Source organism: Miscanthus floridulus, chromosome 16 (assembly GCF_019320115.1).
Source record: "Miscanthus floridulus cultivar M001 chromosome 16, ASM1932011v1, whole genome shotgun sequence".
Classification (NCBI taxonomy): Eukaryota; Viridiplantae; Streptophyta; class Magnoliopsida; order Poales; family Poaceae; genus Miscanthus; species Miscanthus floridulus.
This window is the reverse complement of record NC_089595.1, coordinates 72,837,153-72,897,783: the sequence shown is the minus strand read 5'-3', so window position 1 is coordinate 72,897,783 and position 60,631 is coordinate 72,837,153. Positions and strand designations below refer to the sequence as shown.

The following is a 60,631-nucleotide window of genomic DNA, read 5'->3' as shown; positions in this document are numbered from 1 at the left end:
TCTACAACTCTGTGTATACACTTACCAAATGAAAACCAAATTCATGGGAGCTTCTAAGTCCCCAGATCTGTCCAGAGGGACATAATGCAAACGAAATACTTAGTAACTCATGAGGTAAACGTATAATTGGACGACACTAAATCTACTCACATGTCACACATATAACAAGAACACCAGAAAGTAGGGTGTTCATCCCCAAAACATTTCCTCTAATACCTTTCTTAATTTATTTAATTAATTAGAGGAAATAGTAAACATATATGAAAACTACCCCATTAATTCTACAAAAATTACAGTAGACACTACATGCTCTAAGTAGACTACCATAAAAATTTCACACCATTTTAGTAAGTACAACAGCCTACACAAAAATGGTAAGACAGAATGGCTTAAAATGGCATAATTAGGAAACCTTAGTGAAAAGTGTCAAGCAACAGATTTCATATTTTTCCTAGCATCTTTCAGGTACCAAGATACTACCTACCAAGTTTCATGTCCATAGGATTCAAAATTAATTTACTAAAATTCACCCAAGTATCTACCAATGATAAAGGAAAATCTATAACTTAAAAACTACACATGCAATGACTCTCAAATTTTAACCAGAGCTTCTACTATACAATACAAGCTTACCCACAAAATTTCATAATTTTTGGATCACAGAAACTCAAGATATGATTTAAACAAGTTTGCATGCATTCAAAAACACTTTTCAAGTTCCTATTTAATTCACCCAAAATTTCCACATAATATGCTCAAGATATATTTTTATTAAATACTAGACCTAACAGTGAGTCTAACAAAATTGGAAGTACTCAATTTGGATCTACAAAACAGGAGATACAAAAATATCAAATAAGCAATCAAAACTGTATTTTTGAACTATCCTTAAAAATCCCTAGCCACTGACGTGTGGGACCCGGCTGACAACCGACCCCACCGGTCAGCAGACGAAACAGAGGACACGGCTGCGACGGCGCGGAAGACGGCGCAGCTCACCGGCGGCGGCCCCTCCGGCGAAATCGACTTCACCGGCGTGACCACCACTACCACCCGCATCGATTGACCTACTTAACTTAACCTCAATCGACCTAGAGGTACTCCGGCCACGGAGCTCGGCGGCTCGGCCATGGCGCACGGCGGCGCGCGGCCGCGTTCTGGCCGGACTGGACCGACCTGGAAGGTAGCGTCTTCACTGGAGCGACTATGCGAGCTGGGGAAGACGAGACGAGGGATAGGGGTAGAAGAAGGGTGCAGGGGTGCGCTGGCCACGGTGAGCGCCATCTCCGGCGAGGGCGCGACGGTGCGGGAACGCCGACAGCGGCCTCACCTGAGGTCGAATGACCGCGCGGAGATGACGACGAGCAAGAGGGGATCACGGCGGAGCTTCGGTGAAGGTGTAGTGCGCGTTTTCGCGGTGGTGAGTGCGCGGGAGCTTGCCGAAGCTCGCGGCGGCAATGGCGGGTGGCTGTTTGCTTGGCGCAGCGCGCGATGGAGGCAAAGAAAGGCGACAGGAGTGGGTAAGTGCATCGGGCAGGCACGGGGTGGCCTCAAGACGCAGCCGGCCTGCCAGGGCGTCCACGGCGCGTGGCCAGCGTGCTCAGGCGAGCGGCGACGCGCGGCACCCACGCGTCGGGCGATTTCTGAATCGGTCGGGTCACTGTAGCGAGTCTGAAATTTCATTTCAGTTTCAACAGTCCCGACTGACAGGCGAATTTCAACGATGATTATCTCCTAAACCGTGATGATCTAGCTCAAGAGGTAATTAACAAAGTTGAACGTCCACATGTGAACTATAATTCTTACAATTGGAGCTCGAGCTGATTTGGCTTTGTTTGCGAACTACAGAGCTCGAAACTAGGGTACATGAAACTGAAATTGCACTTAGGACTTAGAAATAATTTCAAGTGTTGAATCCACTTTCCATTTTGACTTGTGGGACCTTTTTGGGCATGTTGTGCACATTTTCACAAGTTGGTCACCAAAACTTTTGTTCCTTACATAATTCTCTACATCTTTGCTTTAGGTTGCTCAGACATGCAATTATCCTAAGCCACACTTTTTAAACAGTCAAACAAAAGGGTTCAGGGGTCAAATTTGGTCAAACCATGACTTGGAAACCTAATTAGGCAAAATGATCCACATGAACATTGTTCCTAATAACATTCTAGGTGTAACTAAGTTACTTAGGATGATTATTAACCACACCACACATTGGTCACACAAGAATCAAGCAAGGTATGTACTGAAACAATGAAAAACACAAGAAATGTTGCAACTGTTTCATAGTCATGTTTCACTTGTTTCATGATTGGGTTGCATAGCACTAACTAACCTTGTTTCACTAAGTGAGTGGCACATGTTGCACTTAAGTGTTGCACACTTTACATTTCATAAAAGAACAACACACATGAAATATACAAAACGTTGCAGTGTTTCGAAATTATGTTTCATGTGCTATAAGTTCACGAAGGGATGCATGATGCTCATGTTCATGAAATGCAGTGCAAATGTGGAAGCTAAACACCTGGGGTGTTACAAGCTAGATCGACTTGGTGTCCGTGTAGCAAATGTGGAAACATGTGTCGGCAAACCAAGTTAGACATGGGCAAACATCTTGTGAAGAACGGATTTACGTCAGACTACACCAGGTGGATCTACCATGGTGAAGCCGATCGTGGGAGAGACAAGGTCTTGAGACAACGCATCGAGGAATATGATGATGCCAGAGTGGGAGACATGTTAAATGACTACCATGAAGCACACTTCGATGAAGCAAGTAGGGAGGAGCCAGAGGCTACCGCAAAGGCGTATTACAACATGTTGTCTACGGCACAGCAACCCCTTCACGGGCATACCAAGGTTTCTCAACTGGATGCCATTGCACGCCTAATGGCCGTGAAGTCTCAGTTTACCTTGAGTCGAGACGCCTTCGATATTATGCTGCAGTTGTTGGCAGCCTGCTCCCGGATGGTCACATCTTGCCAAAGAGCATGTATGAGGCACAAAAACTCCTTCGTGCACTTAAGATGCCATACAAGCAGATACATGCTTGTCCGAAGGGATGCATCTTATTTAGGAAAGAGTATGTGGAAGAAAAGTACTATGTGAAGTGCGAATCGTCTAGGTTCCTGAGGTAGACTCTGGTGACGGTCAGAAGAGGCAGCTCGCAATCCCCGTGAAGATCCTACGGTACTTTCCTTTCATACCGAGGATCCAATGGCTTTACATGATGAGGAATCCGCGAAACAGATGACATGGCACAAAAACGGACATCGATACAATCCTGAGAAGATGGTACACCCATCCGATGGTGAAGCCTGGACAAGGTTTGATGAGATTTATCCTGAGAAAGCTCTAGAGGCTCGTAATGTACGTGTTGCGCTGGCAACAGATGGGTTCAATCCTTATGGAATGGCGGCTGCCCCGTACACCTATTGGCCCATGTTTGTTATCCCCCTCAATCTCCCCCCTGGCGTCCTCTTTCAACGACAGAACATATTCTTATCGTTGATAATTCTAGAACACCCAGGGGATAATATGAGTGTCTACATGGAGCCTCTAATTGATGATTTGATCCATGCTTGGGAGGAAGGGGTATGGACATACGACCGAGCTACAAAGATAAACTTCAAAATGCATGTTTGGTACCAGTACTCCCTGCATGACTTGCCGGCATATGGGATTTTCTGCTGTTGGTGTGTTCACATGAGGTTCCCATGCCCAGTATGCAAGACTTCTCTAATGTTCATTTGGTTGACGAAGGGTGACAAGTATTCTTCGTTCGACAAACATCGACAATTCTCCCTCCTGACCATCCATTCAGACTAGACATCAAGAACTTTATGAAAGATGTCGTAGTTAAGACCCTGCACCACAGATGATGACAGGAGCCGCGGTTCATGCTCAGTTAGACGCTCTCGAGGTCAATAAACAAGAAGGTGTTTTTGTGGGATATGGCGAGCAACATGCTTGGACTCAGAAGTCGTGCTTGTGGAACCTCCCCTATTTTGATGATCTTCTTCTTCTATATAACATTGATGTAATACACACTGAAAAGAATATCGCTGAGGCAATTTTTGGTACAATCATGGACATTCCTGATAAGACAAAGGATAACGTTAAGGCTAGAATGGTTCAAGCGAGGTTATGTGACAAACCAAAGCTGGACATGACGCCTCCCAGAGCCGGCAAGTCGTGGAGAAAGCCTAAGGCCGATTTTGTCCTGACGAGTGCCTAAAGGAGGGAGGTACTAGAATGGTTTCAAACGTTAATGTTCCCTGATGGGTATGCAACAATCTGAAGAGGGGAGCGAACTTAGCTACTATGCGAGTCAACAGGCTCAAGAGTCATGATTACCACATATGGCTTGAGCACCTACTTCCGGTGATGGTTCGAGGCTATGTCCCTGAGCATGTCTAGCAGGTGCTAGCGGAGTTGAGCAATTTCTTCCGCCAGCTTTGTGCCAAGGAGTTATCTCGTACCGTGGTTGCAGAAATGAAAAAATGGCGACTGTGTTGCTCTGTAAGTTGGAGAAGATCTTTCCACCTGGCTTCTTCAATCCGATGCAGCATATGATTCTACACCTCCCGTATGAAGCACGAATGGGGGGGCACCTGTGCAGGGCCGTTGGTGTTATTCGATTGAGAGATGTCAAAAGGTTCTTTGAACTAAATGTAAAAATAAATGCAAAATTGAAGCATCCATTGCAGAGGCATACATTCTGGATGAGGTGTCAAACTTCACAACAAAATACTATGCCGACAACCTTCCTAGTGTGCATAATCCACCATCTCGTTACAATGCCGACGGAGATGAATCGAGCCTTAGCATTTTCTGAGGGCAACTCGGAAGTGCAAGTGGCGCGACCCACAAGACCTTGAAACATGAAGAATGGCGCATTATCATGCTGTATGTGTTCACCAACCTATCCGAGGTGGAGCCATACATGCTGTAAGTTCTCAACAAACTTGTTCTCAAATAGTCGCTTTTCTGTGTCTAACTCCCATGTTTCTTGTTGGTACAGGGAATTTCATCGTCAATTCTGGCGTAAATCAAGGAAACCTACCCCGCACGAAAGTGATACCCTTCTCAAAGAGGGTGTGGGAAATGGAAAGCCCGATTTCATTTCTTGGTTCAAGCAGAAGGTATAGTCCAATTTAGCTCGTACTTAGTTTGATATTACAAGTTGCTCGTACATGCAAAAATAAAACGCACCACCCTGCTTGAACTTGCAGGGCCAAACCGAAGCATTTATGAATGTCGAGTTGAGACAGGTTGCCGATGGTTGTGCCTATAAGGTTAGGTCATTTACCGGTTATGACGTCAATGGATATTGCTTTCACACAACAAGGCACGAGCAGAGTCGGCCCAATCGAAGAACCACAAATACCGGAGTTTTTACGCCAGGCTTTGATGGGGTCGAGTACTACGAATAATTGAAGAAATATACGAACTAACTTTTCATGGTTGCAAACCTCTTAATCCAGTCATATTCAAATGTCATTGGTTTGATCCAGATGTCGTGAGACGCACCCCTAATCTTGGGCTAGTCAAAATTCACAATCATCCGTCTTACCAAGAGACGACGTCTATATTGTGGCTCAACAGGCCACGCAAGTTTATTATTTGTCATACCCATGCCAAACCGACAGCCGTCTTAAGGGTTGGGATGTTGTGTACAAGGTATCACCACACGGTAAACTACCTGTACCAAACAATGAAGATTACAATATAGACCCCAACACATATGACGGAGAGTTCTTCCAAGAAGATGGGCTCGAAGGGAGTTTTGTGATAGATTTAACCGAAGTGATCGGAATGGAAGTAGACAATGAAGGGGTTGCTGACGAGGACACTGGAGACGAGGTTCAGAATGTGAAGGACTTAGAACTACTTCAGCGATTACAATTAGGCAATGACAGTGATCACGACATTCCTCCTTCGGAGCATGGGCATGATTATATCGACACGCGTGATAGTGATGATGAGACTTATGATCCAGCTAATCCCGATCATGACGATTATTTCTAATACATGTATGAGTCGTACTAATTTATTATTATTTATCATACCATGTTATTTTTGAAGTATTATTTATTATTTATCATACTAATTTGTTTATTTGTGCTGATTGGTTTACTCTTTTTTTTGTAGGTAATTGAGCAATGGTGGGCGCTACGAGGAAGCTTGTGGTGATTTGCGAGAGAATCTCCGCTGTAGGGAGGGGTTCAGTTCAGGTTCTGGGTCAGGGTCAGGTTCTGGGAGGCGTCGAGGTAGGCCTTAAGGTAGGGGTGAGGAGGACTTGTGATGGTTTATTGTGACTTGTGATGATGGTTTATTGTGAATTATGATGATGGTTTATTATACCTGTGACATATAATTATGCCTGTGATGATGTTTTATTGCGAATTGTCATGGTTTTTTGTGAATTAAGAGGGGTCTGTTATATGTGATAGTTTAGTAAAAAAGGGAGGGGCCTTGGTCGCTTTGCCGAGTGTCAAGGCAAAACACTCAGCGAAGAGACCATTTTCTGTTATTCTAGGAACCTTCTTTGCCGAGTGTTTTCTCTTTGACGAGTGTATTCTAATGGACACTCGGCAAAGTGACCATAAAATCTGACCGTTGCTCACTTATTTCCGAGTGTTTTAGGTGTGGCACTCGACAAAGTGTCTAAACTTTGCCGAGTGTTAGGGCGTGGCACTCGACAAAGTTTGTAAACTTTGCCGAGTGTTTTCGTTCTGACACTCGCAAACTTGAGAAACTTTGCCGAGTGTTTTCGTCCTGACACTCAAACAACTTGAGAAACTTTGCCGAGTGTTTTCGTCTGACACTCGGCAAACTTGAGAAACTTTGCCGAGTGTTTTCGTCCTGACACTTGGCAAACTTGAGAAACTTTGCCGAGTGTTTTTCCGTCGTGCACTCGGCAAAATCGACGTCACCGTTCCATCCCATCAAAAAAATTTTGCCGAGTGTTTATTGACACTCGACAAACTGTTTGCCGAGTGTCCGATAAAAAACACTCGGCAAACTACTGTTTGCCGATAAATCAATGACGTGTGCTATATGCCGAGTGTAACACTCGGCAAAGCGTTTGCCGAGTGTTTTTGGGCCTTCGCCGAGTGCCCCTGGCACTCGGCAAATCTACTATATATCCCGTAGTGCATATTATTAGTATCTAATTATAAAGTTTTGGATATAGTAATATAAGTTAGAAATATGTTACAACAAAGTTCAGAAACTTGAAGTGCAAAGTTTAGAATTACAAAGTTGTGAATCTTAAAGTACAATGTTTCAAATGTCCTAGTACAAAGTTTTAAAATTGCTACTATAAAGTTTTTGAATTTCAAAAGTAAAGTTTTAAATTATAAAGTTTTGAATCTTAAATTATAAAGTTCTAAATGTGATAGTATATAGTTCCTAAATTATAAAGTTGAAATTACGAAGTTTTAAATGCGCTAGTATAAAATTCTTGAATTTTTAAAAATAAAGATTAAAATTATAAAGTTTTAAATCTTAAAGTACAAACTTTTAAGTGCGCTAGTATAAAGTTTTTGAATTTTAAAAATAAAGTTTGAAATTACAAAGTTTTAAATCTTATAGTATAAAGTTTTAAATGTGGTAGTACAAAGTTTATTATCTGAGAGTTCAAAGTTTATAAATTTTAAGTGTAAAGTTTTGAATCTAACAGTACAAAGTTTATAATGTGATAGTTTAAATTTGTGAACCTAGCAATGCAATATTTGTAATTTGATAGTTTAAAGTTTATAAATTCTAAGTGTAAAGTTTTGTACCTAGTAGTACTAAGTTTGTAATGTCATAGTTCTAAGTTTATAAATTCTGAGTGTTTTTATAACGTGATAGATAAAAGTATTGAATCTAACAGTACAAAGTTTGTAATCTGATAGTTCAAAGTTTATAAATTCCGAGTGTAAAATTTTAAACCTGGCAGTACAAAATTTATAACGTTATAGTTCAAAGTTTTTGAACCTAACAGTATAAAGTGTGTAATGTCATAGTTCAAAACTTATAAATTCTGAGTATAAAGTTTTGAACCTAGCAGTACAAAGTTTATAATGTGATAGTTCAAAGTTTTGAACCTAAAAGTATAAAGTCTGTAATGTTATAGTTCAAAGTTTATAAATTCTAAGTGTAAAGTTTTGGATCTAGCAGTACAAAATTATCGATTAAAGTTTTGAACCTAGTAGTATAAAGTTTATAATGTGACGTATCAAAGTATTGAATCTAACGGTACAAAGTTTGTAATATGAAAGTTCATAGCTTATAAATTCTCAGTGTAAAGTTTTGAACCCAACAGTACAAAGTTATAACGTGATAGTTTAAAGTTTTGAATATAGGAGTACAAAGTTTGTAATGTCATTGTTCAAAGTTTATAAATTCAGAGTGTAAAGTTTTGAACCTATTAGTAGAAAGTTTATAATTCATAGTTCAAAGTTTTGAAACTAGCAGTATAAAGTTTGTAATGTGATAGTTCAAAATTTAAAAATTTTAGATGTAAAGTTTTAAACCTAGCAGTATAAAGTTTATAATATAACATGTTAAAGTTTTGAACCTAATAATACAAAGTTTATAATGTAAGTCTAGAATCAATTTTACAATTTTGCAGTACTCATACTTTTTTTACATACACAAACGTAAAAGTTTACATAACTTCATGCATTTTTAATCTGAGTACCTTGTCTTTTTTAGGGTATTAATGGCAACTATTTAGCACTCAAAATAGAAGCCAAGCTTTATATTAGCTATCTCTCTCTCTCTCTCTCTGTGTGTATATATATATCGATAAATAAGATGTACTCCTTTTTCTAGTTTTTTTTGTGCCGGTAACCTTGCATATCTTTAATGAATCATTTTTTTTATTTTTATATATCGGTTGAATCATTAATCCTAGACAAAGTATTATGGAATATACAATTGTATCAATTTTGAAAAGTAGTACTTCTGCATTTATCTGGATTTCAAACCATCTCCCCGCCCTTTTCATCTCTCACATACCCGCTATCTCGAAAGAGAAATAAAAAGCTCAGAATCCAGACAGGAGAAACGTTAATGGGCTAATTTTAGAGTGGTAAAAAAAACTAGACATGAGAAGAGAGAAACATCGATAGCTGAGGTTAGTGCGTGTGCTATTATTCTTTTGAGTGCGCACGCGTCAGGAAACCTTCGAGCGCACGCACGCCGACCAATAGTCCCACGTGAAAGCGGGGTTAAGGTAAGGCAGGAAAGACTGACGCTGAAAGATATGTTTTGAAGACAGCTCCATCGGGAAACTGACGCTGAAAGATATGTTTTGAAGACAGCTCCATCGGGTTGAAGCCGAATTGCAGAGAATCAAGATCTTCTACCTATGTTTGTTCCATCAATGCCCTTCGGACTGGCCTAAGAGTTGGGTCCCAGTCTGTAATTACGTGGTTAGGTAACCCATTTATGGCTTGTGGTCTTTCTGCTTATGAGGTAGCACTATTCCATCTTGTAAATAACGCCTTCTTTAAGGCCCTACTATTTCCTGCGAGGATGGCGGTGCGACACTTTTCCCCGCGCGGTGGCGGTGGTGACCGGGGTTCCAGTGATGTCCGCCACCCCCGGTCTCTTTTTAATTTGCTTTTACCCAGTTAGGGTTAGGGTTACACACTGGCAACCTGGCTCTGCTACCAATGTTAGAAATCACGGTGTACCTTTCTGTAACCGTAGATCCGGGGTAAGCCTCCTCGCCTTTGCGTAGTTGCACCGCAGCAGGGTAGACGCCAGTACCGTGGGGTTGTTGGCGTCGTGGTGGCGATGTAGTGGACCGGTGGTGACGCTGCAAGGGCGATGGCGGTGCGGTGGGGCATCCCGTCGCTGGCAGCACTCCTTTAGACCGGATTAGGTTTCTCTGTGGTGGGATTACGACGGCTCTGGTCAACTTCGTTAGTCAAGCCTAGTTCCCCACTCCTCTATTTATAGTACTGTGCGACAGGGGCCCACCAACCACATTAGGGTTGGGCGCCCCCGATCAAGGCGCAGATCCAAGGGTCCAATAGACCGTTGGGCCTATTGGTGGAGATCAACTAACACTACGAGCTCCCTATCCCACGCATATAACCAACGCTCGTGCTAGTTCTAAGTTGAACAGGGGGTGAGGAGTTTAGACGTCAATAGAGTAGTAGGCCTTGTTGTAGAGTTACATACGTATGGTCTTCACTAAAGGATTGAGCTCTACTAGAATTCTAATAAAGAATACCTAGCAAAGTCATTCAATCTCCAATTCTTCCTCACCTAGATGAAGCCCAAGGTGATAAATACAAGCTTCTTTCCTCTCGGCATAACCGGTCTTAGCTTTTCCTATCCATGACTCCGATCTTCTTTCATCCGCCGTTCTTGCTAATCACCCCGTTCGGCTGCTCCACTTGTGGCTGATATGGGCTGATTTCGGCGGATGGGTAAGGCCTTTTCAGCCCAGGCGTTCGGCTGGCCTGCTCCAGCCGTTCGGCTGGTATACACGCCTCCGATGGCGCCGTGTCGATTCCCTCTCTCCCATTCGCTCGCCCGCTAGGGTTCCAGTCCTTGCGGCGCTGCGCGCCTCCGTCCGCCGCTCCCCGCCACCCCCAACGCCTCCACCTCCCGAACCGGACACCCTCCGGCCGTCAGTCAACCGCAAACGTGGGATCCGCTGCCCCCCCTCGACCCGTCGCCTGTCCCCGCCGTCGTTCCGTCGTCGATTGCAAGCGCCGCTGGTTGTCCAAGGTATTTCATCATCGCCATCGTCGCCTGTTTCCCGTCCCTCCCCCCTTCGGATCTGGCCGTCAAAGACCTCTGACATCCCGCTTTCGTTTCAACAGATCATTGCTCGTCCGGGATCCGGTCGATTTGAAGTCTGATCTGGTTGTTCACGTCCTCGTCGCCTCATTGGACCCGTCATCGGCCGTCGATCACCAGATCCTGTACGTAACCGTTTTAAGCGCACCCTTCCCGCTGTTCTTACGACTCCGGTTAGTCTAGGTTTAGATTTTGTTTGCAATCATCGTCCCTAATTGCTAACACTTCTTAGTTGCTCACAATCCCCCTGCGTTGTCCCTGTCCACTCTAGGAACCTCGTATCCATCTGGTGCTACTCCTCATTCCCAACACTGGCACTTTTGTCCTCCTCCTCGTGCTCGCCTCCGAAAGGTGCGCGCTACACAACCTAAGGCCCAGAAGACCGATGCTTCCAACGAAGGCAAGTTCACATGCATTTACCTTCCGCATCTTGTACTTCCGGTAATGTGCCTGGTTTCATAGCATGTCTTGTATACGTACCGATTATACAAAAGCAGTGTGGACATAATACACTTCCAACAAATGCCCAGCCAACGTGCCCACTTGGGACCTTCCCACTACCAAGTTGTTGCTGGACCTCTATATAGCAGAGAAAGACAAATGCAACTTCACCCAGAAAGGGTTAACTAGGGAAGGTTGAAGAACGTGTACCGAGAGCTTAGCAATTCAGGCTTCTCCCTACACGAACAGGCAGGTCAGCAACGAATTGGGTAGTCTGAAAGACAAGGTTTCAATACATGGAAAACACGTAATAACCGCACTGGACTCGGGCGTGATCCTTCAACGGGTCGTGTTGTGGGTGATGACGAGGGGTTGGACTCAAATGAGGATACTCAGGAAGAACCCCACGATGGGCAAGCCAAGATGAGGTAATTGATGCATACGATGCACAGGCCTGTTCGTTTGTTACATTTCATCTTGCTTACCGCCTAAACACATTGGTTAACATGACTAATCCTTGCAGGAACCCATTGACCCTCAAGACCTTGCCACACCACCCCCGCCATTCCTGATGAGCTGTTCACTCTATTCGGGTCCCACACTAGGGATAGGGGACTTTCATGTGGTCCGGTGGTCTTAATGATGCAGCACGCACTCCACCAAGGATGGCACATGAACACATCAGCCCTTTGAGTGTTGGCACTTCTGCGAAAACGGTCAAGCAGGGACCATGTTGTTACGAGCCTCAAGAAAAGAGGTCTTGCAACTCGGGCGAGTACATGCACAGCTTATCAGAGAGTATTGCTGCAAGGAGTTCCCGTGAGTGAGGCCGAAGCCGTGAACAAGAGGAGCAAAGCGAAGTGATGCAGATCCTACGTCAAGATGGTGTGCCAGAAGGGTCAGAGCTGTTTATGATGGCATTACATCTGTTCCAAAAACCGGCGTGCCACGCACAGTTCAAGAACATTGAAGAAGGGGCCAATCGCGTGAAGTACATCGAGTGGACTTGGAGGCATCGCATGTAGACCGACAACCATTAATAACATGCTTCGTGTGTAGTAGTTGAACAATCAGTTTTCAGCATGCTGTTTCGTACTTAAAATTTTCCTCAATGTAACGTTAAGTGCGTCTGGAACTATGTTTGTAATAATCTGCACTGGTTTGTGGACCATTTGATGTCATAATCATGCTGCATTGTTGTACGATTTAGTGTTCGCTTGAACTACTTAATAGTTACTGTGTTATTTCTATTTTAAACCCTTCTCCAACTTGAAGACTGATCGTTTGTTGCTTTCCTGTCTTGCAGTAACGGACCTCGGTTAGGCAGCAACTACAACCACGATAACGCACCACTGAGGTTAGGCAACATCTACCTTGTACAATTTGTTGTGGACCAAATGTACAGATTGGTTTGGACTCTGCATTAATCTATATGTAATCTGAGATGGTTGTTTATTGTTTGTGGTGGTCAATCAGGTTGCTGAAACCATGGCTGACAGCGACGACACCAGTGAACATTCAAGTGACTCAAGCACATATTTCTAGGATGTGGCAGCGCTGGCCGCTACCTATGGCGGATATGTAGCTGCGATGGAGAGTCAGGTTCCAGTGCACCCTCCTGGGTTAGGTGTCCAAGAACGGAACGGTGCGTCATTTGTCCAGAAAACCCTAGCTGACCCCAAAAAGGTGTAAGACTAACTTTCGCATGTCCCCTGAATCTTTCATGGAGTTGCATAACATTTTAGTTAGTAACCATGGCCTTCAAGGGACTCAGGAAATGGATACCGTAGAGGGGTTAGGGATGTTCCTTTGGGCTATGGGCACACAGCGATCACAACGCGATATGGCAGATAGATTTAGTAGGGCATTGGCCACGGTTAGCACCAAGTTTGGTGAAGTGTTGGATGCTATGGTGTCCTTTCTAACACAATTCTAGTGCCTAAAGATAGGCACTACAGAACGATTCATGAAAAATAGTTCAAGTACACTCCTTTGTTTGATGGTTGCATTGGAGCTATAGATGGCACACACGTTAAGGTACTTGTTGATCGGACCGTACACAATGATTTCATTAATAGGAAGGGCTATACTAGCCAAAATGTGGTAGCAGTATGCGACTTTGAGCAGCACTTCACATATGTTGGTGTGGGGATGGCGGGGGCAGTACACGACATGTTCGTCCTTAGGCAGGCGTGGGCAACACCGACTTTTCCGCACCCACCTGAAGGTTAGTTGACTGGCCTGCACTAGTTGGAGTACATTTCTTTGTTGTTGTGCAATATGTTGTGCTTCTGCCTTTGTGAACTTGTTTGGTGTTGTGTAGGTAGGTTCTACTTGGTCGACTCGGGTTACGCAGGAGAACGGGGTTATTTGGGCCCACATCATAACACCAGGTACCACCTGAAGCGTTTGAGGACAGGCAGCCCGAGAGATTCGAAGAGGTGTTCAATTTCCATCATGCAAGTCTACGAAATGTGATTGAAAGGGGATTTGGGGTGGTCAAAGCAAGGTGGAAAAATTTTGAAAGAAGTGCCTCACTATCCTAGGGAAAAGCAGAACAAGATAATCCTGGCTGCTTTTAGGCTGCATAATTTTTTACGGGATAAGTTACCACCAAGACCAGTGAGGGAAATCACCCAATTGTCAGTTGACTGGGTTGCTGCAAATGCTTATGATGATATGCGTCATGTACGTGATTGGATAACGCTTGGACTAAACGTGTCGAGGAGTGCGGCTGTGAATGGCGGGGAGCAGGTTTGTGGATGGGCTTGCTAATATAGTGTTGTAACCAAGTCTTCACTTGTGCATTATATGGGTAAAATCTTATTTTGTGAATGTGTAGGTGCAGCCAGGTGGGTGAGGCGTTGCTGAATGTGGTTTGGAGGATGCCATGACGAAGATGGAAGGTTAGGTATGTGACTTTTGCATGGCTATCTTCGTTTTCCTGTGATTTTGTACCTGACTGGAATTTGTATGTCCTTACTGCAATTTGTGGCCTTGCAGTGAATGCATATGGCTCATTAACTAGTTTTTTTCAAAAGATATTTCAAAATCCCAAATATACTCGCACCTCTGTTAACCTGTGTTGTGGTCTATGATTCTAACAGGCTATTTTAATGTAATGCAATAGCGTAGCTGCACTTCTCATTTCATGCTGCTTTATATGGAGATATAACCACCAAATCGTATTTAGCTTTTCTTTTGCTGTAATGAAGTCATCATTAACTTACTGGATTCATGGAAACAATTTGGTCCAACTCATGCGATGTCTTTGCATGTTCATAGCATCTTGAAACTTTTGGTATGAAATTTGCATGCTAAAGCATTGGGAGCTAAGCACTACTGTCCAGATTAGTGACTACTTTATTGTATATTTTATCAATTTTTGTTCAGGCAACACCTTGATTGACCGAGGACATAGTAAAACATTGTGTTGATCTAAGATTAAAGGGAGAGTATCCTCCAAAGGGAGTTGGTCAATGTGGTTTGTAGGATGCCATGACGAAGATGGAAGGTTGGGTATGTGACTTTTGCATGGCTATCTTCGTTTTCCTATGATTTTGTACCTGACTGGAATTTGTATGTCCATACTGGAATTTGTGGCCTTGCAGTGAATGCATATGGTGTAATTTTAGGTTAATGAAATGAACTGATGTATGTTTCAGAACATCTGCAATGCAAGCTTACTGCTCCGTTAACTGTACTGAATGCAATGGTCTGTCCTATGAATTCAGTCCAACATATGGAAGTATATAACTGCTACAAGTGGATTTGCTTGTGCATAACTGCTACAAGTGTATTAGGCCATTGAACCGGCTTTGCATGAGTGGTTTCTTGTGTCTGTAATCGACTTGTTGTACAAATGAACTTTCCATGACTTGTAAATTGAGTGCATTGGTTACCAGTGCCTTTTTTGAATTCAAATGCCTGGAACACTGTAACACCCCGGTGTTATGCCAGCATTTAGGCACTGCAATCATGCATATTGTGCATCATCAAGCATCCTAATCATACATACCTAATCATGTAAATAATACTGAAACCATGCTTCGAAACGTATGAAACATGCTCGTGAAACATGAATGTTGCATACACCTGTTTAGAGTTGTTTTTGCCCAAATTATGCTTGTTAAGTTAGTAAAACATGTTTGGCTATGATTGTAAATCATCTAGAATTATTTAACACAATTTTTGGAGCAAAGTTTGTATTTAAATTATTGCCAAATTTTGCTTTTAAAATAATTCTCCAAAAATTAGGGTTTTGAGTTAAAATTGACTTTAATTTTATAATTCAAAATCTAGCAAGAATTGGACTTTGGTCATAAAAGCAAAGGTGTAGAGGATTAAATTCTAAGCAACTTTTATTTTTGGGCCATTTTCAAAAAGAATTCATTTTCTTACTCAAAAGGGTATTTGAAAACTGGTATTTGAAAATTTCTTAAAATAGAAATTGAGAAAAATGTTTTCTCCTTTCGCGGGCCGTCGCCTCCTTTCTCGGCCCATGGCCGAAGCCGGCCTAGCCTACCGCCGCGCCCGCCGCTCGCCCGCCCCACGTCCAGCCCAGCCCACCTCGCGCGCACGGCCAGCCCCGCGCCGTTCCCACGTGTCGCGTCCCGACCGCGCCAGAGCGCGACCGCCGCGTGGCAACCATGCGCCGGCGACGCCCGCCGCGCGGCAGCCACGGCCTGCCTCCGCTTCCACACGCCCACCTTCATCTGCTGAGCCCGCGGCGCTCCACTCTTCACTCTCCCACGCTGCCTCTCTGCTTTGCCCGCACGAGCTCTGCTCCCTCGCCACCGAGCGCCACCGCAGCCCCCGCCGGACAAATTCGTCGCCAGTGCTCCACCACTGCCAGCAATCAAGCGCACCTAGCTCCGCCTCGCTCTCCAGCACCTGGTGCTCATGGCTGTGACACCTTTTGAGCCAAGGTAGAGCATTTTGCGTGTTTTGCCGCCGTCAGTCATGGCACCGCCATGCTCGGCCGCCGTGGAACGCGTCCTCCTTCCCTTCTCCATCCCATTGTGCTGCATGCTCGGGTTCGTCACCTCCTTGCGAACCCCGCGTGCTCGCTCGCTTGCCCGAACCCGGCCGGCAACGGCCGCCGGCCCGCTGGCAGAGCCCGCGCCGCCGTGGTGTCTCGACGCCGGCGTGGCGTGGCTCCTTCGCCCGGCCGAGCTGGGCCAGGATGGCTTGGGCCGAAGCCCGAGCCAGGCCGCCGCCCTCCCCTTCACTCGGTCTGCGCAGGCCGAATGTGGCCGTGGGCCAGTTGTTTTCCACGGGCCGGCCCAGTAGTAATAGGAAATTTCGTTTTCAGTTTTCTTTTATTATTTGGAAAGAGAAATGCTTGGAAAATGTTTGTATACTCAAATTTGCTCAAATCTGTTGAAACAAATTTTGCTAGGTTCCTTGTCACCAGATCTACATGATAAAAATGTTGCATGTCATTTTTGAGATACTTTTCTGTAGAGCTTTAATTAATTCTTGATATTGCTGATATCTTATAAAATGGTTAGTAAAACCTATATGCTTCAGAAAAATATGATTCCAAGTTTGTTAATCTTCTTATGTAATGTACTTCCTAGGAAAAATATGTGTCATGCATGTACTATAGAAAAATTATGAGGTGTAGTTCAAGTGCCTTTAATGGCTGATTTTTGTTATTTTTGCTAGAGAGAAAAATTTGTATAAAACATGCATGTGATAATTTTTGTACAGTGATTAATTGTTGTGTAGAACATAGGAAAAATATTTCATCTGGTGTTTGACACTTTTCACAGTACAAAGTATTTTCATGTTCATAACCATGCCATAGCTTGTTATTTTTGTGTAGGCTAATCCACTCATTCAAATACCATAAAAATCTGATGGTAGACTACTTAGGGTAGTACTATGCTATGGTAATTTTCTAAGATTTTTTCTAAGCAATAAAAATAGATGTTGCTATTCAAACCTATTATTAATTAGGGTTTAATCAAGTGTTGCTTTATGTGTGATTAAGAAATTAGTGAAGCTTTGGTGTATCTTTGAAGCATTTAATAAGATGTGTTGACTTAGCATATTAGTAGTAGAAGAGAATGCAGTAGATGACATGTGCTTGTAGTATATGTTCTTGGATGATGTTGACTACCTTGCATTCAAGCATATCCATTGTATTCATCTCATCCGATGCACCGATTGCATAAGCACTTACGCACATTGCATCATATAGGATCGCAAACCGAGAACCCAGTCATCATACCCGAGGAGCCCGAGGAGTAGCTCGAGGTGCAGCCACAGGAAGTGCCCGAAGCCGACGAGGAGGACGTTGAGGAACTTCCGGAGTGCCCCGATCACCGCCCGAGCTCCTTCGAGAGAGGCAAGCCCCGGAGCATTTTCTCCCAGGTTTGCAATTGTTAATTAAATACTTTACTTTAATTGATGCATTACGTTCAGGAGTTGTTTGCAACCGTTGCTGCATTATACCTTGTCTACCTTTGTTATACCATATCCTTGTTACACCTGGTATCCACAGTCGAGTCAATGCTTAGCTGGCTTAGATCGGTAGAAGTCGGGTGATTTCCTGTCACCTGCGAGCTATAGGTGGTTACCTGGATCTACTTGGATAACTATGTAGTCATGGTATAACTAAGTGTTAAATGAAGTTAAGACCGGACGGAGACTTGTAGAGTTTTGGACTGTAGTGCTTTCTGTCTGTGTCGATTAAGGACCGACCGTTGTTGGGCCTCGAGTCATGTTGAACGCATGCCTTACATTTAGCTGGCCGAATAAAGTACCTTTCGACCGTGAAGCTGGGAGATTATTTGGGTCGAGTAGATTGCCCACAGCGCACTATACCGGAGCAGGTGTGATAGGATACGGGGGCGAGATGATAAGACCAAAGTGCAGTCGGTCGGCCCCCGGGTACATGTGGTTCCTGGCAAACTCGAGATTCTTGGATAGTTGACTCGGTGACCAATACCTCACTTTAGCGGGTGAGTGAGGTTTGTGTAAGGAATAAATCACCAGCTGGTTAGGAATCAATTCGAACCACCATCGCTCCTAGATAGTGAGCACTTGACTTGAGTTACTTCATCGTAGTAATGTTGATGGAACACTTGAACAGTTATAATGAATATGACAATATGGAAGTTGTTAATGATCATTGGTTATCATTATTGGCTTAATCACATGTTTGCTCTAGTATAGGTGCAAATCTAGTCGATAGGTTAATAATAATTTACTTGACAATAATGCTTTTGGAAAGGTTCTTGAAATGCTAAAAATGCTTCTTTCTGCAAATGAGTCAGCTACCTTACTATAAAGCCCTTCATAATCCTTGGTGTCACTTTATTTTTGGTTATATCGGGTAAGTTTAGCTGAGTACCTTCTCGTACTTAGGGTTTTATTCCCACTTGTTGCAGATGGGCAGATGTATTACGGCTACTGTATCAACTACCTTTATCCTGCGATGGGTGATGCTTAGGACCATGGGCATGGTCATTCCTTACGTCTCGTCTGATGCTTTTGTTAGAGAGGATCATTAGCTGGCACTGTATTTGAACTCCGTGTGAGTGTGTGTGGTTTTGAACAAATGGCTTCCGCTACTTCTATTTGAACTCATTTTGTAATAACTATGTTTAAACTCTGATGTATCTGAGATGCGAACTTTTATGTAATATGTGATGGTGACCGCTAAACTTATTACGATCTTGGCTGGGATGTGAGTTGGTTTGAAATCCTTCGTGATTTCATGGACTACCGGGTTATACGGGCTTAAGTTTGCTAAATCGTCTGCTCCGACGGATGATTTTCTTACTTAATTTCGTATAATTGGTCAGTTCTATTATAGCTGGTATCAGAGCATGGTTTAGCGTATTACTGTTCACAAGTGTATTTAAAACAAAAAGGCATTTGAAAAACGTGAATTTCAAACTAAAAAGTGTGCCAGTAGTCATATCCTTTATGCCCAGTTAAGGACTTTAGGTGGCTTAATTAAGTACTGACTTGGGGTTCTTGCATCATATTTCTCTTTCGTCGCTCATACGGCGTGCTATTGTATGAGTGCCACTTGTTTGAGTGATAGTGTATGGATCAATTGCCTCTACGCCTCGGTAAGTGTGAGTTGTGAGAGCATGATCGGATACACCGCCGATCTAGGGTGAATGCTTATATGATGCTGGAGTAATTACATGTTATACACATGTTTTACAAAGGTATCTCATGTGTGGGTATTCTGTCTATTGAGGCGATGCCGTCAATAGGACGATGGTTCGGGTAGTTACTACCGTTGTACACGTATCTGGGGATTCGTGTAGATAAAAATTTACTGCTTTTATGCATTCATTAGGAAGTGGGCTGAAATGAATCTTCTGCAGGTACATAACAACGCTATCGTGTAGAACGTATTAGCTACGTATTTGAGAGATCGTTTGTATGCCACCGAATTCGTCGCTAGAAATTATTTATTTTATAAGTTTGTGAGAACGTACGGCACGTACATACATCATATTACTTGTGCATTTCATTCATGTCATGCATTCCTCCCCTTATAAATTGATTATCTCATTTTGATAAAAGTTGTATCACCTAAAATATGTTTCCACGGGGTAATAAAAGAACTTTTGCTATAGATGGCCCGCACGAAGCAGACCGCCCGTAAGTCCACTGGAGGAAGAGCACCTCGACGTCTGTTGGCCCTGAGGGAGCACCGCACCACAGACACCTTCTTGAGCGAGTTTGGCATGCCAACCTTGCTTTGGAGAGTGCTCCATGATGTGGGGTACCCAGAGGGTCAAGAGCCGGTGTACTCTTAGAATGAGAGCCAGTTAGCCGAGGATGGACTTGTAGTGGTAGAGATCACGGTTCCTACTCTCGGTGATGCTCCAGATTGGGATGGTTGGCACTTGGAGTTTGAGGGTCGCACTCCTGCTGAGGGTGCAGAGGGAGCAACTTTCCGTGTCATCAGGGATATCATGAGCAGATTTCCCAGTGAGCTTGCAGCAGCTCTAGCTGGCACCTTTCCTAGGGATGATCCTCGTGATGCTATTTGAGTTTAGCCTTAGGGAAGTGCCTTGGTCAGAGGTCCAGCTGAGGGACAGGCTAGCGACAAACATGCTATGAGTGCTATGTTCGCCGCCATCAGAGTGTATGAGGGTCTTGAGAGTACCTATTGGACTTTGACTGGCTTACGTGGTCATGATAAGCTCAAGGGGAGAAAGCAGAAGAAGAGACAGGCACGTGCTATAACTAGTTTGCAGGAGCAGTTAGCTGATATGAATTTATAGCGAAACCAGGCGGTTGAGAGAGGTGATAGAGCTATGTAGCGGGTGCATACATTGACTCAAGCCAACAACAATGCAGACCGCATGATTGGACAGTTGGTTCAGGAAAGGAATGAAGCCTAGGACGAGAGGGACCTTTTGCTGCAGAGGGTCAATGAGCTAGAGGAGTATAATGTCAACCTGCATGAGGAGTTTCACGCGCTCTACAATGGGGTTGGCCCATATGCTCCTCCAGACGCTGCTGGCATGGACATCGACGACGACAACGAGGACGAGCCTGTAGTTTCACCTAGGGGCGATGGTGACGTCTCCGATCCCGACGATGGCCCCGAGGAGTAGGCTAGTTGCCTTGCGCTAGTATCTAGGTCCTGTCGCGATGACCTTTCTTTTGTTGGCATGTAACCTAATGTATTTTGCTTCGAACTTATGAGACTTGGCATGTGATTGGAACTTGGCTATTAATGCGATATCTGAACGCATAAAAGTCTAGTGTATGTATGCTGGCAATTTGGTTGTATGGACGCGATGTTTGCTGTTGAAGTAATTTGATTAAGTGATGTTTTAATTGGGATGCGATTGTTGTGCCTCTGTTTTATTGTATGAATTTATTCTCTCCAGTAAATTCAGTACGGCATAATTTTTCCTTCACTCGCAATTATTACAGCTTCACTCAATCATTACTTGTTGCTGAAATATGCAGATGACAAACACTCGCCGTACCACGTATGAGGCCGTTGAGACCGGTGCTAACGGTGTGGGGACCGGTGGTGGTGGTGGAAACCACGGCAACAACAATGAGCCTCCCCATGAACCGCATTTGCCACCTCCTCCCCCGTTTACCCCAGAGATGTTCCCCGCACAGTTGCTCGGGAGTCAGCGCAACATGGAACAATCCCAAAAGACATGGAGGATTTTTTGCGTACCATCGCCAACAACGTTCAACACGGTAACAATCAGGGTGGTGGCATTGGAGTGAACCAATATAGCAGCTTCAAAGATTTTATGGACACCAGGCCGCCAATATTCAAGGAAGCAACAGAGCCACTCAATGCTGAGGAATGGATCAACACTATGGAAGATAAATTCCATGTGTTGAGGATGACTGAGGTATTGAAAACGGAGTATGCTGCACATCAGTTGCAAGAACCAGCGGGAATGTGGTGGAAGCACCATCACACAACCTTCCCTCCAAATGCTCAGATTACGTGGAGAGAGTTTGCTGAGGCCTTCCGTGGAGTTTATATTCCACCCGGGCTGACCGAGATGAAGTTGGGAGAGTTCTTGGCATTGAATCAGGGCACCAAGACCATGACACAATATTTGCATGCCTTCAACAACTTGTGTCGTTATGCTCCCGACATGGTTGACACCAATGCTAAGAGAATCGCCAGTTTCAAGAGGGGACTCAATCCAAAGATGATGAAGCATGTGGGTACCAACAACCGCGCTAGATTCAATGACTTCATCAGCGATTGTCTGAAGCAGGAAAAGAACAACAACGCCAGCACCGCAGCTAAGACTCGCAAGAGAGCCCTAGAAGGTGGTCCGTCCCAAGCAAGAGCACCTGTGGGAGGTCGCCCTCCCTATCATCCATCTGCACCTAGCGCTAGGTTCAGGCCACCTCAGTAGAGAAGTCAGAATTTCCATGGACCCCAGAAGCCTTACAAGATGGCAGTACAGCCCAACAAGGCAGCCGCAACTGTGGTACAAGGCAGTTCCAAGGGAGCTATGGGATCTGCTGGGACAGTGAGGGGACCCTGCTACAATTGTGACCAACCCGGCCACTTCTCAAGGTTTTGTCCTTATCCGCCCAAGAAGAAGCAATAGACTTATAATGCTAGGGTGCATAGTACGACTATGGATGAGATTCCTGAAGGAGAGCCCATAACCGCTGGTAAGTTTCCTGTCAACGAAAACCCTGCAATTGTTCTATTTGATTCTGGATCATCGCATTCTTTTATGAGTCAAGTATTTGCACATAAACTTGAACAACTATGCACAGAATTGGGTTATGGTTACCATATAAGTTCAGCAGGGGCTGATGTTTTGACCAATCGGATGGTTCGAGGGGCAACCCTTGAATTAGGTAGCAGGAAGTTTCGAGTGAACTTGATAGTTATGCCTGGACTAGTTTTGGATGTCATTATAGGGATGAATTGGATGAAGGATTGGGGAGCAGTCATAGATACCGGAAGTCGGGTACTTACCCTTAAGGATCCCCTGGGTGAGGGTACTTTCCAAGTACCATTGCCCCGGAGAACAGACCTTATAAGTGTGACATGTGCTACGGCTATCATTCCTATTCATCAGATTCCGGTAGTGTGTGAGTTTCTGGATGTATTCCCGTATGAGCTACCTGGTCTTCCGCCAGATAGGGATATTGAGTTTGGAATTGAGTTAATCCCCGGAACAACTCCGATTTCAAGGACACCCTATTGGATGCCTCCAGATGAATTAGCTGAGCTAAAGAAGCAACTAGAAGAGTTATCAAAAAAGAGGTTTATCCGGCCAAGCAAGTCTGAATGGGGATGTCCCGCCTTGTTTGTGAAGAAGAAGAAAGAGGGCACGTTGAGAATGTGCGTAGATTATAGGCCACTTAACGCTGTAACCATCAAGAATAAGTATCCCTTGCCTCATATTGATGTTCTGTTTGACCAATTATCCAAGGCTAAGGTGTTCTCAAAAATAGATTTGAGATCCAGTTATCATCAGATCAAGATTAGGCCATAAGATATACCAAAAATTGCATTTTCCACCAGATACGGGTTGTATGAGTATCTTGTCATGTCCTTTGGCTTGACAAATGCTCCTGCATACTTTATGTTTTTGATGAATACAGTTTTCATGCCAGAATTGGATAAGTTCGTGGTTGTGTTCATTGATGACATTCTGGTGTACTCCGAGAACGAGAAGGATCATGAAGAGCATCTAAGAATTGTCTTGACCAGACTTAGAGATCATCAACTGTATGCTAAGTTTAGCAAATGTGAATTCTGGTTGAAGAAAGTTCCTTTCCTTGGTCACATTCTGTCAGAAAATGGAGTTTCAGTCGATCCAAGTAAGGTGCAAGAGGTTATGGATTGGAAGGCACCGACCACAGTTCCTGAGATTAGAAGTTTCTTAAGACTAGCCGGTTACTACCGTCGTTTTATACCAGACTTCTCGAAGATTGCCAAACCTATGACAAGTCTGCTACAGAAGGATCATAAGTTTGTGTGGATAGAGGAGTGTGAAGCAGCTTTCCACACTTTGCGGAAACTATTGACCACTGCTCCTGTTCTCGCACAACCAGACACTAAGAAATCATTTGATGTGTTTTGTGACACATCGAAAACTGGATTGGGCTGTGTTCTTATGCAAGAAAGGAGAGTCATTGCTTATGCCTCACGTCAATTGAGAAAGCACGAGGTCAACTATCCAACACATGATCTTAAACTTGCTGCAGTTGTGCATGCCCTAAAAATTTGGAGACATTATCTACTTGGTAATGTGTGCAATATTTTCACAGATCACAAGAGTCTTAAGTACATCTTTACACAACCAGAACTGAACATGAGACAGCACAGATGGTTGGAATTGATCAAAGATTACAACTTGAATGTGCAATATCATCCTAGAAAAGCCAATGTAGTGGCAGATGCTTTGAGCAGAAAGTCACATTACTTGAATGTGCAGCCATTACTTGAAGATGGGTTCGATCTGATGCATCTTGCTGTGTTACATAGTATTCAGATTAGTTGCTCTTTGGAGAGTAAGATAATAGAAGGCCAAAAAACCGACAAGGGAATAGTCCACATCAAAGAGAAAATAAAAGAAAAGCCGTCTCGGCACTTTAAAGTGGATGAACAGGGCGTGTTGTGGTTTGACGATCGTCTTGTGGTTCCCAAGGATCGAGAGCTTAGGAATAAACTCATGGATGAAGCTCACCTTTCTAAGCTATCTATCCATCCGGGAAGTAGTAAGATGTATCAAGAACTAAGACCTCATTATTGGTGGACCAAAATGAAGAAAGAAATTACAGCATATGTTGCCAGATGTGACACATGTTGTAGAGTGAAAGCTATTCATATGAAACATGTCAGTTTGTTGCAACCTTTGTCCATACCTAGTTGGAAGTGGGATGATATAAGTATGGATTTTATCTCGGGTTTGCCCACTACTCAAAATGGACATGATTCGATTTGGGTGATTGTGGACCGTCTTACCAAGACCGCTCATTTCTTGCCTATCAAGACAGAATATCGACCACCTCAATATGCCGAGAGGTATATTGTAGAAATTGTGAGGTTGCATGGTATACCAAAGACTATAGTATCTGATAGAGGGCCACAGTTCACGTCTCACTTTTGGGAACATTTACACAAAGGCTTAGGAACTAGTTTGATTCGTAGTATCGCTTATCATCCTCAGACAGATGGTCAGACTTAACGAGTGAATGCTGTTCTAGAGGATATGTTAAGAGCCTGTGTGTTGTCTTCTAGGGGATCATGGGAGTCATGGTTACCATTAGCTGAGTTTGCTTACAATAATAGTTATCAAGAAAGCATCAAGATGGCTCCATTCGAAGCTTTGTATGGCAGAAAATGTAGAATACCACTGAATTGGATCGAGCCTGGAGATAGAAGGTATTATGGCATTAACTTTGTAGAAGAAGCCGAGAAGAAAGTTCATATTATTCAGCAAAATATGAAGGCGGCCCAATCGCGTCAGAAAAGTTATGCAGACAGAAGAAGGAGACCTCTTGTGTTTGAAGTTGGTGACTATGTTTATCTGAAGGTCACGCCAATAAAGAAGAAAAGGTTTGGAGTCCAACGAAAGCTTGCCGCTAGATTCGTAGGACCATACAAGATCTTGGAAAGAAGAGGTCCAGTAGCTTATAAGTTAGAGTTACCTAAGACCATGAGTACCGTCTTCCCAGTTTTCCATGTATCACATCTCAAGAAGTGTTTGCGTGTTCCGGAGGAAAGAATAGAACCTCGAGGCATCCAACTCAAATCAGATTTGGTGTATCGTGAGCAACCGATCCATGTGTTAGACACTAAAGAATGTGCTACTCAGAATAGTGTGGTGAAAATATACAAGATACAGTGGAATCATCATGATGAGGGAGATGCAACTTGGGAAACGGGAGAATATCTACAAAAAGCTTATGAAGATTTTTATAACAAATGGTTCGTAACCCAAATCTCGGGACGAGATTTTTATAAGGGGGGACGGTTGTAACACCCCGGTGTTATGCCAGCATTTAGGCACTGCAATCATGCATATTGTGCATCATCAAGCATCCTAATCATACATACCTAATCATGTAAATAATAACTGAAACCATGCTTCCAAAATTATGAAACATGCTCGTGAAACATGAATGTTGCATACACCTGTTTAGAGTTGTTTTTGCCCAAATTATGCTTGTTAAGTTAGTAAAAAATGTTTGGCTATGATTGTAAACCATCTAGAATTATTTAGCACAATTTTTGGAGCAAAGTTTGTATTTAAATTATTGCCAAATTTTGCTTTTAAAATAATTCTCCAAAAATTAGGGTTTTGAGTTAAAATTGACTTTAATTTTATAATTCAAAATCTAGCAAGAATTGGACTTTGGTCATAAAAGCAAAGATGTAGAGGATTAAATTCTAAGCAACTTTTATTTTTGGGCCATTTTCAAAAGAAGTCATTTTCTTGCTCAAAAGGGTATTTGAAAACTGGTATTTGAAAATTTCTTAAAAATAGAAATTGAGAAAAATGTTTTCTCCTTTCGCGGGCCGTCGCCTCCTTTCTCGGCCCACGGCCGAAGCTGGCCCGGCCTACCGCCGTGCCCACTGCTCGCCCGCCCCGCGTCCGGCCCAGCCCACCTCGCGCGCACGGCCTGCCCCGCGCTGCGCCGCGCCATTCCCGTGCGTCGCGTCCCGACCGCGCCAGAGCACGACCGCCGCGTGGCGACCATGCGCCGGCGACGCCCGCCGCGCGGCAGCCACGGCCTGCCTCCGCTTCCATGCGCCCGCCTTCATCTGCTGAGCCCGCAGCGCTCCACTCTTCACTCTCCCGCGCTGCCTCTCTGCTTCGCCCGCACGAGCTCTGCTCCCTCGCCACCGAGCGCCACCGCAGCACCCGCCGGACAAATTTGCCGCCAGTGCTCCACCACTGCCAGCAATCAAGCGCACCTAGCTCCACCTCGCTCTCTGGCACCTGGTGCTCGTGGCTGTGACGCCTTTTGAGCCAAGGTAGAGCATTTTGCGCGTTTCGCCGCCGTCAGTCATGGCGCCGCCATGCTCGGCCGCCGTGGAACGCGTCCTCCTTCCCTTCTCCATCCCATTGTGCTACATGCTCAGGTTTGTCACCTCCTTGTGAACCCTGCGCGCTTGCCCGCTTGCCCAAACCCGGTCGGCAACGGTCGCCGGCCCGCTGGCAGAGCCCACGCCGCCGTGGCGTCTCGACGCCGGCGTGGCGTGGCTCCTTCGCCCGACCGAGCTAGGCTAGGATGGCTTGGGCCGAAGCCCCGAGCCAGGCCGCCGCCCTCCCCTTCGCTCGATCTGTGCAGGCCGAATGTGGCCGTGGGCCAGTTGTTTTCCACGGGCCGGCCCAGTAGTAATAGGAAATTTCGTTTTCAGTTTTCTTTTATTATTTGGAAAGAGAAATGCTTGGAAAATGTTTGTATACTCAAATTTGATCCAAATCTGTTGAAACAAATTTTGCTAGGTTCCTTGTCACTAGATCTACATGATAAAAATGTTGCATGTCATTTTTGAGATACTTTTCTGTAGAGCTTTAATTAATTCTTGATATTGCTGATATCTTGTAAAATGGTTAGTAAAACCTATATGCTTCAGAAAAATATGATTCCAAGTTTGTTAATCTTCTTATGTAATGTACTTCCTAGGAAAAATATGTGTCATGCATGTACTATAGAAAAATTATGAGGTGTAGTTCAAGTGCCTTTAATGGCTGATTTTTGTTATTTTTGCTAGAGAGAAAAATTTGTATAAAACATGCATGTGATAATTTTTGTACAGTGATTAATTGTTGTGTAGAACATAGGAAAAATATTTCATCTGGTGTTTGACACTTTTCACAGTACAAAGTATTTTTCATGTTCATAACCATGCCATAGCTTGTTATTTTTGTGTAGGCTAATCCACTCATTCAAATACCATAAAAATCTGATGGTAGACTACTTAGGGTAGTACTGTGCTATGGTAATTTTCTAAGATTTTTTCTAAGCAATAAAAATAGATGTTGCTATTCAAACCTATTATTAATTAGGGTTTAATCAAGTGTTGCTTTATGTGTGATTAAGAAATTAGTGAAGCTTTGGTGTATCTTTAAAGCATTTAATAAGATGTGTTGACTTAGCATATTAGTAGTAGAAGAGAATGCAGTAGATGACATGTGCTTGTAGTATATGTTCTTGGATGATGTTGACTACCTTGCATTCAAGCATATCCATTGTATTCATCTCATCCGATGCACCGATTGCATAAGCACTTATGCACATTGCATCATATAGGATCACAAACCGAGAACCTAGTCATCATACCCGAGGAGCCCGAGGAGCAGCTCGAGGTGCAGCCACAGGAAGTGCCCGAAGCCGACGAGGAGGACGTTGAGGAACTTCTGGAGTGCCCCGATCACCGCCCGAGCTCCTTCGAGAGAGGCAAGCCCCGGAGCTTTTTCTCCCCAGTTTGCAATTGTTAATTAAATACTTTACTTTAATTGATGCATTACGTTCAGGAGTTGTTGGCAACCGTTGCTGCATTATACCTTGTCTACCTTTGTTATACCATATCCTTGTTACCCTGGTATCCGCAGTCGAGTCAATGCTTAGCTGGCTTAGACCGGTAGAAGTCGGGTGATTTCCTATCACCTGCGAGCTATAGGTGGTTACCTGGATCTGCTTGGATAACTATGTAGTCATGGTATAACTAAGTGTTAAATGAAGTTGAGACCGGACGGAGACTTGCAGAGTTTTGGACTGTAGTGCTTTCCGTCTGTGTCGATTAAGGACCGACCATTGTTGGGCCTCGAGTCATGTTGAACGCATGCCTTACATTTAGCTGGCCGAATAAAGTACCTTTCGACCGTGAAGCTGGGAGATTATTCGGGCCGAGTAGATTGCCCACAGCGCACTATACCGGAGCAGGTGTGGTAGGACACGGGGGCGAGATGATAAGACCAAAGTGCAGTCGGTCGGCTCCCGGGTACATGTGGTTCCTAGCAAACTCGAGATTCCTGGATAGTTGACTCGGTGACCAATACCTTACTTTAGCGGGTGAGTAAGGTTTGTGTAAGGAATAAATCACCAGCTGGTTAGGAATCGATTCAAATCGCCATCGCTCCTAGATAGTGAGCACTTGACTTGAGTTACTTCATCGTAGTAATGTTGATGGAACACTTGGACAGTTATAATGAATATGACAATATGGAAGTTGTTAATGATCATTGGTTATCATTATTGGCTTAATCACATGTTTGCTCTAGTATAGGTGCAAATCTAGTCGACAGGTTAATAATAATTAACTTGACAATAATGCTTTTGAAAAGGTTCTTGAAATGCTAAAAATGCTTCTTTCTGCAAATGAGTCAGCTACCCTACTATAAAGCCCTTCATAATCCTTGGTGTCACTTTATTTTCGGTTATGTCGGGTAAGTCTAGCTGAGTACCTTCTCGTACTCAGGGTTTTATTCCCACTTGTTGCAGATGGACAGATGTATTACGGCTACTGTATCAATTGCCTTTATCCTGCGATGGGTGATGCTTAGGACCATGGGCATGGTCATTCCTTACGTCTCGTCTGATGCTTTTGTTGGAGAGGATCATTAGCTGGCACTGTATTTGAACTCCGTGTGAGTGTGTGTGGTTTTGAACAAATGGCTTCTGCTACTTCTATTTGAACTCGTTTTGTAATAACTATGTTTAAACTCTGATGTATTTGAGATGCGAACTTTTATGTAATATGTGATGGTGACCGCTAAACTTATTACGATCTTGGCTGGGATGTGAGTTGGTTTGAAATCCTTCGTGATTTCACGGACTACCGGGTTATACGGGCTTAAGTTTGCTAAATCATCTGCTCCGGCGGATGATTTTCTTACTTAATTTCGTATAATTGGTCGGTTCTGTTACAAACACCATCCTGTTGGCGCCATTTTTTGAATTCAAATTCGAATTGGCTGCTGACAGGCTGCTAACCATTCCGTTGGCTGATTCCAGCTGATTCGGACACTGTAGAATCATTTCTTCCTCCTTGTACTGTTGTTGTGCTGCACAGTAGAAGCCATGGCCGCTGTCACCCACCACTGCCATGGCTGGAGTTGCATAGTAGAGCCATGGCGGAGGCCGGATCTGCACAATAGAGCCATGGTCGGGGCGGGATCTGCACAGTAGAGCCATGGCCGAGGCCAGAGCTACACAGTAGGAGCCATGGCCGGGGCGTAGCTAGGCACGACGCAGGCTGGCTATGGGCGCGACGCTAGTCGGTGCCGAGGACGGAGCTGCTGCACGGCGCTGGCCGACGCTGAGGACGGAGCTCGGAGCGGCGCTGGCCAGCAATGGGCGTGGCGGTGGTCGAGGTTGGGGTTGGGTGCGGCGGTGGGCGGGGCTGGGCGCGTTAATGGCTGGGGCCGGGACGGGGCTGGCCGTGAGTGCATCTACGTCGCAGTAGGAAGAAGACAACGTGAGGGGGAAAGGAAAAGAAAAAAAACTGTAACATGACATGTGGGTCCCATATATTAGGGAAGATTATTATTGATCTGCTAGAGGATCTTCCCTAATAATCTGAAAAGGCAGTATTGGTGACCACCAATATCATTCTATTAGGACGAAATATATATTGATGGGCTGCCGAAGATGCTCTTAGGGTCCCTTTGGCACTGCTCCAGCTTTAGCTTCTCATGGCTCTAGCCAGTAACCACAACCTTTGGAGCTATGCTAAATGACCATCTAAAAATGACTCCTTACCAGGAGTCGGGGCCATTTTTGTACTAAGAATAAGAGCTGCGAAAACATGGCTCCTCTTGGCTGCTCCTTAGAAACTTGATATAAATAAATTATTATAAAAATGCCATATGTTCTATTTTTGGCAAATGTTTTTTTCAAAACAGTTTCAGTTCCATTAAAGAAACCAGTCTATAAGAGGAGCCAGAGCCCAACCAGATCCTGGTTGATTCAACAATATGCCAGAAAGAAAGGAAATCGGCAATTACTGCCAAATTATTGAGATAACACTGGAAATTTGGAAATGATTGAATTTGTTTTCCTTCAATGGTCACGTTTTCTTTTTATATAACTATTAAATTGGGAAGATGCAATGGCAAGAGAAGGAAAAGGCCATCCTCGTGCACATCGCTAATATATCAATGGAAAGCCACTCATGGAAGTCCACTAGCAGTGACTTATTGCAGTCAGAGACGAAGATTGAGAGAGTGTAGCAAGGATTGCTTCCGAAATAATAGAATGGATAATTCATCAATTTTTGGAAAGAAATAACTTTTTTTAACACAAAAAGAAGGAAATAACTTTACCAAGGTGGATAAGCATTGCATGGTAACTTGAGGCAGCTGCACTGCTGCTACTCTATACGTAGATCTGGACATCGTGGTATTCAAGGAATAGGGCAGCTGACAGTGTAGACAGAGCGTCGAAATATGAATGAATAGTGAGCAAGAATGGATGAAGATAATCATGTTGGACTAGGCCTGAGTGGGCTTAAACAAGAAGAAATTATTTCAGCCTTGGAAGGAAAAGATGCAAAGTAGATAGGCCAAAATTGCAAACGTTAGCCCATAATAAATGGAATTGTTTTTTCCTTTTTCTAAAGAACAGGAAGCCAAGAAGATGTGCACATGCATTCATAATGATGATCGGTAAATATGGAATACCTTGGGCTTTATGGAAACACTACTAGAATTTTTAGGAACTTTTAGCTTAACAAAAAAATTTCCTGTGTGCAAGAACATCTGTGTATGAACATGATATGCCATGCAATGATTTTTTTTTTCAAAAGAAATAATAACTCAATAATATGCCGAAACGCATTACAAGTATAATCAAGCAAAATTAATTTTTTAATTGCCTTAAGCCTCTAATATTTTGAGGATGTTACACATGACATGATACGTCACTATTACTCTAGGCCATGGTGTAGCACAAATCAAAGTAGTCGACATTTGGTATATGTGCTCCTCTTATTATGGGGTGAAAGACAACGCACACAAAACTCACATGCCACACTTACGCCGCGACGTGCTCCAGACACATAAGTCAGTCCTGCTAAGAAAGTATAATCAAGATGGGCGAAATAATACTTTCTACGGAGTATGAGACAATTGTGGCACACATTGATGAATGAGAGGAGTATACAGTGCTCCAAGTGCACAAAGGCTCGCCTTGAGACAACATTTGTATTCTGACCATTGCAAAATAATGTTACACAACAAACTAAAACATAGGTTCAAAAGTAAACCATATTACACTTATCTGTATGCAACTGCAGGTCCAAGTATTTGGATTATTTCTGAAAGCTTTGGTGGTTTCCACTCATAGTACTCAGCAATCAGAACTCAGCAGGATGGCAACGGGCGTGGTGCCCGCGGATACTATCTTCTTATGCCCGCGCCCGCCAGCTAAATCCCGCGCCCGCGCCCGCGACCCGCCACGGGCAACAAACCGCACCCGCGCCCTCCATCCGCGGGCATGAAATGCCCGCGGGCATGCCCGTGTGCCCGTCAGTTTGAGCATATACATAAATCATAGTGTATTACAAGAAATACGAAGATACATATTCACAACAAATTGTGTATATATACATATATTTGCTTGTAGGTCCCACATGTCAGACCTATGGAGCGGGTCTAGCGGATAAGCGGGCGAGGATAGCAAATTTCTTTGCCCGCGAAGAACTATCCTCTGGTTCAGGATGGTGCCCGCACCCGTGCCCGCGGGCAAGAAGTGGTGCCCGTATCCTTGCCCATCGGGTTCCATGCCCGCGGGCATGCGGGCATTCTGTGCCCGTTGCCATCTTGTCACTACCCGGCAGAAGGTTTCCCAAGATGAATACCACTAACAAACCTCTCAAGGCATGGTTTGGAGGATTCTAAACTACATCACTGCTTTACAACACAGCTAAATGAACCAGAGTAACCAAAAGCCTATATTTCTCCTTTAAAATACAAAAATGATCAAACTCCTAGATCAACGTGGATATATATTTTTTCTTCCCGGACACTAATCTATGTTAAACTGTAGAAACTTGGCCACAGTCCTACACTTCAGATATTGATATTAATCGAATGCTCTGCTTTTATTGACCAATGATATTCCTCCATGTTTTTGAACAAAACCATACCAGCTGGGTGCTGGAATAAACTACAACTCAGCCAAACCATCAATCATCTCTCATCCTCCCACCCCGGAATGTTTGCGGTCGCCTCATTAACCATCTTCACAAGAGTGACCTGAAAAAAAATTCAGATTAAAATACAAATATAGGATGTCCTCATCAGTAAAATCCCAATGTTACCCTAAACGCTAAATGGTAAACAGTCGGTTACTTACCATTTAGCCATTATTCGGGCTAAATGGACACTTAAGTGGGCAAAACGACCGTTTAAACAGGATAAACGGTCAATTAAATGGAAATGGCGTACCACCAGTGGTAAATCCTGATTTTCAATTATATCGATTCAAACACATTAAGGCTATAGAGTATGGAACAATTATAAGGACAGAAACTGTTCAACATAAATCCCGTAAGTTCACCCTAGAATTTGCAATGAAATTGTGATGCCATTTGAGCTTCCTCAAGTGTCCACTCCATTGCTGCATGGATTGCCAGCAAAAATGGCAGCAGCTCTGGATGATAAAAAACAATAACATTTCAACAGTGTATTGTCCCAGTTGGATAATACTTGTCTAGAAAAGAACAACAAGGCAAATTTAAGAGCTATATATTTAACATATGCGCAACTGGGATGACCTGCTCTTTCAGAGTTTTTAATATGTTGCAATAATCAACAATTGAAGATTTGGCAAGCAAAGCAATTCTACAAAGGTTATGCAGAGGCACTCCCCTCATCATTCAAAACATTCCCCGAGAATCTAATGTAAGAAAAGAAGAGTATGACAATTTTTTCCTTTCTTAAGGCAGAAAAACAGTATGCACCTACTTTCAAATTTATTGGGATTTCAGTCTGGTTCTTAACATGTCTGGTCAGAATGTCAGATGCATCACAATTGTATTAGAATACGAGCACACATGTTGCCCTTTCTGACCAAAAGATAAAGCATAGTAATCATCCTAAAGCTTTTGGTGCTGAACTCATATTACCATAGCATGAATATATATACTGATGATTGAAAATGCATATCATTGAGGATCAATCAGTTGTAGATGTCAATATGATCACAAAGCTTAAGCTAACAAACGATAGTTTTCTAATATTCATGACAAAAATAGGTTAGAACATCAGGTGATAAAAAAAAATATCACAAATGATCTTTAGATATAAACTGCGTGATTCTGGTTCATTCAAATTCTACAAGCAATAATCTATGAAAAAGGACCTTTCTCGCCCTTAGTAAAAATGAACTAAAACACAAGGGTGCAGATGAATAGGAGGCAACATAAATTTCATGAGGTAGATGGATCACCTAGCCTAAATGTGACCAACAGTTTACAATGAATCTCCAACAATATATAGAATATACGCCATACAGGAACAAGACCGCTAATATCAATATTATACATTTCAGTCGTTTTTTTCAACAGATGGGGGGGGGGAGTAAAATAAGCAAGGACAGCAAATTAATGTGACCTAGTGCAACACTTGAGACAAATTTCTATATATTGAACAAGCAGTTCAGAATTTTCATATAAACATGAAAAAGCCAATCATCTATAGAAGCTAAAGAGCAACATGCATCCCAAATATTACAAATATTATGCACATACCACACTTTCAGGAACTCCTGGAGGGGGCAGTGAAAGATTTCTTGGTGGTGGTGATTGAAGGTAAGATCTTTTGTCAAAACGCCATTCACCAATTTTCCCATAAGTTAGCTGACCCTGAGTTAGCACAAAAAATAGCATAAGCATATCATCTTTCTCTGATGTAGATCGATATATTTTAGTATTTTACAGAGCAATAGAGAGAATCAGCATGGTTGAATATTTAATAGATGCTTAAAGTTGAAGTATTATCACCTTCATTGAATAATCGCATCCATATGTATAATGGATGATGAATGTGTTGTCCGTTTTCAGGTCCCAAGGAGGCTGCAATCATCATCAAACACATCTTAAGCGAAATAAACTGCCATCACCCCACTATGAGATGATCTATCTGTATCTAGTGACAAGACTTCTAAGCACCTGAATCATAAAGTCTGTACGGAGACTATGATGCACACCGTGCAGTGCACTAGCAACAGCGTATGCATACCTGCAAATATGAAAGGGAAAGAGAAATTAATAGGAATCACATGTTGAAGAGAATAAATAAAAGCAGAGAAGAATTTTATACTGACATTTCCAAGACCCATCCGAATGCTTTGTCTGTCTCCTGATCCTCTTTCATTTTCAATGAAACATTCATCCAGGTTGGAGCAATCTTCTCAAGCTGAGCCTAAAGATGTTTGTGAAGGCATCCATAATAGGTTAGTCAAGATTGACATGACAGGTAAACAGATTGGATCAACATTGATGGATTTCATTAAAACAAAATCAGTATCTACATGTGCAGAACAAATAAAATAACAGAAACCAAGAAGAACAATGTCATGGGCACATATGCTATTTTGGCAACCACCATAACTAGATCAATATTCTATTGATAATTAGATACCTTCTTGATTATAACTGGAGAGTTGCCAATTGGATCAATATTTGAAACAGGCCCTTTTTCTTCTGGAAAAAACTTCCTCAATATCTTCTCATTCTCAGTTGGTTTGATGTAGAAAAATGGAAATGCTGCTGGTTCATCACCATGCGCTAAGTTTGGCAAAGGCTTCACAAAGACATGATCTGGCTCTGCCATTAGTATATACCTACAAATATTTCCATTATGAGAACATACAAATCCTTCAGCCATAATGAGAAAAAAAAGGAAATATACTTAGGGGGTGTTTAGTAGCTACTAAACGGTTTAGTCACTTTTAGTAACTCCAGAGTTACGAGAGAGGACTAAAGCTCTTTTAGTAGCTTTTAGTCATAGCGTTTGGTTGAAAAGTTGTGACTAAAAGCTACTAAATTTAGTAGCTACTAGACGAACCAAACAGGCCCTTACTCTTCTTCGATCTTTGCTCTCTGGACCCACTGGACAAACGCCCAAGGCCTATTTAAGACAATATATCCCTGGATAAATCATCATATCAGCAAGAGCAGAAGGTGGTATCATCATAAACTGAAAACAAACACCACAAAAGGAACAACCAAAACCTCACCTTATCCTTGCCTTCAGGAAGGGGGTCAACCACCATGGTGGGCATCTCATCCATCAATCCATCAGGCTTCCCCGAGTGAAGGATCCTAGTGAAGCCACCCATGTCGGAACCAGGTCGGTCCCTCATCTCCTTGTACCAGTAGTGCATTATCCGCGACTGCCACTGACTGTACAGTGCGTCCGTCGCCGTAAGCGCGACGTGGAACCGCTTCGCGGGGTCCGAACCAGAGCCCGTTGAGTCGCGATCCTCGCCGCCGCCGAGGAACTTGCGCGGCCCATCCCGTCCCCGGCCGTGCATCGTCAGGAGGTTGTAGGTCACAAAGAAGCATCCTAAAGAGATGAGGACGAGCAACCAGGGGGAAACCTTGCCCGCATTCTTCCTCCCGCTCATCCTTGACGCCCCAACCCGCAACCAGGGGCGCCGCTACTCCTCTCGAGCAGTGTGCGGCAGTGCCAGCAGGTAACCAATCGCGAGAGTCACCGGGGAGCCTGCCGGGAGATTGCGCTGGGTGAGTCGCTAGTCGGATCTGAGATTGGGATCGCCTCCAGCTGGTGGAACTGACGGATCGGTGGAAGGAATATGGCAGGGAGGTAAGGGCCAAGGGGAAGGCGAGGGAAACTAACCACAACGAGGCAGGCGGTGGACGGAGAGGCCTAAGCGCTCGCCGGCAGTCTCCTCCGCCGCGGTGATTGCGTGGTGCGGCAGGAAAGGGAGAAACTCGTTACAGAGGAAGAGTGACAAAGGGCACAAGGCAAAGGGAACTCGTTTCATACTCTCTCTGTCAAAAATAAATAAATATCACTTACAATCAATCCTAAGTTTAAAAAATAGTCTGTCAGGCCCAAAATAAATCTCGCACTTCAATAAATTATTAATCATTCTTAAACTTAACCAAATATATAAAAATACTTATAATTATGATATCAAATAGCAATCATTACATTAATCACATCACACATGATAAAAGATATAAATAATACTCCATCCGTTCTAAATTAGGAGTCGCTTTGACTTTTTAGTACATCTATTTTGCTATGCATCTAAATATAATAATATGTCTAGATACATAGAAACATAGATGAACAAAAAAAAAAGTCAAAGCGACTTACAATTTGTAAGAGAGGGAGTAGTATTTTTATAAATCTAGTCAAATTTGAGATTGTTAGATTTTTCAAAGTGTGATATTTGCACTTATTATGTGATGGGATAGAGAGAGTAAAATATAGTAGCGGTCTCTAAACTTGCGTCCAGATGTCACCTAAGTCTCAAATTTCTTTTATTTATTTTTAAGTACAATAACTTATACCAAGTGCCATTCCTGGTCTAAACGGGTGCAAATTCTATCAACTATCCTAGCTGGCGTACCAACAAGGATCCCTACTGGATCTAGCGCTTTTAGTTTGCTGAGGCGCGTGCCTCAATGTTTCCTCCTTTCTACTTCCCTCTCTATCATTCCACTTTTCTCGTACAGTGGGAACAAGTTGATCGTTGGGGGTGTAGCTAATCAGCGGCCAATGAAGTCCTATTGCGAGAAAAGGTTGACGGAGGCAAGAGAAGTGGGAGGTGGCTACAATGGTCAATGATGGCCTCGAGACTTGAAAGCCCTAGTTTGATTTTGGCTAATTGATGAAATCTAAGTGTACTAACCCTTCTCATTAAGTGTTGTGATTGAGATAGGGTGGTACACACCAAGTGATAAAGCTAGATGATGGTCATGGTGATGGTGGTGACCAAAAGTGAAGATCAAGTTCTCCAACTTGAAAAACAAGAAAGAGAAAAACAAAAACCAAAGTGATCAAGGCAAAGGTATCAAATAGGTTTTTTGTTTTAGCACTCAAGACACCATAGAGGGTGTGAGTGTATTTAGAATCGATAACCATACTATTAAGACGGGAAAACCTTGGCTAAGCGGTTATCGAGTATCACTAGGTGAATTCATACTTGCATATGCACTAGGACCTGGTGTGTTAACAATTAACCCTTGAAAATGCTTGAAAATGTGCACATGGGTTATACACTTTGTAGTTAGCAACTTGGAAGCAAGCGTGAAGTGATTGAAGAGATAGAAAATGAAAAAGGAGGTGAAGGTCAGGAATTGGACCCTGGCTTGGCTAGGACCGGACCCTGATATGTAGAGTCTGATCCAGAGGTTGACCCTAGGGCGAGAGTGTTGAGTTGGCTCTAGACCCGACGAAGAGGCATGACCGGACCCGACGCTCAGAGTCCGATTGGGCGGCATTGGTGGCGAGTTGGCAAGGACTGGACCGGACCCTGAGGGTGCGTCTGGTCATGGGTGACCAGACCCAGTTCGAGGGGTCTGGGAGTTCTCGGTGTGATTCTAGATGCGATTGGACCCTGTGTGACTCGATTGGACCAGACCCGACGCTAGTGAGTTTGGTCATCTTGACTTAGCACGTAGGTGTGAACGTTGATGAGGACCCTGGTCTGCGTCCAGTCATCAGGACCAGACTCGGTCCGGTCATAAAAACATGCTTGGGAACCTTTTTGGAATCATTCAAACCCTGTGGCCACGGAGCGACCGGACCCTAGTCTCTAGGTTCGGTCTGGAGGTTTCAAACGCGCCTAACTTAAGTGACTGTTGGAATTCGATGGACGTGGTTTGAAACGAGGACACATGGACGGCATCAGCCAACCGGACCTTGTGATTGGACCCTACTCAGAGTCCGATCGGTGAGTCTGATCATGTCTGTGAGTGCCCAACGGCTATTTGAGCCAAGGGGGTTCTATAAATAGACTTGGGCCGGCTCTAGCTCACTCCCTTGCACATTTTCATTAGTGATACATCCTTGTGAGCTGAAGCAAACACCTCCCACTCATCTCCTCCATTGATTCATCATCATAGTGGGATTTGGAGTGATCCAAAGTGCATTCGCTTGAGTGATTGCATCTAGTGGCACTTGGGGATCATTGTGACTGCGGTTTTCTTATTACTCTTGGTGGTTGCCACCATCTAGATGGTTTGAAGCAGCGGAGGAGCATTGGCATGAGTTGGTGATTATTCGTGGCCATCTCCCAGTGAGTTGTGCAGGTTCTTGACCTTCTCTCAACGAAGAGCCAAAAGGTACTCTAGTAAATTGCTCGTGTCATCAAGTTACCCTCACTTTGGGTAGGTTCTTGTGGCGCCCTAGTGAAGAGCTTAGTGTGGTCCAATAACTCGTGAACCACTAGGTGTGTGGTTGACATAACAGGGACTAACGTGCCGGCAAGCACGTGAACCTCAAGAGTTGTGTCTCTTATCTCCATTGGTATTCTCCCGGTATTCATTCGGTGCTTATTGATTGATTGATCATCTCTTGCCACGTGTGGTATACCCTCTCTATATCTTGTATTTACATCCCTAGAGATATCTTGTGTAGAGGTAGTTGAGTAGCTTAGCTTAGTTGGTTAGCCAGCTCACTAGTGTAGCTAAGTAGTGACATAGCAATTTGTGTGAATAGTGACCATAGCAACTAGAATTGTTAGTGTAGGTGGCTTGCAACCCTTATAGATCTAGAGCAAAATTGCATTTCGCAATTTAGTGTACTAACCTTTTGCTCTAGTGAATTTGTAGTGAAATTTTTATAGGCTATTTAGCCCCCTCTAGCCATTTAGTACCTTTTAAGATTGCGGCATAAGAAATATCCACCACCTAAGTATGGTGATTTCATAAAACACTAGCTTATGTACTCGAGTTTGATAGGAATACTTTGTTTTATCAATTTGGGTTTAGATTGTAGGAAGGTTTGATTTTGTGGCCTAGAATTAGGAAACTTGGCATGGAACTGGAAGGATTTGTGGTTTTAAGTGCAAGTCAGTTTTAGAGTGGACAATAATATTGTGTTCTTGTTGTGGTTTTTGTATGTGTAGATGACAATGAGGATGATTTTTTAGCAGAGGTATACCATGGTGCTTTCTTTTGGGATTTAGGCACCTGTGGGCATATGTTGAGGGGAAAGATTTTGTGGTCACAGGGATTCTGCCGAAAGGGGTTAGCGGATTGAGACAGGGACAATTAATTGGCCAAGAAGCATAGGCTAGGATTCTTATGTTATGATTTGGGGGAGAGTGATGGATGCGGCCAAGAGGTAAAAAGACTTGGGGAGAGAGATATTAGTAAAGGAGATCCAAATGTATTTTGGCATTCCTCTATGGGTTTCTGCAAAAAAGCTCGATAAAAATGGTGGTAAGACTCCCATAATATTCAATAGGGATCCTTGCTAGCACACCAGCTAGGAGAGAGTAGGGGTCCATGTTGGCACGCCTACAAAGAACGACCATCATCATTGCATCTGTATCAAACCAGGGAGGACCACCTTGGTAATTACCATAGCTGTCCTTAATCAAAGTCTTAGATAGTGTGAAAGTAGGAAATGATCAGTGTCTCAGGTGGGGATCACTCTGCATGAAACTTGAGCTTGTTGGCTGTGAACTTGATGGTTGAACAATTGGACTTGGACTTGGCACTTGATCTAGCACTTGAACTTGACCTTCATCATGAGTACCACTTGCGCTAGTGTTGTCTAGATTATTGATGGTTGAAGTTGGAGTGATCACTGTAATTGAATCATCTTCCTCTTCCTCAAGCACTCTAGGTTGAATATCACCAATAGCCTTGTTCTTCATTGACTCTTGCAAATTTACACCTCTAACATCATCAAGATTGTTATCCTCAACTTATGAACCCACTCCACATCATGAACCTCCTCTACAATGTCATAGGACTTGTTCTACACTCTATAAGCTTTGCTATTTATTGCATATCCAAGCAAGAACCCTTCATCACACTTCCTCTCAAATTTGCTCAATCTTGTGCCCTTCTTCAAAATATGGAACTTGCAACCAATGACGAAAATATGAGATATTTGGCTTTATTCCAATCAACAACTCATAAGAGTCTTCTTCAAGATATGGTGACAATAGAGTCTATTACTAGTATGACAAGCCATGTTATTGATTGCTTTGACCCAAAAGCTATCACTCACATTATATTCACTTAGCATTAATCTAACCATATCAATCAATGACATAATCTTCCTCTCAACTAGTCCACTTGACTGTGGTGTGTACTTGGCCAAGGACTCATGCTTGATTCTCAAATCATCACAAAGCTCATCAACTCTTGTATTCTTGAACTCACTACAATTGTCACTTCTTACTTTCTTGATATTAAACTCAAACTCATTTTGGCCCTCTTGAGAAATGAATTGAATTTGTTGAAAACTTTCTCTGGTCACTAAGAAAGAATACCCATTAAATCTTGAGAAGTTATCAACTATCACAAATCCATACTTGTTTCCCCCTAATGCTCACATAAGTTGTTGGTCCAAAGAGATCCATATGCAATAATTCCAATGTCCTTGAAGTTGACATCATGCTCTTGCTAGACTAAGTATTTGCAACATGCTTCCTGGCTTGACAATAGCTACACAATGTTTTCTTCTCAAAGGTGTCATTTTTCAACCCATTCACAAGATCATGCTTAATAAGCCTGTCCAATTTATTCATTCTAACATGAGCCAATCTCAGAGCCGATTTGGATGATTAAAGAACTCCCATTATGGGTTATGTAAGTAATCCAAGTGCTAATGTTGGTAGATGTATTCGGCAATTGGCATGCAACTATATTCTGGTCAATGGTGATTTGTATTGACTTTCTACCGAATGTCTGCCACATCGAGATGCTTGAATTCATGATGTGATGTCTGTTTCAAGCTTGCCACTTTAATACATCATGTTGTCAAGCCATGTTTTTTGGGAGTCCATCCAATTAATCTATTCAAATAAGTTGCTAATTCAGACTTGTTGGGAGATTGAATTCAATGATTACATTTTGTTCTAGAGGAACACAAGAACTGGATGTTGGCTGTACCAAGCCCAATTTCAAGATCAAGATCAGAAATAATTATGATTGGTGGACAATTTGATCATTTTATGCCTATTCAAAGATTTCATGGAAGAAGGTAAGGACATTACTTTGGATAAGTTCAAGGCAGCAAACAGAAGGCATGGCTGAGATTTTGAAGGAGATGGTAGCAATAGGTCAATTTTGGCTTTGAAGATATTTTTTAGTATGCAAGCTTTACTAAAAAATATGGGGACATATGTTGACAACTAAAACCGTCCAAAGTGTATATGGACTCTGTCATCATGTTCTATTGTCGAGAAGGTCAGAAAACATATTTGGATCATCTCATTTGGAGCCCGTATGAGGGAAACGACTTTTTAGGGGAGGGGGGCTGACCCAGCCAAAACTGGCCTAGCCGGTTCCCAAAACCTGCTAGGCCGGATTTTCCATCTTTGTTAAATGAAAGATTGCACCATTGTGTTTCTCTCATCGAGCTAATAAAAAACATATATAGATCACCTCATTTGGAGTTCAGATGAATTAATTATGAATTTCGAAAGGTTTTATACGCTGGACCCGCATGAAAATAGGCTAGGACAGTTTGGAACAGCCCAGGACGGTTTGGGTCGACCAAGCCGGTTTTTACGGTCCAGGTGGAATCTTATATGTGTTTTGACGTGTTTTGCAAGGGTTTTCGATCCCATGGGATAAAGACCACCCCCTCCTTATAAATATAAGGTGCACGGCTAGTTGAGGTACCCAACACACACAATCAATCTTTTTTACATCTATTATTATTTTCTTTACCCTAATCTCTTCCAACCTCCATGTTGTTGTTTATCGCTTGATTCGACGATCAAGGATGGTGCCTTAGGCTTGTTGGCCGACCTAGGTGAAAGGCCCTCATATGGCTAGAGGGGGATGAATAGCTTATTTAAAAACTCTACAAAGCACTAGAGTAATTGATTAGTACAACAAATGGCGTAATGCAATTTTTCTCTAGCACTACAAGGATTGCAAGCCACCTATCCCAACAATTCTAGTTGCTATGATCACTAAGCACACACAAGAGCTAAGTCACTACTCACTAAGCTAGTGTGCTCTCAAAGACTAACTAAAGAGACACACTAACCAAACTAACAAGCCCTCAAAGACTAACTACACTAAAGAGCTAGACAACTAGTTTGCAAGAATGAAAAGGAGTGAGTAGGGTGATTATATTGCCGTGTAGAGGAATGAATCAATCACAAGATGAAGCTAATAAATCACCGAGAAAAATCCAATCACACAAGAGACATAAGAGTTTTCTCCTGAGGTTCACGTGCTTACCAGCACGCTAGTCCCTATTGTGTCAACCAACACTTAGTGGTTCGATAGCTAATAGGTATCACACACCTAGCCAACAAATGGCGCCACAAGAACATACCCACAAGTGAGGTAACTCAATGACACAAGCAATCCACTAGAGTTACCTTTTGGATCTCCACCCAAGAAAGGTACAAGACCCCTCACAATCACCGAAGCCGGCCACGAACAATCACCAACACGTGTCGAAGCTCCTCCACTGCTCTAAGCCATCTAGGTGGCGGCAACAACCAAGAGAAACAAGAAATCCGCAGCGACAACGATCCCCAAGTGCCACTAGATGCAATCACTCAAGCAAGTGCACTTAGAATCACTCCCAATCTCACTATGATGATGAATCAATGATGGAGATGCGTGGGACATGTTTGCTTAGACTCACAAGGATGTATGACAGGTGAAAATGTCCAAGAGAGTGAGCCCAAATCGAAGCACTTCTATTTATAGAGCCCCTCAAACGAATAGAGCCGTTAGGGACAGAGGAGGGGGTTCTGCGTGCTGACTGGATGCGCCGGTCGAATTGACCGGATGCATCGCACCAGTGTTCGGTCACGTGGATGCAGCCACGTGTCCCCTATGTTCAATGGCGTCCGCACGATCCCAACAGTCAAAATGTTACGCGCCTGAGTTAAAAGAGTGACCGAACACACCTACGCATTGACCGGACGCACAGCCACTGCATCTACTCACGCATGCGCCCGAGCTAGCCACCCAACGACCTGACTCGCGGTTAGTGCGATCAGACATTTGTAGGGTTGAGATGACAGACTAGAGGGGGTGAATAGTCCTTTTTCAATTTATTTGCACTAGCTAATCAAACAAATGCAATTTAAAACTATAGGTCTAACCAAGACTACACCCCTCTATCGAAGTTCTCAAGCACCTTACAAAGATCCTAAATAGGAAACAAAGGTGCCAGGCTAGCTAGAGCTCACCTAACAATTCTAGCTTGCAAGGTCACACAAACCTATGCAACTGGTACTTCACACAACCGAGGGAGCTCCTAGACGATCTAGTAAGCAAAAGCACAAAGCCACCTAAGCTCACTAGCAATGCTTAATAACAAGGCTACACAAGCCAAATTAGAGCACGTAAATTATTTAGTTACACAAACTAAGCAATGTGGCTAACAAGGTTACTCAAACCAAATTAATCACGCAAGGGAGCTACTTCTATGCTACACAAGCAAGAAGGTAACTAGCAAGCTACACAAGCTAACTAATTGCAAAAGCATCTACACAAGCACAATGTATGAAATATAAGTACAAGCTAGTGTGTGTGCGGAATGCAAACCACCGAGAAGATGATGAAGACAATGTTGACACAGTGATTTTCTCCCGAGGTTCACTTGGTTGCCACCAAGCTACGTCGCCGTTGTGTCAACCGCTTACTTGGTGGTTCGGTGGCTAATTGGCATCACCCACCAAGACCGTATGTCGGGCACTGCAAGAACCTACCCTAAAAGTGATGGTAGCTCAATGACACGCTCAACTAGAGTTGCTCTTCGTGATCCCCATGGGGTGAGCACAATCCCCATCACAAATCCTCCTCCAGAGCACCGCACAATCTTCTCGCATGCTTCAACAGAGTCATAAGCAACCAAGTCATGTAGGAGGTGGCAACCTCCAAGAGCAACAAGCACCACCGGCTTGCAACTTGATCACCTAGTGCCACATGATGCAACCTCACGATGCAATCACACTAGAATCGCTCACTCACTTGATCGGATGATCACTATCAAGCACAAGTGAGTTAGAGGGCTCCCAAGCACACCTACACAAGCCACCAAGGCTTAAGGGTGCTCAGCAACCGGCCCAAGGCCGACCAATGCTTGGTTTTATAGCCCCCACAAAAATAGAGCCCCCACGATGCTGCCACGTGTCACCCAGATTCAATGTCGCGCGTCGATCTCCAATGGCTACTTTGCTCGCACGCCTCGGTAGACACCTGACCAAACGCACAGGAGCATGATCAGACGCAGTCGCCTGGCGTCAGGTCACGCGCGTGCTCGACCACTCCACGATGTGACTAGACGCGTCGGTGCCCGTGATACCCTAGCGTTAGGTCATGTCCAGAGACTCCCTCAAACGCCTAAAAGCCAACCTGACGTGTCAGGTCTGCCTTGACTGGACGCAGCCAAGTGTTAGGTCCTCGTTGCCTCAGCCGCCCGCGCTACGTCACCATGCGTTAGCAGTGACCAGACTCACCGCCTACGCGTCAGGTCACCTTCATCTTCTCAGCGTTAGGTCATTGAGCCGAGCCATGCCCTTCTCTACGCGTGATGACCGGACGCGCAGGTCTAGCGTCAGGTCCTGCGTAAAATCACTCACAGTGACCTATTTCGCCTCCGTTTCTTCACTGAGTTGATCCATTTCAACTCCAACTTCTTTCTCCTTTGCAAATGTGCCAACACCACCAAGTGTACACCACCATGTGTATGTGTGTTAGCATTTTCACAATTATTTTTCAAAGGATTAGCGACTCAACTTGCCACGCCACTCAATCCTAGCAACGATGCAAAGTTAGATCACTTGAGTGGCACTAGATGACCGATATGCAAATAAGTTTGCTCCTCTTAATAGTATGGCCATCTATCCTAAACCCAGTCATCTATTTCTCTACACAACCTTTGACCAGTGAAATGAAATGCCCTACAAATATACATTTGCCTTGCGCATTCCATTCCATCTCCTTTGATGTTAATGCAACACATGCACCAAACAAACACCAAATGATATGATCCACTTCATATCATCATGTGACCGTATCCATATTGGTTCATCGATCTTGACTTCACTTGCTCTTCACCGTTGCTTTGGTCCATCGGCGCTAAGTCATCACTCAACTTTCCCTTCACACTTTGCAACCGGTTCGTCGAGCTAAGTCATGTCTCGATCTTCTCCACCTTGATCGCATGACTCAATGTTATGTCTCATGTGTAATGAGATCCTTTATCATCACATGTGTGAGCTTTGCAACATCTCTGAGCCATTTTCACCTCCATGGCATATGTTGCTCACACACATGTATATGTGGACTAATTTCCTGTGTATCTCACATTAAACATAATTAGTCCACCTAGGTTGTCACTCAATTACCAAAACTAAACAAGAACCTTTCAGTCTCCCTCTTTTTGGTAATTGATGATAACTCTACAAAGATATGTAATTTAAGCTCATTTCAAGATAGCACTTCACACAAGTGTAAATTACTAACTTGATTTGGATTTTATGCTACTTATCCAACATTTAAGCTCTATGTTAAGATTTGGATAAACATAATACAACCTGACTTGGTAGTGTTAACTCCCCCTACATGTGTGCTCAAATGGTTTGGTTTCAAGTTTGCACACATGCATAAATATGAAATTCATGGGAGTGTTACCACTACTAAGTGATGCTAAGGTGTATAGAATAACCTTTGAAGCGTGATACCAATCGGAGTTGCACTTTTAACACTATCCTTAGCATCATGAGTAGTTAGACAACAAAAATACTAGAAGCTCCATGAGATCAACATTATAAGCAAGGTTCTAGTACCACATGTAGAAATACAAGTCTAGCTACCATCCTATGCATGCTAGTTATCAAATCACCATTCAACTTCTATCACTAGCATACACCACATAAGCATGCATTTCAAGTTTAAAGACTTACGCAAATGCAAGCAAGCTCATGAATATGCACATATCAAATGCAACCAAACAAGTTCATGAGCTTGCTCGCCCTACTTGTGTGCTTCTCTTGTCCAAAAAAATATGAAACCATCTTCTTTAATGTTGCTCCCTCTTTGTCCATGTCCATGTCCAACCTCTACTTCTTTGTCTCAATCTCTCCCAAAGCTTTCATATCTTTGTACAATCTCTCCCCCTTTGTCATCAATTTCCATAAAAGGTGTGCTTCTCATTGATGCAAGGTCTTGTATTGGGGTAGATGGTTGAGGCTTGAATCTTGCATTTTTATGGACACTTCCAAATATTGGAATGTCACAACTTGTATAGCTCTTGAGATACCACATATAGGATCTTTGACCTTGATACCAATTGGTGGGGCACCTCCCCCTATGTCATAGCATGGTCATCCACTTGATAAGTTTGAGCTCTTGTATAAGGGATGCATTCTTCACTTGATGATCACTTAAAGTTGAGGATCACTTATGGAACCACCTTCTTGTATGGTTGATACCATGTGTAGAGATGTGATGCCACATGTATGATTGATTTATCAATAAAAACTATTTCTTGAACATTTGCTATCTTCATGAGTACCACTTGTAGGATATCACTTGTAAGTTGATCTAGACACCACTTGTGGATTCTTGATGAAAAATCATTTGAGTCTAGATACTACTTGAAACAAACAAACTAGATATCCATTTACATTATTGTCTTGTTCTTGTACTCTTGTTACTATCATGAGCTTCTATGTTGGACTTGAACTAAATTGATTTGACTAAGCTTCCAAGTCCGGTTTGAACCAATGACAAGCTTCTTCACACCTCTTGCAAGGGTTATGTTACCAATGTTGTACTTATTACTTGTTAGCAATCCAAATTAAATCAAGTACTTGGGTTCACTAGCTCATGAACAAATTCATATACTAACCACTAGATCAATTAATCATTCAAGTAATAGTGGTAGGCTATGAATTTCAAAGATTTTCATTTATCATGCATGATCCTAATAAGCATGTACTATATGCACTAACCGCATACTAGTAAGGGATGAAATGATCATGCACATTACAATGATACCTTTGCTATATTGGAGTAGAGGGTAGTCATATAGATTCTAATTCATTACTCCAATAGCAATGTAAAGTCCAATTATAAGCTTGGTGAAGACCAATCATCATAGATAGAGTCAATTCTTCACCCATATGAATTAAAAACCACTAATGATCAAGTGCACTTTCTTGTTATGATTGGCTTGCTTGTTCATTTCATCTTTGCTTGCATGAGAGCATTAATTGTGAGAATACCACTTAAAATATCATGACTAGCTCTCTTTTGGACGTTGCTTGCTTTTCTTAATCAACCCTTTTGATTGCTTCAACTAAGCATCTCAAATGTTTGTCGGATCACCACTTCCATGTTAGCTTTCTAAGTACCACATTTGATTTACCTATACATAGGCGGCAAGCCCCTACACTAGACAGAAAGTGACCTCTCTCCAAAGAACCATTCTTGATACTATCTTGAATTGACTTTGTTTGATTGATCCAAGTGATGGACTTAACTTGATGAGTAACCATGAAACCTTCTTGAAGTACTTTTTTTCTACTTGTTTAAGTCCTATTCTTTCTACCAAATGACCTCCAATAATCTCTAGAACTTAAACTTCATCTTCATCTTCATCTTAAGTTTGATCTTGATCTTCAATTTGAGTACCAAATGTGTGCCAAATACACTTCACAATCAAATGACCTTGTATTCTTTGCTTGTCATGCTTCTAGATTAATCTAAAACCAAACTTAGGTACCTCAAACACTTATAAACATGTTTTCAATTTAAGGACCTTTCAATCAAAGTGACTCTTAATCAATCCAATAGATGTCACTTTTTTGATAGATTCTGTACTCTTCAAAGAAAAATCTATATCTCCCAATGTACGGATCCAAATACCACGAAATTTAGTGTAGATGTGGTTAACTAAGTCATATAGAAGCTGTAAAAATTTAGGCTTCATTGGACTTCTAGATTGCTACCAGATTTCAATTCTTCTACCACTGCTACATGCTGAAAACTGCTACACTATAGCTGACAAGATCTACTCCAAAACTGAAGCATCTATTGTCCAATTCTCATAAAATTTGTCCATAATCTTATAATATAAGTCTAGAGCATGCATACCAAATTTTAAGCCAATCCAAATAGATTTGATCACTCAAACTCAGACTTGATCTCAGCTAGCTCAGATTTTTAATTTAGGACAGATTTCAATCATTGGAGCTATACTTTATCAAATGTGAATCAAACTTGAAACTAATTTATTTGAATACTTTTATAAGACATATATCCATTCAGTCCACTTACTAAAAGTCATCTTATAAATTTATCCAACACAAATCAATCCAAACTTGATTACTAAGCATTTATCCATTCAAACATCTTATAGCAAGCAACATTGCATATTTATCCAATTCAATCAACTCATATGCACCCAAACGAAATGATCAACAAGAGATATACCTTGGTTAGCTCATGGTCATTCAATTAGCAAGCTTCAATTCACATGTTTGCAGGCCATCAAATAATCTAATAAATCATCCACAACTTGAACATGACACTTGTATGTTATAGCACATTTGGACTTCACTAATTCTTGGCTTGGCATTAGGATAGGATTGCATTAAGCTTCAATACTTGACTCAACATATGATGATTAATATGAATTCCATTGAATCAACCCTCCAATGCCATGGTACCTACACACATTCATCCACTTTTTGTTGGTACCCAAACAAGTTTGGATCCTCTCAAGTTAGGTGCAATATACTTAGGCAAAACCTTAGTATGGGTAGCGGGATGTTTTACAATTGCAACCAATGAGATACCATTGCCATCCTTCTTAAGTATAGTATTTGCATCAATTGAAATGGGCTTAGGAGAGTTACCTAGGGGACATGAATAAGCCATATGTCCTCTTTCCCGGCATGAGTAGCACTTTCTCTTTGATTGACCCTTCTCTTCATTGCTCATGTGGTGCTTTCCATTGCCTTGCCTCTCATGAATTCTTGAGCCTTCTTCTCAAGCTTGGTAGGACACTTCGAGGCAAAGTGTCCCGTATCTCCACACTTGAAGCACTTGATATGAGCATGCATCTTCTTCTCATCTTGTGTCTTGCTCATCATCTTGGCATCTTGAATAAGTATTGGATGCCTTGCCTTTCCACCCCTTCTTGTTTTCTTCTTCATCATCATCATCAAGTCACCACCATCTTCATGGTTGATCTTGACTTGCTCTTGGGGTGTCTTCTCTAGCTCATCTTGTGGCTTTGGTTGAGACTCTTCTTATTGCTTCACCAATTGCTTGGTTGGGCACATTAAGGTTAGGTGACCCCAAGTGCGGCACTTGAAGCACTTCACATGCTTGAACCTCTCTTCTTTCTTCATCTTCTTGAGCTTCTCAATGTTTGGGCAACTATTTACAAGGTGTCACGCTTCATGACACTGGTAGCACATGGAGTGAGCAATTTCAATTGTAGTTGCTTCTTCATCTTCTTTGCCCTTTTTCTTTCTCCCTTTGTCATCTTCCTTTTGAAGCCAAGCCCGCTCATGTCACCAAACTTTCTTTGATTTGTCAACATATGCTCCAAGGTGACTTTTGAGTTGTAGCACCTCTATATCTTGTTGCTCAATTTCTTCACTTCTCTTTTGAGCTCATTGTTCTCCTTCAAAAGGTTAGTCTCACAAGACATAGAAGTAGAATAAGCATCTATATATGAAGAGCATGGCATATCTAATAAATCATCACAAGAGGTGGATACATTCTTCTTGCCTACATCACAAGGGTTAGCAACAACATGTGATTGGTCAATTGACCCATGTAATGAGCTCTCACTAGTTTTAGATTTTTTATTTGAAAGCTCTTTAGTGAGAAAAGCATGGTCTTGTACCAAGTTATCATGAGCAACACTAAGTTCCTCATGAGCTAATTTTAGTTCCTCATGTGAACAACTAATGACATGAAGTAGATGCTTTTGTTGTTCACATGTGTTCTTTAGAAATGACTTTTCTTTTTCCAATTTACTTGTTTTAGTCATCTCATTTTCTAAAGCTATGTTCATGCTAGCAAGTCTACCAACAAGCTCATCATATGAATCATGAGCAATTACATTGCAACTTGATACCTTAGTGTCACCTTGTGACATGAGGCAATGTAGAGGTGTTGGCGAGCTTGTTGTAGCAATATCATTCGGGCATGAACAATCGTCATCACCATCAAGTGTGCATGGGGTAGCATCATCATTTGCATCATTTGAGGCATCATCATTAACCTTGTCAAGTGAGCTTGTAGTAGATCAATTATCAACATCATCACTTGACCATGAGGTAGAGTAATCTTCCACAATCACCAAATTGTGGTCATGCTCAACACACACATGTGCCTCCTCCTTGGTGGTCTCATCATCATCATTGGAGACACTCCCATATATCAAGTTGAGGTACAACCAAATATCATGGGCGCTCTTCATGTACATGATCTCCCCAAATATGTTATCTTTCATAGATTGATAGAAAATGTTAGTAGCTTGGTAATCGAGATGTAGGCATTTCTTTTGCACTTTAGTTGCATTCTTTTCATCCAACGCATAAGAAAAGTACACATCTACGATCCACCATATTTGAGGGGAACTGAACTTAAAATTGCAAGTCATCCAATTTTTCCACCGTGCAAAGTGTGTGCCATCAAAAGTGTATGGACACTCAATATCTAGCCCATAAGCCGCCATCCTCTTGGGTCGGTGAAGACAAAAATGAGAGACCTAGCTCTAATATCACGTGTAGGGTCGAGATGGCGGACTAGAGGGGGATGAATAGTCCTTTCTAAATTTAATCGCACTGGCTAACCGAAACAAATGTGAAATTTAAAACTATCGGTGTAGTCAAGACTACACCCTTCTATCAAAGTTCTCAAGCATCTTACAAAGATCCTAAATAGGAAACAAAGGTGACGGGCTAGCTAGAGCTCACCTAACAATTCTAGCTTGCAAGGTCACACAAACCTATGCAACTAGTACTTCACACAACCGAGAGAGCCCCTACAAGGACCTTTCAACGCTCCACCATGTGGAGCCCGGTCACTTCCAGTAAGCACCCCGAGAGGGTTTTTCGTGACCGGGCACATATGGTCAAAGGCGACTGGACGCATGCCCGAGTCCGGTCCTCTCTGCACTGCAAGCCAAGCCACGCGCCGCTCATGTCACCCTACGTCACAGCCGACCGGACGCAGCCCCTGCGTGTGCGGTCCTACCTTCTCCGTAGGCTCCAATCGAAGAGCCGGGGGCGAGCCCCTCTGCGCCCACTGACCGGACGCGCCCGGGGTGAGTCCTGTTAACCTGACGCCAGAGTCGGTCCTCTGCCTTCGCCTCCTTTTCTTTTTCTAACTCCTCAACCGCTTCACCCTTGCTTCCAAGTTGCTAACCACAGTGTGTATAACTTATGTGCTCGTGTGTTAGCATTTTTCAGAGCATTTTACAAGGATCAAGTTTAGCGCACTAGGTTCCTAAAAACATATGCAAGAATCATGTCACCTAGTGGCACTTGATAAACTGCTTAGCCAAAGATTTCCTCTCTTTATAGTACGGCTATCGATCCTAAATACATTCACACCGTATATGGTATCTTGAGTGCCAAAACAAAAACCTATCTTGTACCTTTGCCTTGATCAACTTTTTTTTTGTTCTTTTCTCTCTTCTTTTTCAAATTGGAGCTTGATCCCCATCATCTCATGTCCATCTTCAACTCCATGGACCTCTTGCTTGCTCCATCACTTGAATGTACCAACTTAGCTCAATTCATCACTCATGACATAGGTTAGTACTTAGGTTTCACCAATTAGCCAAAACCAAACTAGGGCTTTCACTAGGGCAACCCGGCTCGTCCTCGCCCCCACGAGGTCCCTCTCGGGTGAGAGCATCGATGGCACATATGCTAGTTTGTCCGAAAACTGGCCGTTCGTCACGCAAGCACGATTGGTTTTTCTTTGGTGGTTTACTCGCAAACCTCTATGTTCTTCGCCAGGTAAGTGTGATCCTCGCCGCGTTCTTCGGTCCGTGATGACCCAGACGATTAGGCCTAGCTGGTGTGTGACCGATCTTTGCGTCAACAGGACTTTAAAATAGAAAAAAAAATAAGATAGGCAATAAAAAATGATAGGATGACATGTGGGGTCTACGAATGGCAAGTGGAGCCTGTTGATAACTCTTGGTAATGGCATTAAAAATTCATATCATGCCATCCCTCTAAATTCATCCAACTAAAAAATAGAATGTACCTGTCTCCTCAACTAATAAACATATAACAAAGATGATAAAAAAACCAGGATAGGTCCATTCCATCCCGAAACACATGCTTAGGGCTTGCTCGTTCCTCTTGCTAGATGGCCAGGACAAGACATGTAAGGAAGAGAGTTACAACCTCCGTCCTGAAAAGAATGCAACTATGAGTTGCATGCCACGAAAAGTGGTTCACGTTTGACTAAGTTTTTAGTGAATAATATTCACAGTTATGTCTTTAAATTAATTTATTATGAAAATACATTTCGTAATTAATTTGATGGCGTTTATTTGGTATCATAAACATGGATATTTTTTATCTATAATTAATCAAACTTAAGTTACTAAAACATGGCACTACGTTAGAATTGCATTCTTTTGGGACAGAGATAGTACAGTTTTAGTTCGTTGCCGTAGGAGTATATATGTGAGTTGTGTTATTATAGTGTTATTCTTTCCTGCTCTTCTCTCTTTCCTTCCTGTTGCATTGCATACCGGGCTTGGAACAACACAATTACAGGCATCAAATAATAAAGGATGATTGAAGACAACTACAGACTACAATATTCTGTATTCAACAACATCTAACCAGTAATAATAATCAGTCCACAAATCGGTCTTGGCATGCGTCCAAGGTTAGGTCAATACAATTGCGCGGACCTTTATTGATTCATCATCAGGTTAATAATTTTCTCCGGTAAAGTGGCTTTTGGCTATGCTGCCAGGGTCAGTTCCCGCCGGCCGCGCGCACTCCCGGTCAAGTCCGACGATCCACCGTGTGGTCGCCGCAATAAGACGGTGCCACCACCAGTTGGGCGAAATCTCGAGCACACGCTGGGAGAGCGAGATCCACCCACTCGAGATGCTGCTTTTGGGAAAAGACGTGGCCACAGATTGTTTGTAATCTCTATCTGCGAGGCTGTGGATCGGAGGAGTTTGTGAGTGACTGACACGGTGTAATACTTACCTACCTGTAAAGCTTGTTGACGCAGATTAGAAGAGTGGTACGAGACACATGATTGAGTTGATCGGGAGATTAGATTATGGTTGACTTGATGATGCGTGCGCACTCAGGTCAAGGTCAAACAACAACCCATGCCATTGCTTATCAGGGATTCAGGTGGGAAGGGCTTTGGTATGCAGATTATTAACACCATGCATGCATGTTGGTATCTGCAGTTGTGCGTATTAGCAGCCATTACGTTAGCGTCTCGAATCTGTTTGGCTTGGCGCCTGGCCACGTCCATGAGAGCCATGTATGGCTTGTTAAAAAATTGCAGTTTTCATAGATTTAACCACCGTCTCTTCGCCGAGGGACTGGATTGCACCAAAAGGTACACTGTGAAAATGCGTAGAAGTAGCTGTTTTCTGTTTGACTCGGACATTCAGCTACTTATTTTAGCCGTTTGTCTTTTTACGGCACTCCTAGCGCCCGAACGTCCGGCCCTTAGCTGGCGTCCGGACGCGCAACAGGAGCATGCGGCGCGCCCTCGCTGTGCAACTTCCTTTGCAACCGGAGCGTGCGTGGTGACGCTGCACCCCCATCCCTTGCCGCGCCCTGACAGACCCAAAGAGAGCTCGATCGGCATCTACCATGGGTTAGGTTCTTGTGTTGCCATGTGCCTGCCGCACACACCCAACACACGAGAGAGACAAGAAAAAGAGGGAGATAAATAAAATTCTATACTGCAACCTCAAACGAAAAAATCTCATAGAAGCCCGAGATAAGCAAAATTATTAGTTTCTACCCCTCACAACATGTATCATTGAAAAGATTCTCGAAACAAATCAAGTCATCAGCCACAACATTCATGAGTTTCTATTAGAACATCATAGAGGCACATGTTGCAACATAGGAGAAAAACCCTGTTTGCAACATCAAAATGATTCAATTTTAACAATAGAAGCTACACTTAGGAGCAACAGAAAAATGGTTAATCAGTTGGCAAAATAATCAATTACTGCATCTCAGTTTTATTGCTGCAACATGAAAAATCATTTGTTGTAACATCTCATTTTATTTACTGCAACATGGAAAACCAACAAAATGCAACATCCAATAGCCGGGGGTACAGAAACATCAAAATAAAGGAGATGCAACATCTCTAATCAACATGATAAAATCATTGCTTACTGCAACACCATCTGCTCAACAGGAGATACTAGTTTTATTGCCACAACGTGAGAGACCATCTACTGTGACATCTGATTTATTGTGGAAACATGAGAAACCTTCTGATGCAACGTAGAAAAACAACGAATGCAACATCCCAAAAAACCATATGTTGAGCAACTGCAGCCCTAGATCCAAAAGATGAGGGTGTGGATCTAGGCCTCCCTGAGCAACACAAGATGTCGGCTTGGAGCATGAGGATAGCAGCAACGGATGGGCTTGCCGATGAAGGAAGGTGGATGCTTGCTCGCTGTTCTAGGTGGGAGCTCTTGCTGGAGAGGGAGGGGGAGTGAAGCTGGTGAGGGGCATGGTGGAGAGGGAGGCAGTCAACGAGCGGCTGCGGTGGAGAAATTGGCCGGCTCTAGACGGACGGCGACGCAGGATGGAAGTCTAATAGATTGGGGTGAGAAGCTGATACTGATAAGGAGATATAAGGACTTATTCGGTCGATGGAGACGGAAGACTCTTGGGCCGTTCGGGCCCAGCCACGTCCCATCCGTTAAATTGAAGCCATTCTGACGTCCTCTTCTTATCAATTCAGTTTGTTTTATACTCCGGGCCCGTTTGGCACGGCTCCTACGGCTCCAGCTCCTGCCTACAATTCCACTGTCTATTCACTGTAGCGGAAGCCAGATTTCTCTCTTCTTCCTTCTCCCTCTCACAGCCAGCGGCTTCACTGGTGAAGCAAAAAATTTTGGCTCCACCGGCTCCGTGAACAGTATCCAAGTTACAGTGAAAGAAGAAAGCAGGGAGGAGAGCATCGGCTCCGAGCTACAGTGTTTCTACAGTGATCGGTGCAGTGATCGTCAGACGGAGCCGGAGCTGCCCGGAGCCGTACCAAATGGGCTCTGCATCTGTTCGGAATGGCAAGTCGTTATAGCCTTTTTAAGATATACTGTGCTACTTATTTTTCTTTCAATGAAAAAAGTGCTCAGACACCGTCGCGAAAAAGCTGACTGTAAGTAGTATTATTTAGCAAAGAGAAAACACTATGGCCAAGAACGTAGACTCACTCTGGGCATAATTAACCGAAGACCGAAGACCGAATCGAAAAGACCGAGACCGAGACCGGAAAGACCGAGACCGAAAAGTTCGATCATGAGTTCGGTCCTGGCTCCCAACTAACCGAAGTAACCGATAGAAGTTCGGTCATATGTGTCGGTTAACCGAAGTGACCGTAGTTCTTGTTCTGTACTTCTGTTATGTCATTATGTGTGATTGTGATTTGTGAGAACTGAGAAAGTTGTGTGGTAGAACTTGTCATAATAATGTGTGGTTTGTTTTATATATTGTGTTGTTATTTTTTTGCCTTCAAATAGCAAGCATGCTGTTGAAAATTGCTATAGATTCTGTTATTGTTTGTGGCTGCTACTCAGGTCCGGTTAGTTCGGTCGTGACCGAGACCGAACCGAACTAACCGAGACCGAACTTCCTCGGTCTTCGTTTTTTGCAAAGACCGATCGGTCCCAGGTTTCTGATGACTGAACTGACCGAATGACCGAGGAACCGAACCGATCGGTTCGGTCTGACCGAATGCCCAAGGTGAACGTAGACAGTGGCTATTGCACCCATTTTAAACGGTAGTCCATTTTAGTTTTGTTTTAAGTCAAATTTTCTAACTTTAATCAAATCTACACAAAAACACACCTATATCTATAGCATCACATTTATTCCATTAAATCAACCATAAAACATGTTTTGATAGGGATTTTGTTTGTTATTATGTCAATATACTTTTGTATGAACTAACTTAGAGAAGTTTTTGTTTGTGATTACACACTACAATGCAGACACTCATAGCCCTGTTCGGCTTACCCCATATTCGGCTTGTTCAACTTCTTTTATCAGCCGGAACAGTGTTTTTCTCTCACAACAATTCAGCTGGAACAGTATTTTTCAGCCAGTTTCAGCCAAGTTTCAGACCAGCGAACGGGGCCATAACGCACACACTCGTCCCTATGAATACACGTACATAAACCCAGCATCTTCGAAGGCTAGGCTGATAAATTCTTGAGATTGACAAAGTCACCATAGGCACCGAACGTCGCCTACCACAGTACAATGCAGACACTTATAACGCACGCACACTCACCCTATGAACGTATGCATGCAAACCCTACTCTACGAGCATCTTCAAAGATTGGACCGACAAATCATCGAGATTGATGAAGTCATTCACAGACGCCTCGCTGTCGACGGGAATATCGCCTACCACTAAAAGCACAACGCTATTAAATCCTGGAATATTTGCTCCCACGAGGAGTCGAAATTAGGACTTGTGCTTTTAGTTAGAGAAGTTTGATTTACAGTCAAACTAAAACGATATTTGAAACAAACTGAGTACATAAGAAGGCTGCAATGGAATGCAGAAAGTTCGTAGAAATCATATAGGAATTTTATAGAAGTTAGTTCATTTTTCATAGAAAAAAGCACAAAAACAAGAAAGTTTCATGCGTTCCAAAGGGGGCCTTAAGCATATGTGTTTCCAAAACATGACATAATATGATCTAATTTTATTGGCTTTCTCCCACAAGGGAAAACATAAATTAAATATGTTTGTGAAAAAATGGGATTTACTAAAATTCAGGTGCCTGAATTTAGTTTACTTTCAGACGACGGTTATTGCATATATTTTATACTAAAATTGCAGATTTCGTTTGTTGCAATTTCTGTAAACGCAATTTTTGGATCTGAGAATAAAAAACCCGTTATACAAATCCACAAGCCCGACAAATCTAATTTATGTTGGTACAAAGACAATTAATAATTAATAATTATTTTTTATAGGAAGACAAGAATAAAATTTGATATGTTGTAACACAAAGACAAATAACAAATTATAAAAGTAGCAATTTACTTGTACTAATTAGAGATACAAAAGTGCTGCCTGAAATCATCTTAAAATTTAGGCACATGAAATATAGGAAAAGTGGAAAAAATAGATTAAACCTTCTTTTCAGTTTGTATATTCGAATTATACTCGATGCAAAGATACCTTTATAAAACTTCTAATACGTAAAATTCGATTCGATTTCTAATCGAGATAGGGTGCCATGTGAAAACCTACTCCAGCTAGATGGATGACGTCGGCATCAGCGGTATCATGCTCATCGTTGGAGGCGTCACCTTAGGGCGCGTTTAGTTCCGAAAATTTTTGGCTTTTGGCTACTGTAGCACTTTCGTTTGTATTTGGCAAAAATTATCCAATTATGGACTATTTAGGCTTAAAAGATTCGTCTCGCCAATTACAGACAAACTGTACAATTAGTTATTCTTTTTACCTACATTTAATGCTCCATGCATATGCCGTAAGATTTGATGTGACGGGGAATCTTGAAAATTTTTTGTTTTTTGCTTGCATCTAAACGGGGCCTTAGAAGTTTTCAGGCCCATATATTTAAGAGCGAGTATAAATGCATATTAAAACTAATGGATCAAATAAAAAGATTCTTCAGACCAACTGAAAGGCCTGTTGTAACAAATTAAAAGGTATACCGCAACAAATTGAAAAGGACCTATCCGAATTGTGACAGCAACCACAACAAAATTGAAGGTCTCTTGCAACAATTCTAGCTTAATTAAAGTTTGTTGTTCTACTCCAAAGCATGCTCATATACATCTGCACTTCTGAAGATCATGTTGAAACTGCCTTACAATTTTAGACACTTTTTCCCCTTAGTAGGACAACCCAAATGCAAACTTGCAATGGATGACATGCAATTTTATTCAATATTTTTCATGATTCAATCCACTTGGAGTATCTCCTGTTCAAAGAGAGAAAAATGATGAACTAAAACTAAATCTAATGTGCCTACTCCTTTCATTTCTGTATCTATCTACATTGCTTCTTTTTCTCCCTCTTGCATCCCAAGAAGCGAAAATTAGGCTAAACTCTCTATTCCCTTCTGCAATCTATCCATGCATATGTGCAGATGCAGGGCTATCTTGAAGAAGCCTTTGCCAGCCCAACCAGCCTCACCGGCGACGGCATCCTCCTCCTCTTCTCGGCCTCGGATATCGTCTCAAGCCCCGGCGACCACGGCCTCTCCGCTCGCGCCCCCACAAGCTGCATGTAGTGCTTCCTCAGCTCCGGCGTGCTGCACAGCTGCTCCGCCGCCGGGGTGCCACACTTGCCGCCGCCGCCGCACGACGTGATCACCTTCTCGATGAACTCGGGCAGGATCCTGATGAGCGGCGCGCCGTCGGAGCCCGTGACGTACTCGAACGGGGACGCCGCGCCGCCGGCGAGGGGCACCTTCGCGGCGGAGGACGATGGCGAGAGCTTGGCGAGCGTCGCGGCGGTGAGCGCCTGGCTGCACGAGAAGCGTGCCGCGGGGAGCACGAAGTAGGTGCGCCCGGCCACGAGCCGCTCGCTCGGAGACAGCGCCGGGACCGTCAGGCCGATGAAGAAGGAGTCCCCGGCGCAGACGAGGTGCTGGTCGGGGAGCTCCGCCGTGACGTCCCCGGCGGTGATGGACCGCCGCTCGTCGGCCATCCTCGCCGACCCGCCCCAGAACACCAGCCGCGCCGCCTCGCCGCCGTGCGCGGCCCTGGGGCACAGACAAGGGGAGAGGCCGTTGCCCATGGCGAGGGAGGGTGCCTAGACAGAAGCTTCTGGAAATTGCGAAGGTGAACGATTGTGAATTGGTGTTGAATGGTGGCCTGGGGAGGCATTTATAGGGGAGGGTTGACCACGTAGAGGGTCTGACTTTGGAATGGTCACAGGTTGGTGTTTGATTTCTTTGTGTTAGCTAGAGAGTTGACCACCGATACGTGTTCAAAATCGAAACAGTCGGCCTTAGTTAATTAATTGTGTATATAGTGGGACGCTTGTTCGTCAACGCTCAGTTGGGGCCAGACATCTGGAAACTTTTAGTAGTGCTCGCACGGAGACGGCGCCGAGACTGGCATGGCGACGAAGAAGGAGCTCCGGTGAAACTCTAGCATGCCATGGTGGGATGGTAGGAGGTGGGCGCACGAGGAGGAAGAAGGTCGGGTCGCACCTTAACCGGTTGGCTGTGGTCGAGGGCCGTTGACGTCGCCGGAGCTAGGGGTGAGGAGATGGCGGTGGAGCGCAGGAGGAAGAAGAAGGCGCGCGTGAGGTGAGGAAAAAAGAGGTGTGTGGGCGAAAATTTCTACGCCTGCGCACACATAATGTATTACTGCCCATACTTTATTTATATAGGTCGTCCTAACTTTATATGAGACTAAGCTTCTCTAATTTTGATTAGATTTAAGAAAAATACACAAAGATTAAACTAGCCTCATCAACTCTCTATAAAATATATCTTGATGGTGTATT

General features: G+C 43.2%; 2 protein-coding genes across 2 annotated transcripts; both read right to left on the bottom strand.

The window, feature by feature from the left end:
- Positions 1 to 32,787: 32,787 nt before the first annotated feature.
- LOC136512650 (hydroxyproline O-arabinosyltransferase NOD3-like) lies at positions 32,788 to 36,701 on the bottom strand. The gene is made up of 9 exons (XM_066506608.1): positions 36,576 to 36,701; positions 35,953 to 36,440; positions 35,796 to 35,863; positions 35,355 to 35,556; positions 35,038 to 35,135; positions 34,883 to 34,952; positions 34,715 to 34,786; positions 34,463 to 34,576; positions 32,788 to 32,966 (listed from the first exon to the last, which is right to left on the bottom strand). Exons 2-9 carry the CDS (start codon positions 36,340 to 36,342, stop codon positions 32,901 to 32,903), a joined length of 1,080 nt encoding a protein of 359 aa, XP_066362705.1. The 5' UTR covers positions 36,343 to 36,440; positions 36,576 to 36,701; the 3' UTR covers positions 32,788 to 32,900.
- Positions 36,702 to 59,054: 22,353 nt separating this feature from the next.
- LOC136509934 (uncharacterized) lies at positions 59,055 to 59,954 on the bottom strand. Its single transcript, XM_066504521.1, has one exon. The coding sequence runs from the start codon at positions 59,912 to 59,914 to the stop codon at positions 59,270 to 59,272; it is 645 nt and encodes a 214-aa protein (XP_066360618.1). The 5' UTR covers positions 59,915 to 59,954; the 3' UTR covers positions 59,055 to 59,269.
- Between the last annotated feature and the right edge of the window lie 677 nt (positions 59,955 to 60,631).

Excerpts from the sequence above, each read along its gene's own strand:
- LOC136509934 (XM_066504521.1), bottom strand. The coding sequence starts at position 59,914 with ATGGGCAACGGCCTCTCCCCTTGTCTGTGCCCCAGGGCCGCGCACGGC.
- LOC136512650 (XM_066506608.1), bottom strand. The coding sequence starts at position 36,342 with ATGAGCGGGAGGAAGAATGCGGGCAAGGTTTCCCCCTGGTTGCTCGTC. Across the intron at positions 34,787-34,882 it reads GTACAGACTTTATGATTCAG|CCTCCTTGGGACCTGAAAAC; the intron begins GTGCTTAGAAGT and ends TGATGATTGCAG. Across the intron at positions 34,577-34,714 it reads GATGCGATTATTCAATGAAG|GGTCAGCTAACTTATGGGAA; the intron begins GTGATAATACTT and ends GTGCTAACTCAG.